Raw genomic sequence first — 71,652 nt, 5'->3', positions numbered from 1 at the left:
AAATTTATGCATGTTTATAGTCAATAAACATTGATAAATGAAGAAAATGAACAAAATGCAAGAAATATGAATAATATATATATATATATATATATATTAAAGTTATAAATTATAAAATAATTATTTATATTTTGGATTAAAATAATGGAACATTGATGGATATTATCATATTACCTTTTTTTATTTGATATTATGTTGTTTGAAATTTACAAATTCATTTTTATTATTATATATAAATATTTTCTTCTATTTTAAGCATATATTATTTAAAATATATTAATTTATTTATGATCAGCTGAACCACAATTTAAGTTATGATTTGATTATTAAATATGAACCATTATCTCATTCGATTTAGCGACCAATTTAATTTTTATAATATTGATCATCTAAATACAAGAAGTAAGAACCTTCTTCAATGACAATGGACTGGAGGAAGGCAATAATGGATGTAGAAGAATGCCCTTTTTTTTTTTTTTCCTTTTGCATTCAACATTGACAAAGCATTATGGTATTTTCTCACCTAAACTTTCATAAAAGAAAAAAAGACCATTATGGTATTTTAATAATGTAATTATAAATATCAAATACCAATTATATTATTATTTTATTGACATACCAAACATGTATGCAAACATTACTCTCACTCTACTCATTTCTATTTTATCCAAAATCATTCTGCTATCAAATGGGGCTGGAGTGAAACATTAATAATAAGTAAATTTTGATAAAAAAATTCAATATGTAATATAATTATGAAGACTAATTAATTAATTTTTTAAAAAAATCTGAAATTGCTAAAATATGATCATAACTACAAATGTTAAGAGAGTACTCTTAATTTTGCCAATGGTAAGTTGTCACAGTGATAATGTCACCTCTTTATGGGCATAAAGTTTAAGGTTCAAATCCTATTTTAACAAGTGGTTTTTGAGTTGTGTTAAATTGATTATCATTGAAAGAAATAATAGAGAGATAACTCTTAATTTTGAACTTTAATAAGGTGGCTAAAAAAGGCAAGCTAATATATATGTTTTTTTTATTTTTTTTAAACAAAAGTGAGCTAATATATTTGTCGAATTAACCTTGTTATTACAACTAGATTTTATTCCCTTTTTGCAACATGCACTTGGCTTCACTTGATTTTTTTCCCCACTCTTCATTTCCTCCCCAATTTCCATTTTAACCTTTGAATCAAATTTTAAATGGTTAAGATTTAATATTTCATAAAATTAATATTAAATTATGAAATTATGAAAAATAAATAAATAAAAAAATATGACAAAACTATAGCAAATTTGATCTAAACTACAATCAAGATTTAGGATGTAATAAAAAATTATTTTTATAAAATGTTGAATTCTATTCATTCAAAATTTGATTTAAGAGTGAAAATGGGAAGTAGATAAGAAGTGGAGAGAAAACAAACGGGGAGAAGCAAAGTTCAACATAGGTGACATGAACAAAAGCCACCAATCACGATTATTTGTAATTCCATTCCAACCTAAACGAAAAAGAATTACAATTAACAGCCCATCATGATCGTGTTAAAAAAAGTTTTTTTTTCCCTTTAGCCTGATAACTAGTAGTTATCATCAAAATTGGATTCTCAATATTCAATTTCATTTTTGTGCAACACGGTAGTCCAGTAAAACAATAGAAGTAAGAGTGTCACAACATTTATGGGACAATATTGTGAATGTTAATAATCAAGTTAAATAGATGAAACCTAGAGAAATATGATTACAGATTGTAATTTAATTTAATGGGTTTTATACTCTCCAAATAGAACCAAATCAATTCATTATCCAGCTTGTTAATAACAACCACGCTCTCAAATTTGTTTCCAAGTTGATCGAGGAAAAACAAAATCAAAGACAATGATGTTGCCACTTTGGTGAACCTATGCGTTGATATCTTACCCATTGTCCCTTGGAATCGATGTTTTACCCTAATTCATGGGTGTTTGATTCTGGTAAGAGATCAGACAAGAATGGTGTTGAAATACAAGAAAGCAAGACAAAATTTTCAATTTAGATTCATCAGGAGCAACAACCCAGACGCATCAACCTAAAAGTTGCTACATAAAATCATTTCATTTTCAACCAAAATATAAAAAAATTAATAAACGAAATCAATGCTTGAGTTTAATGAATTCAACAAAAGGGAAGATGGAGAGAGATTTTTCAAAGAGAGCGAAGCTTGGAGATCAACATGAAATGAACAAGTACTAAAGCCCCGTGATGACAAGAATAGGAGGAGGAAGAACCGAGAGGATTGTTCATACGTACAAACATCTATCTATCTATCTATCTATCGAATATATTTTATAAAACCCGTCTTCTCAAGCCGTTCAGCTCCCTTCAGCTTTTCTCAACTTCAATTTCCCTATTAGGATGAATTGTATCGGCTACGCCATGTTTTCCTCCTTCCCCATTTGCTCTGATAAATGACTTTAAAAACTCAATTTCAAATTCTCCTACTTACTCTCCTAGTCTTTGTTTCTTCTCCGTGCCTATAATTAAATGTTTCTCCCTTTCTTTCTCATTTTAATTGATGGAGTCCACTTGTGAACTTCCGCTTTGTCATTGTCTCCTGTCTCTGTAAATCCACCTCTGGTTGCATCCCTTGACGATGTTCATCATTGTTCTATAAGCCTATGGCGCATAGGTAGTTATTTCCCCTTGACTGATAGCTATCTCCTTCGCTTCATCCCTTGACGATCTTCGCCCTTCCGACCATGTTTGGCAGACGGCCGCCAGTGTTGGCCGCCTGTACCTTCGCATAAAGGCAGATTCCATTGTCTTTGAGCATTGTTGGCCCAAGCAGTTTATTACTTTGGACTTGGTCCTCTTCGACGCTCATGTTTCACCTATTCATTATTCAGCTAGTATTTACTCCCTTTACGATGCATGGAAGCATATACTTTTATGATTTTGATAATGAAACGCTATATGTTACTTTTATATTTAAAAACAATAAAATACAACTTTTGTGTCTTGAATATATGAAAATGATATAGAATTTATATGTTATATGTAACATCCTAATTTTTAGATAAAAAAATTTATGAAATTTAAGTTTTTTTTAAAATGATGATAATAATAAGAATTTATATTATTTGAGGTTATTTAAAAATAATAATATGATCAGGCATTTAATTATAAATTAAAAACTTAAGTTTAAAATTATATAAGAAATATTTTGTTAAGATATAATTTTAAGATTTAAAAAAAATTATTAGTAATGTGTGTGTGTGAGTGAAAAAGAAAAAAAAAAGAAAAGAAAAGAAAGTAAAAAAAAAGGGGAGGTTTAGTCCCACATCGGTTAGATGTGGGAATGAAAGGCACCTCCTTATGTATAAAAAGAGGAGGTGCATTGTAGAGGAAGCATGAGGAATTTTTTATTGCAATTTGTAAAAATTGCAACTAAGGGCCCAAGATGCAATTTGTGAAAATTACAAGTAATGGCCCAAAGGTTTGAATAATTAAATTCAAACCTATAGTTTTTTTTAATATAATTTTGGGACCACAATCCTATTTTTATATTATTTTTCTCTCTTCCTCTCACGTTGCTCGGCGTTTTCTCACAAGGGGAGATTATTTTCTTTTTCTTCAGATATGTTCTAACTTTCCTGTTTAGATTAGCATTTAAAAATTTATTTAATTATAAAATTAATTTTATAGTTATTTTCTAAATAATATTAGCTTTCTAGTGATATAATTTTGTAGGATAGAGTAAATATTTTGATTAGAATTTTTCTATATGATAGTTAATCTGATGATATGATGGATTAAAAATATAGGTTAAAACTCTTAGGGATATAATAAATATTATAGAATATTTTTTGAGGTTGAAACTCATGTTTAAGAATTTTTGAGTTAAAATATAGATCTATATGGTTGAATTTATGTGAAATCTGAGATGTAGGGATAAACCTATAATTATTAAATATTTATTTAAGTATGAATAGATATTTTTGAGGTTATAGAAAGGTGATTTGAGGCTTCAGGATAATTCTAAAATTTTTGGATAAATTTTTAGAATATAGAAGGATGAAATTGTGATACGAGAAGTGATTTGAGAAAAAAAATAGTTTATTAGGGTACGAGAATTTTAGAAAAAGAATTTGAAAAGTTAAATGAGGCATAAATTTTAAATTAGTGTTAATATGGATTATAGATCTAAGACTTTCTAACTCTTTAAATTAGAGTTATTTATTTTAATGTAAAATTAATATATAATATTGTGAAATAATTATGTAAATTATATTGACAAAGATAGTGGTGAAAAAGGAGTTGTGAAGGAAAACTTGTTATTCAAGACACAAGGTAACCATTATTAATATGTTGTGATGGGTGTGTTTGTGAATGGTTATGTGTTGTTTTATTGTTTGGAAAAATTATGAATTATTGAAAATAAATGCTGTATATACTTGTTTGAAATTATTGCCAAGTGGGTTAAAAATTTATTTTTATTTATCATGATGAGATATTATTATTCGAATATATTTTTGTTTGGATATTTAAATGATGCATGACTTGTCAGGGTATTTTAATGTATGGTGTTATTGGGAATTTCTGTTCGGTTAATTATTACCACATGGTAAGCCCTCATTGGACCCAATGAGTGGCGTGTCGCTTGATCCAACTCACCTTTGGTCGGGTGATTTGGCGTCCGAGCATGGCGAAAGGAGGATATAAGGTGCAGTCATGTAAATTAAATACTTGTTTGGTTTGTTTAAAAATATGGTTTTGTTAAATGTTTTGTGTGCCCACTTAGCAATCGCATGATTAGTTACATCCGCATGCATAATTACATATTAATTTTTGGTTACTGGGACTTTTAAGTCTCATTCCCTGTGGTTAATATTTTTACAGGAGTGAGTCCGACCGAGAAAGCACCAGAGGTGTAACTATGGTGTATGAGACACCATCTTTTATATTGCCTCTTATTTTAGATTATACAATGTATCTTGTGCTAACTTAGGAGATATTTTTTTGTGAAGCATGTAAACTCTAATCCTTTTTATTAAAAGTATTTATATGACCATGAGGATTATGTCTGTCTCTCATGGTTTTAATTGCCTTTTTGGATATTTTAAGACTTGTGTTATGTCTTGGATGTATCATGGTAAGAAAATTTTCTACCATGATAATGGTTTTGATAATTTGCAAAAAAATCGGTTTGTAAATTTGAGGGTGTTACATTATATGACAAAAATATATATAAATAACTAAAATTGTAGTCAAGTATTGTAACATCATGAAAAATTAAACTCCTATTAACTAGATTAAATAAAGATTGATTGAGTAAAATTAGCGTGGCCAAAGGGATTTATGAGTATTTTTTGTTGTGGCTTCGGCCATAAATTTGGGTCAGAAATGAAATTAGATCACTTGATCATCAAAAAAGGAGAAAAACAAAAAGAAAAAAAAAATCTTTATATCACATGCCATGGTGCTTGTGTAGTGTGCTACGACACATTTAGCCAATAAAAGAAAAGAGACTCTTTGAGTCACATGCCGTGGCGTATGGCTCATTTTTGTAAAGAATAAGATGCGATATGAGATAAGAAACAAAAGCGTGAGGAGACAAAAATGAAGAGTTTGACATTTGCTCTGTTAGGACTTGAAGGATTGAAGGTTTAGGAGTATTTTGGGATTTACAAACATCTAAGATAAGTTTCCCAAGCTCCTTTCTTCCATTTCCTTTCTCATTTGAGAATTTTTGAGTTAGGATTTGTGTTTGGTAAGTGATTTTTGATCCATAGAAATTATGAGTTCAAACTTATTGACTTAATTAAATAGAGTTAATATGAGTCATTTAAGATGGTCGAAACCTATGATTGAAGGTTTTACACATAGCAATGGTGATTGTAAGGCACTTATGTAACATCCTGAAAGTCTAATATCTTATTAATCAGATTGATTATGGATAATTAAGTGAGGATTAAGTGTGGTATGTAGACAAAGAGAACTAACGGGTATTTTGGGTGGTGTTTTTAGCCCTAAACGCAGGTCTGAAGTAAGGTCAGGTCACTCGGACCTCAAAATGGGAGAAAATTCAAGGAAAGTAGCTTTGTGTCACATACCGCGACGCATGCATAGGATACCGCAGTGCACAAGTCACAGATACATAAAGGAACCCTCTCTGTGCTACAAGCCACGACGTATGGGGACATACGCCATAGCACATAGACAAAATCTAACAATTATGAGCCACGAAATCAGCTCTAAAAACAAAAGGAGGCAAAAGAGGTTTGAAAGAGAAAATGAAGAGCACAAGTGAGTATAGTTAGAGTCGGGAAAACGGGTTGAGCCTACAGGCTAGCTCATTTAACCCGCACAACTTGACGGGTTGGGTTAAAAAAATGGCTCATTTTTTAAAATGGGTTGGATTAGCCCAACTCGTAAAATTAACGGGCTAAAACGGGCTAGCTTGTGGGTTAGCATATTTTTTAAACAATAATTTTTTATTTTTTTAATTACATTATATCTTTTTATAAATCTACAATAATGATAATATTTCTTAAATAGATAATTTATGACTCTCAAATATGTTCTTTACATTTAAAATATAGTGTAAATTCTTTTTACAATTTGCAAATAAAATTTTTGTTGTAGTTTGTGAAGATGATTTATTAATTTTTATAGAAATATTTTGAATATATATTATTTATTAATCTCATAAGATCTATTGATTGAAATTATAAATATGAATTCACTAAGAAAAAGAATACGAATTTATATTCAAATTTTCTTTCTTAGTGATAAAGATAGCACACTTAGACGAGAAGATGATTGATAGTAAAAATCTTACAAAATAAATTTTCTTGGTTGAATTCTATATTTATTTTATTTATTTACAAGTTTTTTAATTTCTAATTTACTTTAAAATATGAAATATATATATATATATATTATATTTTAAATTATTAGAAAAATTTGATAATTTTTTATTGGCCAGTCTGCGAGTTGGCTAGCCCACTAGAAAATGGGTTAGGTTGAATTTTCTAGCCAATTTTATTAGGGCTGTGCAGAAAAACCTCAAACTCGGTTTGTTTGGTCTGACCCAGTATGACCCGGTCCTGAAAAATTCAACTCGAACAAAAGACTGGACAGAACAGGTCATACTGCACATATGGGTCAAACCAGACTAGAGACTGCTCTTTCGAACCAATCAGTCTGGCCCGATCCAGGTTATTTTTTAATATTAAATATTAAATAATTATATTATTTACAAAAAAAGAGATCTTACTTAGTTGAGCCCAATAACAGTACCCTCACACCTCACGTGCATGCTTCAAACTCGGTCTCTGAACTCTGAAGTCTGATAGCCTCATTTGTCATTTTTCCATTTCTCCATATCACATGAAAATATGATTATAGGGTAATTTAAACAAAAAAAAATACAAGAGACAAAAAAATGGAAATCTTACATTTATAATTAACATAAATCTCTAACTAGCTCTTTGACACTTGCAAGAATAAAAAAACAGTAGTAATATTTACAGGTATTGAATAGTATGACACCTTTTTGTACTTCATATAATACGCGAGAAAGATGATTATTTATACTCTAAAAAACTGAAAGAAACATAATTAATCTCATAACAAGGATCATGTGCAATTAAATAGTGCTTACTTTAAAACTCAAACGGTAGTAAGCTTATGATATTGATATAAGTGAATAGGAAAGGGGATATGAGGGCCTTTTTCTTTTTGGACAGAGTTAGATTCAAGAAACTGGACTGGTCCAGTAACTCGGTGGACCAAGTCCAACCTGGTCCAGGTCCCGGGTCTAACAAGACTAGACCAGTCTTTGGACTGAAAATTTTAACCCAGTCTCCATTCAGACTAGACTTCGGGTTGACATCCAACCCGGTCCAGTCCGGTATTTGTGCAGCCTTAAGTTTTATCTAGCAAACTGACCCAATCTAACTCGCAAAAATGCTAGCCCGTTTGCCCAGTACTAAGTGTAGTGATCGTTAACTAAGTCACTTTTTACAATTAGTGAGCTTGAATAGTTCCTTTACATAGACAAAGCCCTATTTAAATTATAACCCATAGTAAAAGTTTCTATAACAAAAAAAATTATTATTTATGCTTTTAATATGCATAGAATAATAAATAATAAAATAAAATATTTTTATATTTTAAATATGCATGAGGGTAATGAATTCTAATTTAATCTAGAACATGTTTTGTTTAAATTTATTTTTTTGTGAGTATAATATATTTTGGAATTATAAATTATTTTTTATTTTTTTAACATATAGAAAAAATATCAATCAAGGATCACAAGAGAAAATTTATATCAATCAAAAATCACTTGTTGCCGAAACTCAAATGGATACTTGTCAATCTCAATTATTCTTTTATCAATAAATATTCATTTAAATTTTAATAATAATTTATTTTAAATTAACAACAGTCTATTTGAACTTGTTTTACATTCAAGTTTTGGCAACGATCGATCTTTGACTAATATAAATATCCTCTAGTAGTCCTTGATTGCTATTTTTTCTAATATGTATGGCAATATGGGATAACAAAATCTAAAGTAACTTTGTACAACAATTATGCAAAAATGAAACATGTTGCTTATATTCTTGGTATGCAAAAGAGTAACAAATACTTTTTTTAAAAAAAGAAAATTCAACTCACACAAATTTTAGAAAGGTAAGAGTTTAAAATATTAATTTACACAATAATTTAGATTGTAATAAATATTTAGATTTTAATTTGCATGGGTAAATAATTTTAAAATAAATAAATTATTTTTTTATATTTTTAATGTTTATAGGGATAGGAAATTATCAAATAAACAGGTTACATACATTTTAAATATACATATATATATATATATATATATATATTAAGTAATAAATTCTAAACTAGGACAAGTTGAAAATATAGAGAAATGAAATAAAAACCAAGTGACTTATTGAAAGCCTAGTGGATGCATTTACAACAAACTTATAGTACATAAGTTAATTTATAGGATGTTATAACTATCTAACATAACTAAAGATAATTTAAGCTGTTGACATGTGTTACTGTCTAACATGACATGTTATTTAAATTTTAATTTTTTTGAGTCAAGTGACTCAATGGTACCAGACTTAATCTCAATTTCTTTAGGTGGTAGAGGTTGGAGGTTCGAGTCTGAAAAGATTCCAAAAGAACCCTGTAAGGGTGGTGTAAGGAATAACTCAAATACAACCTTAGGAAAAGCTGGCTTGGGCTCTGTGAAGAGTGTTGAAGCCTAGTCCAAAAGACCCCCGGGGGGGTGAGGACTATTACATAAAATGTTGACCCAATGGTACCAGACTTATCCTCAAGTTCCTTAAGGTGGTAGAGTTTAAAGGTTCGAGTTTGGAAAGATTTCAAAAGACCCTCCCTCGTGAGGGTAGGGTAAGGAATAACCTAAGTACCTTTGGGGAAAGCTAGATTGGGCTCTGTGAGGAGTATTAGAGCTCAGTCTAAAAAACTCGAAAGGGTGGGGTGAGGACTGTTACATCTAAGGCATCTAATCTTTTAACTCTGGAGAAAAGAACGTTTGAAAATGCTTAAGAGGAAGGAGTTTATGCCAAATATGTTCAGCATAGACACATCCTCAAAGAATATGAAGGACATCTTCTTCTTTTGAGTTACATCAACAACACAATGCAATCTTTTTTCTACTTAGCCATCTTGGACACCTTTGGTTGTATTCAGCCCATGACTTTTCCATGTTGTGCCTTTTTTTTAAGGCCTCGCTTCCCATTCTCCAATTAATAAACTCACATGTCCTTATCATCTCTGATTGATTCGCCCTTATGCAGCCCAATATTGTCAATTAATGAAATTCCTGTTAATTGACCATCCTAATGCATTTTTATTTGGAAGAATCTCATATTAGACATTCAAGAGAGAAAAAATTGCACTTAAAGCTCAATATATTTTAAAATTATTCTACAGGCCTAAGAGACCTTTTTGCAAGTAAATTTTAAGGAGAAAACACACAATTTTCCTTAGTAAGAAAGAAAAAATAGAACATCCTAAATTTCAATCTAGGAGACTAATTGTTAATTAGAGATAAATTAATAATTAGTGGATTAAGTATGGTTTTGAATGATAAATTTATGTGTAATGTTGATTGGTGTGGTTATAGGATCAGATGGTAGAAAGGTAATTCAGGATGTAATATGCTAGCAGCAATGAGAATTATCTCACTGTGCCACACGTAGCAACATGTGTTGCATGCACCACGGTGTATGGCACAGAATTTACTTCAAACTGGTGTTTACAGCTTATGAAATCAAAACAAGAAGTGGGGGAAAATGCATCTGAGGGGTGAGAAAGAGGTTTCTTTGCTAGGGCATCGATTATCTGATGATTGGAAGTTTGCTTCGGCTAGTAACTTGTCGGGTAAGTATTGTACAACCTTGTGCTATAATTCTACCTAAATTTCTTTAAGTTCAGTTGGTACAGAAATTGAATCACAAAGTTTTAAGGAGTTAAAATTTAAGAAAAATGTTAAAAAGATCTTTTGGATGTGAAACTAAGATTTTACAACTGGTCTAAAGTTTATTGGTTGAATTCTAAGGATATAGGCTCAATTAACCTAAATTATTAGGTTAAAAATAGAGAAAATTAGTAAACAAGTGAGTTAGGAAGGTATTGGTCATTTGAGTAGCCTAAGGGCAAAATGACTATAAAGAAAGGATTATATGAATTAAAAAGGCTTAAATTGGATTGTTTTATGTGTTGAGAGATTTGACTCAACTAAATTAGTACCTGTGTTAAATGTTAGGAAATTGATTAAGGAATGTATATATGAACTTGTTGTTGAGAACTTGCTTGAGTATATGATATTGCATCTCACCGTGTGTATCATAATGGTAAATATGTAGGTAGGCCTAAATACTATCCAAGCAAGTTTATATTGTTTCGTATAACTTGTTTTACTTATATCATATATGAATTTGTTATGTGAAATTGTATAATTGTGGGAAACTTGATCAAATGGTGAGGCTGGACCTCATTTGTACAAGTCAAGTGTATTTATGGTTCTCGACCATGTGATAAGGCTTAGCCCCATATATGAAAGTCGGATGGTTGAAAGTAGAATAAGTGTATGTGTGTATGTAGTTATATGTCTGTGCCTCATATAAGTTCACAATTATGTAATGTGGCATTAACAAGTCAAAATGAGTATTTAACGTGATATATGTGAGGTGATGTGTCAATTAGGTATAATAGTCCTCTTAGACTTGGTTTAAGACCTAAAATAGTTTAATGGGATAAGAAATGGGAATTGAATACTTAGGGTACCATTTTTGAAAAAAAGAAGTGACTTTTTGCACCTAAATGTTCACCTTTAGATTGAATTATTAGATTGTATTCAAACTTATCTCATTAAATAGAATATGTTATAAGTTTCTTGTGAGTACTTGATTCATTCTAATTAGACGTTAGGTGTGAAAATGGCATGCAACAAAAGTTCATATTAAAAAGCTACTGTGACAGTAAAATCTGATACATGCGTTGGAATGCATAGTGTACAAGCTGCGATGCATGGCACAAAACTAATGCTTGTTGCTTTATGCCATATACTGTCACGCATAGTCACTTTTTTAGAAAACAATTTTGTTTCTCAAGTCATAAAATTATATTCACACTTCCATTAATCCTCTTATTTGAACATACTTTTTACGAAGTCGGGATCCTACATTTTGAAAACAAATAAAGGGCTACTATGCTGACATTATATTGTTATTGTGTGCTAATGTATGTGTTAGTATTGGTAAAGTCTGGATTATATAAGGGACTTTTCAAAAAACTTTAAGTTTTTTATCAATGGACAATTGCTTGTTAATATGTGAACCTAAATTCGTGAATTTGCAAACATCTAATTGTAAAAATCTAAACTTGTTGTTGTGATTAACTTTATTTTTGAATATATGAAGTCATAAATTATGTAATTTGACTTGTGAGTAAATGAACCTATACTTATAAATATTTAAACTTTAAGTTGTAAATTCATTAATTTAGTTAGGACGAACTTGTCAATCCTAAATAAAAATTTCACTACCAATCGACAATTACTTATTAATATGTAAATATAAAGTTGTGATTTGATAAACATGTGTTGTAAAAATCTAAACTAGCTGTCACAATGAATCTTAATTCTAAATATATAAAATCATAAAATTTTAAATTTTGACTTGTAAATAGATGAACTTATACTTATAAATATTCAAACTTTAAGTTATAAATTTATTAAATTTCTCAAGATGAATATGCCAACCTTAAACAAAAAATTTCACTTTCAATAAATAATTACTTGTTAATTTATAAACTTAAAATTATAAATTCATGAATATATAGTTGTAAAAAAATATGAACTTGTATCTGTTGCCTTTTTTTAATTAAGGACAGCTTTATCTTTTGTTTTTCCCTAAAACATATTGCCAAAAAAAAAAAAAACCTTGAGCCTCCAGAACAATTTCAAAATACATTTGAGGCCTAAATGCAGTTTTTGACTTTTTTTTTAACACCCCCTCCTGTTGAGTGCCTGATTGAGGTTATTCCCTTTCATTTTCTCCATATTTTTTGTTACGCCATACAATGTTTTCCACTATTGTGGCCGGTCTGCCCCGGACATAGCCATCGCACTTTAGGTTATGTTTTAACTGCCTGTTCGGAACACTAGCATCTAAGCTTCCCAAATCTTACCGTATATTTATATCCCGCAGTACTCGATCAACGGCGCACATCATTCCATGGGTGATTCCACCTCCACCTCATCCAAGATTCCCTACCTGCTTCTCGATGTAATTCCAAATAAAACTCGTTTTCTTTCTTTAAGAAATCAATAATCAATAATTAATTTTTCATTATTCACTTGATATTCTGTCGAATGTTCACAATGGAAACGAAATGCTTTGCCAACCGGAAATCAAATTCTGAGAGCTCGAGCCCATTTGGAAAAGAGAGCTGATTGATAGATTGGTGCCTTGGTGGTGCCATCTCCAGTGTCGTCCTCGACTTCGTTGAAAGCCCTCCGACTCAGCTTGTTTAGCGCTGAGTTGGCTCACCAAGTTTCGTCATATAAAATGCTTGCACGCTGTGAATTGAAGTGAATCATGAGGTGCCGATCCGTAGCGTGCATATGGTCTGGCACGCCCCCACCTCACAGAGTTACCGCCGTTGCCAGTTTTAGTCAGCCGCCATCCTTCTATACTGGTGGATCCGATGGCTCCATCATCTGGTGGGCCCTCTCCGATAGTTATTCCAGCCCGGTATTTCCATTCTTTATCACTGTTTGGCTTTTATTTTCTTATGCATAAATTATGACTTAAATTATCGAGATGCTGTATTTTTGCCACTCCCATTTTAATTGCTCTCAGCCGCAATTAAGCGTAGAATGTATGTATTCCTGCAATAATATGATGCTTTTTGATGCGAACTAAAAAGCCTCGAAGTCTTGCTCTAAGCTAAGAGTGAACCTGTCATTGTAGGAAGTTAAAGCAGTGGGTGTTTTGTGTGGTCATGCTGCACCGATCACTGATATTGGAACTTGCAGTCCTACAATAGCCGAAAAAGATGCAGGCCGTTCGAGTAATTTTAATGCATTAATAAGTGCATGTACCGATGGCTTCTTGTGTGTATGGAGTAGAAGCAGCGGTCATTGCCGGTGCAGGAGGAAATTGCCTCCTTGGGTGGGCAGTCCGTGCATGATTCGAACACTGCCTTCAAGAGCAAGATATGCATGTATTGGTTGTTCTTTCATGGACACGGTCAATTTGTCAGACCACTATTCTGTGATTGATAGAGAAACTCAGCCTAGGAAGCCTCCGAAATGCACTATCGTTATTGTTGACACATATTCGCTTACCATTACACAAACCGTCTTTCATGGAAATCTATCTATTGGCCCCATGAAATTTATGGCTGCAGTTTCAGTGTATAATGATAAAGAGAGGCATTCTATATTTGTGGCTGATTCAGTTGGTAAGCAACAAATGGTTTCCGTTTTGAAGGATCCTCATGATCAGGGGGAAAACTTTGCTAGTTTGCACAAAGATACATCTCAGCTGGAAAGTTCTGTTTGGGCTGAGGGATTGAGTGGTGCACGGCAAATTATTTCAATTGCAACCCATGGGAATGTTGCTGCTTTTGTGTTAAAAGACCACTGCATATTCAGGTTACTTTCTAGTGATACAAAATTGGGAGAGATTTCTTTTTCGGACAATCTTTTATGTTCTGATGAGGATTCTAGTCAAGCACATGTGATGGCGGCCATGTTTCTTGAAACTGTTGGTGCAAGGACTCTGCCAAATTGCCATGAAACGAGATGCTTGATTCCAGAAAGTTTTGTTGTCTGGAACAATATAGGTTATGCAGTTGTGTATAAAATATCATATGAGAATGACATTTTTCAATGTGAACCTCATTCTGAAATTCCTTCTACTTGCTATAATCCAGACATGAGAGTATCCTTTTTTTTCTTACAAGTTGATCATTGGCTGCTTCGTATTGAATCTGTCTGCCTTCACTTTGAGGACCCTTTACTATGGAGGCCTCACGTCACTATCTGGTCACCACATCATTTTGACAATAAGAACGGTAAATTTTACCAGCAATGTAGAATGGTCAGGGAAGGTGTATCGTTCACTGACCTGTTTAAGAACTCTACTCAGTTGAGAGGGTTAAATAGTGTAGGGACAGAATCAATTTCTAGTATGGAATGCTTAGGTAATTACAATATTAACGAGGGACAGATTGTTTCTTCTTCAATGATCATATCAGAGAACCTTGTTGCTCCTTATGCTGTTGTATATGGTTTCTTAAGTGGATTAATAGAGGTTGTAAGATTTGATCTGTTTCAGAGGATGAGTTTAGATGGTGCAAGTTCCAAAACTGAGGAAAAATCAGTTGCATGCCAACAGTACTTCTCTGGGCACTCAGGTGCTGTACTTTGTTTGGCAGCTCACCAAATGATGGGTAGCTCCAAAGGCCGGAGTTTTAATCAGGTTTTGGTGTCTGGAAGTGTGGACTGCACCGTTCGCTTGTGGGATCTTGACACTGGCTGTCTTATTATGGTTATGCATCATCATGTGGCACCAGTGCGCCAAATTATTCTTCCCCCATCTTTCACTGATCGTCCTTGGAGCAATTGCTTCCTTTCAATTGGAGATGACTCATGTGTTGCTCTTGTTTCTCTTGAAACTTTGCAGGTGGAGAGAATGTTTCCTGGTCACATGAACTATCCTACAAAAGTTGTATGGGATGGAGCTAGAGGTTACATTGCTTGTCTCTGCCAAACACATACTGGAACGTCTGATACTTCTGTTCTATTATACTTATGGGATGTAAAGACTGGTTGCCGCGAGCGAATTCTTCGTGGTACAGCTGCACATTCTATGTTTGATCATTTTTGTGATAGCATCAGCATGAATTCCACATCTGGCACATTGTTGAATGGAAATACATCAGTGTCTTCATTACTTCTCCCAACTGTTGAAGATGGAAGGTGGTTTAAATCCTCATCCAGCATTTCAGGGAGCTTGGTCACTTCATCTAGGTCATCACCAAGCATTTCAAATGTGGCTGAGCTGAATGCTTCCCAAACTCATGCAGACAAAGCAAATAAAGATAGAGCATATTCATCTTCTATGTCCATCCTCTGGAGTAAGAAGCACCCAATAAAATGCTCTAGCCCATTTCCTGGTATTGTGGCTTTGAGTTTTGATCTTACATCATTGATGTTCTCTTATCAGAAGCCTGAATTCATTGTCAGTGGAGGTCATGAACCAGTGACTATCGATTTAAAGCAGCAGGAAATTCGAAACCGAAATTCCAATCATGAAATTCTAGAAACACATGAGGTCCTAACTGATACTGGAGAGGGGCGTGATAAGCTATTTGAAGAATACTTACTTCGATTTAGCTTGTCATTTTTGCATTTGTGGGATGTAGACACTGAGCTTGATGATTTGCTGATGAGAGACATGAAACTGAGGAGACCAGAAAATTTTATAATAGCTGCAGGTCTGCAGGGGGATAGAGGGTCTTTAACATTGACATTTCCTGGTCTGAGTGCTGTTCTCGAGGTAATCTGGATGAATTGTGTTGCATGTTCGGACCTATTTTCTTATCTCTCCTTTCAACATTTCCTGAGACATCAAAAACCACATTTCAGCTTTGGAAATCATCAGCTGAGTTTTGTGCAATGAGGTCATTGATGATGGTATCTCTTGCCCAACGTTTGATTAGCATGTCTCACTTTGATTCAGCGGCTGGCAGGTATAGTAGCAATATGTGATCAAAGCACTCAAATCAGTTAACTTGTAAACTACATTTGAATGACTTTAATTTTACTTAGGAGGAAAGCCAATTCGAAAAAATTACCGTAGGTTTTCCTGGAAAATTACTTTGAATAAAGCTCTGTCATATTCACATGAAAGGAACTATTGGAAAGCTATCTTGGCCCTAATCCCTTTTAAGGTTTCTCTGAAACTGGGAACATCTTTGTAGTTCTAGATATTTTAATCTTTATCTGTCAGTTAACTTGTAGGTTTAGCTAGTGGGTTTTTGTGTCCCTTGTAGCCTATCTAACTCTTTTAGTGTTTTCGGCTGCAACATATGTAGAATCTCTCATAAAGAAAGGATTAAAACCCAAAAGAAGAAAAGGATTTTCCAAAGCCCAGATTAGTCTATCACCTGATTCTTTTTTTCAGTTCTAGATATAACTATCTGTCCAGTGGTTCAAGTAAATTTGCTAAATAAAGATTGAGAATATTCCAGTACGAGCAATAGGTTAGGTTTTATCTGTTTAGAATGAAGTTTACCATGGTTCTTTCCTGTTGTTCACTGTTCTTGATGACTCCTCCTGTGAATTAGATCTTAGACGCCAGGCTAATAAAGTTGCCTGGTGACTTAAATGCATATTCCAATCCCCAGCTTAAAAGTATTCATTTTTTTTCCTTACTTTCTCTTGACAAACACTCCCATTTGGAAGAAATTGTGGTTATGTTCGAAGGTATCTTGTGCAGTTCTTTAGCAGCATTCTATACTCGGAATTTCACAGAAAAAATTCCAGATGTGAAGCCACCTTCATTGCAGGTTGTAATATGTTGAATTGCTTTTCTGCTCTTGTTTATTTTATTATAAAATAATTTCTCTCATGTACCCATAAAATCATTTTGGTGGATACCAATGATCTTGGTATGCATTATACTGGTGCAGTCTTCAATAATGCTGAACTTTGCTTGATAGATTTTACTCACTTACACTATGATATATAGATATAGATTTTTTCCCCTTAACTTGGTCAATGGGTTTCTCGCTGTTTGCTTTTCTATGGAAAGAGGCTGATTGAAAAGCTTTTCTAAAAAACTCAATATTTTACTACATGGTCAAATAAGTTACAAATCATCATATTATGTATTCTCTCATTAATGCACTGGCTTATGTAATGTGTTCCAATGACTGTTATCTGTTCTAGTTAATAAGCTGTGTGCTGTTTGCATGGGTCCACACGCAGTCTGTCAGTTGATTAGAGACCTAACCATGTCAATATATTGTCCATGTGGCCGTTTCTTAATTTTACAGCTTTCTTTCCTTTGTCAATCAATCTTGTTTTCTTAGTTGATGATTATATTTTGCGAGATAAGTTATCTGATGTAGGGTTCCATAGCTTAAAAAGGCAAAGAGTTGCTAATCCAGGAATTTAGTTTTGATATTGTTGAAAGGAAAAATATTTGCAGTCTGAGATATTAGTGTAGTGTGGTGATATGATATCAACTGCATCACTATATGGGTTCTTGATTGCTTAAAAAGAGGAGGGAGGGGAACTATGTTTCTTCTTTTTCTATTTTTATAACTAGAGAAATATTGTTTCTAAACTAGGAGTTTTAAAATTTATATTTCAATCCGTGTGACATGATGTCTGAAGCATATATGGATATGAAATAATGAACCTATTTTTTAATTATTTTTTCTCCTTCTGTTCTCTACATTTATGATTCCTCATAAAATCTCATCGAGATATAAAGCAAAGCAATAGAGGTAAATTGCTTACATCTGAATACAAATTTATTGATTCGCATTAAGAACCACGAATTGGCAATTCTGAAAAAGTTTGTATCTTGTATTCTTCTTGTTGTAGCCAGGCTTTTGCTTTGAAGCATTTTAGTTTTGCTTCATAAAATAATGGAACCAGAATAATCACTTTGAATGTTGGATATGGTATTTCTCATTTTGGACTATTGACTAGGTTTATTTGTTATTGAATGATTTATAAGTCAGTTGTTGCTACACTACACTACACTATGTGCCTTCAATCTTTGTCCTCTTTTTACAGCTTCTGGTGGCTTTTTGGCAAGCTGAGAGTGAACACATACGTATGGCAGCACGTTCTTTATTTCATTGCGCAGCCTCTCACGCCATCCCGGTACCTCTACGCAATTTAAACACTACTGAGCAAACCAATATTAAATCTGTAGCTAGAAGCAGAGGTAAAGAGCAGGGTAATACAGGATTAAAAAGTGATGAACAAGAAGTAACCTCCCAAACTGAGGAGTCCAACATACTTGCATGGTTAGAATCATTTGAAGTGCAAGATTGGATTTCTTGTGTTGGGGGAACAAGTCAAGATGCAATGACATCTCACATTATTGTTGCTGCTGCATTGGCAATCTGGTATCCTAGTCTTGTGAAGCCAAGCCTTGCCACATTAATTGTTCATCCGTTGATGAAGTTGGCTATGGCCATGAATGAGAAGTATAGCTCCACTGCTGCCGAGCTTCTTGCGGAGGGCATGGAGAATACATGGAAAGATTGCATTGGGTCTGAGATACCTCGTCTGATTGGGGATATCTTTTTCCAAATAGAATTGAACGGGTCATCCACAAGTTTAGTTGCAGAAATTCCAGCTGTATCAGTTTCTATTCAACAGTCTTTGGTTGAGATTCTTCTTCCAAGTTTAGCCATGGCTGATATACCTGGTTTTTTGACTGTGATTGAAAGTCAAATTTGGTCTACTGCATCTGATTCACCTGTCCACTTAGTATCCTTGATGACTCTCATCAGGGTTATGCGCGGTTCTCCAAGGAACTTGGCTCAATATCTTGACAAGGTTAGTGAAGTTATTCACTGCACCTCGTGCTACAGGTTCCCTATTTTTACCAGCATGATGTTCATCTATTTATTTATTTTTTGTTTGATTGTTGTATCAATTACTATTAAAATGATTTTCAAATATCCTTTTCTCTTTAGTGCAATGAAATATTTTTGTAGAGTTATATTGGAAGAATACTGGCATGGAAAGAGAAGTTTTGCTGTATGATATTTGTTAACATTCCTATTCATGGTTATCCCTTGTGAAGTTAAGGGATCAAACCTTGTGGATGGAAGAAATTTTGGGAGAGCTACATCCTATTGGGCTCATTAACGCTTGAAGTTGACCTTGGTAGAGTCTAATAAGAAATATTGTACCTAAAGAAGAAGAAGGCTGATGGAAAATAATACTTCATTTCTTTTTGTAGAAGGCCATAACGTGCCTGTGCCTTTGACTTGGTAATTTTATATTTTATCCCCCCTCACTCTTATTTGCATATTGATCTTGTTAATTTCTTTGTATTTTTGGTGACTGGTAGTTCGGAGCAGAGGGATTCTCTAATTTGAGAGGCCATATTATTTTCATTGTAAAGCATGTTCTTGCTCTGTTGTTTTCTCATCCCTTTGAGTTTTAATTTTTGGTATTAATTAGATGTCATAAAATATATAAGCATGAACTTCTGTGACAGTGGGACAGATCTGCAGGTTGTCAGCTTCATTTTACAAACTATAGATCCTAGCAACTCAGTCATGCGGAAAACTTGCTTCCAAAGTTCAATGACAACTTTAAAGGAGGTTATACGCATATATCCTATGGCTGCTATGAATGATACATGGACCAGGTTGGCAGTTGGGGATGTGATTAGAGAGGTTAATAACCCAAGCATTAGGGTTTATGACATGCAAAGGTATCATAATATGAATTTACTATTGGAACTTAAATGGTTATAGGAGTATGGAGGTGTAAATATATCACTAGTCTTTCACAGATGAAGCTGCTAATTGTTTGTGGTCTGTCTCCCACATGAACTTGTAGAGAATGGCTCTCAACTTGTGATTTTATCTCATTCATGATAAATCCACTGGTAGAACTAGAATTACCATTTTGAAGGGTCAAAATCAAATAGACAAAAAATCAAGGCTTTAGTTCCTCCCTCAATCATACTTAGTTCTTTCCTGATATAGTGTAGTATTAACTGCTGGAATTGCAAAATTGAGCTCATTATTTTTATGCTGTTGTGCTTACTGTTCTGAGTCAAGTTTGGGAACTACACTGGTTCCTAACATTTAACAGGTTGTAAAAGGCCATTGAATGGTGTAAATGGAATTATTGTGGAACTTAAAGGATGGAATTAAATTAATCAGGATTTACTGTGCAGCTGACCTATTTGGCTTTTCATATGAACTCTTGTTTCTACTCTTTACCTCTCTGTACACTTTCGTATTACCTTTCATTTATAAGGTTATCTCTTGTCTTTGTTTTTGATGCAGTGTGACAATGATAAAAGTTTTGGATGCAAGTGGGCCTCCTGGCCTCCCAAGTTTACTTGCAGCAGCATCAGAAACAATTTTCACTGCTATTTCAGCACTAAGCTTTTCACCTGATGGAGAGGTACCCAACACCCAAAATGATTAAAAGAACTTTTGAATGCACTGATTCTTTCTTCAAGTGATCCAGTTAGCTGGTTTTTGTTTAACTCACCTAGCAATGGTAATGTGGAAAATTAGGATGGCTTTTTTGAGCTTTGGTTCCTAATTTAGAATCTGAATGTATTAGGCTGGAAGCTGGATAGACAAACTATAAAGTTCCTAGGCTATCTGATTAGATGTGTGTAGTAGTAATAGGCTGTTGCCTATTGCTGACACCAGACTTTGTTACTGTGCTGTTATTGACAATGACAATATAAGCAATTGTCTTGAGAAATGCTTTTGACTAGTTATAAATCATTACTAGACCGAATGCTGTTCCTCCCAGCTTCATGCCTTGCACTCTTGTTATTCAATATATTCTGTATGATTATCTTATTCAGAGACTTAAGTGTCCCATAGTGCTTCATCAAACATTATTGAGCAATATAAGCTGGATGAATCAATGTGGAACTATATTTCAAATTTATTGAATTTTTCAATTGGAAAGGGTCCTTGGGAGGGATACCTCTATTCTATTGGCTCTTTTTTCTTTATCTTTACGTAAATGGAACTGCCCCTAAGATTTGAACCGCTGTATCTGCCATTTCTGTTCAAAATTTAGAAGCTGATTTTTTTTTTTTTTTTTTACCTTTTTGATTGCTGGTGATGACATTGATTACAGTTCCATTAATCTCCCCACCCTTCCCCCTTTTTTAAGTTACATGCCCAATGTTTTCCCTTTTATTTATTTATTATTATTTTTTTGGTGATTTCATGTGAGTTCGTTTGCCCTAGGATTGGTGGTTTGTGCAAGGGTCTCCAAGTATTTTCTCTGCTGGGTGGGAAATCTAGATGCTGCTGTGTGACATTACTGCTTTTATAATGTATTCTATCACTTTCGTCTAGAACTTACCCATTTTCAACTGTAGGGGCTGGTTGCCTTTTCTGAACACGGGCTGATGATCAGATGGTGGTCGTTGGGATCTGTCTGGTGGGAGAAACTAAGCCGGAACTTTGTTCCTGTCCAGTGCACGAAAGTAATTTTTGTTCCTCCTTGGGAGGGCTTCTCTCCTAATTCATCCAGGTCAAGTATAATGGCCAATATATTGGGAGCTGATGGCCAGTCAAAATTTAAGGTAATCTAATTTCTTGTCTCCTATTGGCCCGGAATTTTTACATTTCACTATATTTTCTAATAATGACCAAACTTGTGGTCATTTCGATTTTGGATGGCATCGTGTAGGAGATGTGCTTTTAGCAAGTCTAGTATAAGAATTCCCCTGATTATGAGGTTAAATTGTTCAGGGACATTATGATATAAGAAATCAAAGGGAAGATGAATAAATTGAGTAAAGTGGTCTCTAAAAGGAAATTTCGATTGTAAAGTTGGAGGCTCCTAATTTCATTGATGAAAGCATGATAGAAAGTGGGTTTTTTTTTTTTTTTTAATAAAAAGGCCACGGGAACACCGTGGAGACATGTTATATCATGTAAACATACAAAAAATCCCTACATCTTAGGGGGAGAATTATCAAAGATTGGAACATTCAAATTTTTGGTGGGAGCTTGATGAGCCAAACAGTCTGCGTATTTATTTGCCTCTCTATAGACATGATCAAAAGTGACTGTCAAGTCTCTCATAACGAGATCTCTAATTTTGTTGATAGTAACAATTAACGGGTGATTAGCAGAGAGCTCATTGTGTGTTAAAAACTAGGATAGAAAGTTGGTTTGAAACTAGGATCAAGCAAACTACTACCTCTATTCCTATTTATATGTAATCTTTAACTAATTCACGCAACCAAGAAAGTTGGTTTAGTTGATTGCCTTAAAATTACTGCATCTTTCCACAAATACCCTTAATTAAATGCAAATTCTTCATTATTTCTGTGAATTCCTCTCTCCCTCATATTTACTCAACACTACTCATACCAAGGGCACTATGAGAGGAAAAAGAATTGTTCATAATTTAACAAATTAATTCCTAAATGGGCAAAAAAACTTCTCGGTGACTTGTAAGTAGGAATGGAGGGAGTACATTAGATTATATGAAATACTTGAATCTAAATCATGAAAAGTATTTCCGGCCACCTAGTCAAAATGCTTTGAGATGAAAGCTTCACTAATTGACATTGTCTTGTATTAGCGACATAATCTATTTCTCTCTTTGATCATTTACCCTTAACACGTAAATCTATTTCTCTCTCTCCTGGACACCTCTGAGTGTTTTTAATCTTTTGTAGGAGAATGCTAGGGATCCAGGCCATGGGGACAGTTTAAAACAACTGCTTCATAATCTTGACCTCTCCTATCGACTAGAATGGATTGGTGACCGGAAAGTACGTCTTACAAGGCATGGCCATGAATTAGGCACTTTCCAGTTGTAAGCATCTGGGAATACTGATTCCGAGAAATTCTAGATGAATATCCTCAACTGACTTTACAATCTTATATATCAAAGTTGAGTCTTTATCACCATGTAACGAGGATCTTCAGCATTCTTGCTAGCAAGAGAGGACTAATCATCTGCTTGGATTTTGCGTATCAATGGCAGATTATACTAGTTCAACAATGCCTGGCTACCCAGAAACAAATCAGATAGACTTAGTACGCTATAAAACAAATTTTTCTGGTTTAGCTTCAGTCACGGTCGGTTGTTCTCTGTAAGGGGAAAAAGAGAAGAATAGTGGGCAAAAGGGTACAATTTCTTAGGGTTAAACAGAAACGAGTGCAGTTTTATAAGTATACTTATTGGGTAGATCAGATTTGTATACATAACATTTTTTTCAGGCAAAAGGAAAAAAAAAAAAAGATCAGATTTATATTTTTTATTTTATGATGTGTAGGGTTAGTTTGTTTTAATTTTGAGAAAATTACAGTTGAGGCTATATTTGACACCATATTTTAGTGTGTCTACTTTTCAGTTTGTCAAAAATTCATTTGATAAAAATCTATTTGACAAAAATCAGTTCAGTGAAAGTCAGTTGTTACAACGAAATTTGTGTTTGAATATATTTTTTTAAAAGTCAATTTGGTATACTGAAAGTTATTTGATTTGTGATAGTGAAATGTGCTTTTGAATATATAATTATTAAAAAAATATTAATTTATAATTATTTGTAATTTTTATTATGTAAATGTAATATATTTAAAATATTTAAAAAATGTGATAAAGATTTTAAATGACGTAAATTTTGATTCATAATGTTAAAAATTTAATCTCTAGTTATTTGTATTTTTTAAATTTACAATTTTAAAAAATGTGATAAAGATTTGTAATTTTTATTATACATTGATGTTAAAAATTAAAATGATTAATTATTCAATTTATAATATTAAAAACTTGATACCTAATTATTATTATTGAAATAATAATTATATTTTTAATAAATTAACTATTTTTTAAATAAAAAATAAGAAATTAAATTTGGGATAATATGGTCAAATAACATCTTACTTTTTAAATTAACTTTTCAAAAGTTTCAAATGGTTACGTTTCAAAAATTTACTTTTAATTATTATTTAAATATATTTTTAGAATGTGTTTTCCTATAAAATATTTTATCCAAATAATTTTTAACTTTTAAAAATAAAATTTTATTTTTTAAATGTAAAAAATAAAAAAATCAAACGAACTCTTAATTTGGTGTATGATGAAAGTGAAACTGGCATCCTTTTGATGTTTTCTTAGAGTGTCACCTTTGAGGCAAAAAAGTGAATATGGTTACATTACATCCTTGAGGGAAGCAATTTTGTCGCTTTTAGAGTACCGCAATGACATTTTCTTTATTGGGGAATGACAATTGAAAACCCTACAAGAGCATTAATATAAATTTAGTATCTTGAAAGAAGTTTGAGTTACGTCGACCCAAAAAAAAAAAAAGTTTGAGTTACAAATTTAGAAGTTTGAGGTGTAAAAATATCCTGATTTTACATCTCTGTCACATCATCAGAAAATAACTACTGTAATGGCATATCAAGTATCGATACATTACAGTGTAAAGACGACCATTGATTCTCTCTTATATTAATAATTTTATGACCAAGATAATAGATGGTTATTAAGATGATATTTTTGCTTCCGGTCTTAATATTTCAATCTCTGGGTATATCAATTTCTTATTATTTGATATCAAATTCTTTGTATGACTAGAGAAATTTGCAGATAATGGTTGGGTAGTTGAAGTTTGGATCCATATTAGGGTCACCATTATTAGACCCTTTAACAAAGTGAAGGAGATCAATAATGGAGTTTCAGGGATGAGTAAGGCAATGGATGATGATTCTCTGCGGCGGCATACCAAGCAGTGAGGATTAGAGAGGCTGAAGCATCCCAAACTATGATAGAATTTGTTTGGATAGCACTTTTCAAATCTTAAATATGCTTTTAAGAAAATTTTAAGATAACATTCGATAAATAATATTTTTTTATTTTAAATTATAAGAAAATTTTAAAATTTTTTTTTATTTTAAATATAAGATACTTTGGTTAGATTAAAATTTTATTAAATGTATTAATTTTAATATTATTCTTTCTCTATTTATAATTAATTTTTAATTCCTTCTCTTTTTAATATATTAAATAATAGGTATTTTTAAAAATTTATATTTTTCTCTTAAAAAGATGAAGTTGTTAAGTGTATTTAATAAAATTTATTGATATAATATATTTTATTTAAAAGTGTCTTATAATATAAAATTAAAGAATAATAAATTAAATAAAAGAACAGCAAACACCCCAATGGAGTTGTATGAGGATTGGGCAAACTTCACCTTCCAAGGCTTCTATTCTAAAGCTTGGGCGCGTAGGTGCACGCATCCCATGCATTTATAGGATAAAATTTTAAGGGGTGGAAAATCTGATCCCTTAGACATTGCAGGCTTGCAGCAATGCTTTCAGAGGTTGGCATGTGACGTAGCATATTATGAAGAGGTAATTTCACAGAAAGAGAAAGAAAAATCATAAAGAGGCATTTAGGGAGCTACGTAATTGATGGCACAGGCAATAGCAAAAATTTCAAAAGTCTGGAAGGCACGCAACTAGCTATGGAGTAATATTCCGCTAGTTCAGTGGGTTTGGCATTCCTGGATTGGCGTTTTTCACATGTGCACGTAAAAGATCTTCAGTATTTTTGGATGTTTAATTTTATAAACTAAGTACTTGACTTGTCCATTTCCCTCACATTCCCACAACCGTCAAAGATTGCTCCGGAAAGCCTTTGAAAATAAAACGTTTTTACGTGAGCAACATTCAAATTTCAACTCTACTCTAAACCCAAAAAAAAAAAGTGTGTTTCTTTACATATATATTGACTGGTTTTTAATTAGAGTTAAAAGGTAAAAATATCTAATAATTTTTTCTTCATGAGCATCCAATATTCTTTAATGAATAAAGGTGTAAGAACATTCATAAACTTGTTATAATAGGTGCAACAATCTTCATTCCATTGATTTTGAGTTAACATTAACAATTAAAAAAGGAAACAAACATAAGGTTCAAAAATATTATTCATAATTTTTTTCTTCAAGAATTTCTGGTATCCTAACATTGACAATAGTGTATGAGTATTCATTAATTTTATAAAATAGGCCCGTCTTCCTTAATCAATTAAATTCTTTTTTTAGAATTTCACAATTAACGTCAAGTTATTTTAATGAATTATGAAAGACTTAAATCAATAATTTGGATCAAATTCAATGGGCTAATCCGAATATGCTCAAAGAAATCTTTGCCGAGCCAAATCTAATTGAGTTTAACCCAAATACCTAAATTCTTTTTTATTATTAGTAAAATAAAATTAAAATTAGGTAAAAATTAAAATTGAATAAAAATAAAATAATAAAATAAAATAACATTTTAGGTATTTGTGCAAGCCTGAAAGTCTAATTTGTTAGGCCAAATTTGGTTATACAGTTTTTTTTATAAAGTTAATAAGTACTAAAATATCACTATTGACTTAAGAATATTAGAAACTCCTAGAAAAAAAGAAGTTTCTTCTATTTTTGCACCTTATATTTGTTTCCTTTTTTTAAGTAGTCAATGCTAACGTATATTAATCAAATTTAATAAAATGAAAATTATTACCATCATTATAACAAGTTCATTAATATTTTATTTACTTGAAGATATTGGGTGCTCTGGAGAAAAAGTTATTTGATATTTTTACCCTTTAACCTTTTGAACTATAATCTCATGTAAATCTTATCTTCTCAACAAAGTATTGTGCTTGTTTTCCATGGCAATTTAGATGTTTAATTGATATCACTCTCTAAATATATACAAATGATTAAAAATGTTTACATCTTCATTACATTAAAAACAATCATATGACCTGGAGTGAAAAGGAAAAAAAATCAATCCTGAATTCCACCCTACGAATCTAAATACAAATAAATTTCATAAACTCACAAAATTATTTTGAAACTCCATGTCTTTTATTAAAATTGTTGATTATTATTGCTATTTAGTTGTCAATTTTAAATAATTTTATAGATTGATAATTATAATATAGCAAATCGACAACTTTAATAAATAACATGAAATTTTAGAATAATGTTATACTTTAAAGAGACTTTTTATATTTAAATATTTTATGTAAGACTTAAGAGTAATGTTCTTTTTTTAAAAAATAAAAAAAAACTAATTCCAAGAGCTTTCTGTCCTGGTTAGACTTGACTCGAGCATCTCGTCATTTAAACCTACACTATGTATACATAAGCTCGCTTATGTGTGTGTAATGTGTGTCTCTTTGTGTGTGTGTGTGTGTGTGTGTGGCTACGCACATTTTATTTAATTAACCAATTATTATAAATGAAGCATTAATAATGTTTTTTAAGGAAAAAGTTGTATACCCACAAGCAGCAATTAATTAATATGCTAAACTTAAACATGATATAGCATGCCACTTTTCGATCTATAAGTATACACCACGTGAATGTTTCACCCAATCTCTGCTGGCTGCCGCCGAACCTTTTTCTCGTATCTAATGTTTCTTTTGAACTGTGACCAAACATTTGTCCAAAAAAAAAACGAAAAATAAAAAATAAAACGTGGCCAAACCAAACTATAACTAACAATAACCGAATCAAGACCATTTTTATTATCATCATTAGGAAAAGATCTACATATTGCAGAAGACACTCTAGACACGGAACACAATGTGACGTTCCGCCGGAGCGGGTTCCGAAGATTGAGTGCATGAATTATATATATTAGAACTAGCTTCATCCACCATTACCGCCACCTTCTCCTGCAGTTAATTACTACACGTGACGCTATCTCCAGTACTCCATATCCTTCTCACATGGATGCACCTATTCATTTCAATGTCTATATATATAGGCATTATTCTCACCAAGTTTTGCAGAATCGTTATAACCTTACAGTCATGAAGTGCTATAGGTTGGCCTGGTGTCTTGTTTTGTTTGCGTTGTTTGTTAACATTAATGAAGCAGCCATGTTGGATGAAAGGAATAGAAGCTCCTCAGATAGTTATGACTATGGAGATGCTATTAGCAAGGCCATCTTGTTTTTCGAGGGACAACGCTCTGGGAAGTTACCCTCTTCCCAGAGAATGAAGTGGAGGGGAGACTCTGCTCTCTCTGATGGCAAACTCGAAAATGTAACACTTTTTTTTTTTTTTGGTTTGGGATCTGTAGTTTCATCATTTGTATGTGCATGTTGAATTACATTACATGTCAATTCAATTTGGCAGGTGAATTTGGTGGGAGGATACTATGATGCAGGTGACAATGTGAAGTTTTTATGGCCTATGGCATTCACAGTGAGCTTATTGAGTTGGGCTGCTATTGAGTACCAGAGTGCCATAGATTCAGTGAAGCAGCTCAATTACCTCTATTCTGCTATTCGCTGGGGCTCAGACTTCATACTTCTAGCTCACTCGTCGCCTACTACTCTCTTCACCCAGGTCGATTTCCATTTCTCAAATGTCGTGACAAATGGCTTTAATAGCATTTATAACAAAGACGTACGCTTATATACTTCATACCGAAGCATGGTTTAATGAATGAAAGAGATCATATAACATCATTATTTGATGTACTAGATTGTAGGCGCCCATGAACAAACACGGATGCGTACACAAATTAAACATAATATAGTGCACATTAAATTTCACATGCTGCAGCATGCATTGATAATTGATGTCTTATACATGCATGCATGCATGCATGCATAGATACATATATATATATATATATATATTGACGTGTGTACGATAGGTGGGAGACGGAAATTCGGATCACCAGTGTTGGGAGCGTCCGGAGGACATGGACACACCTAGAACACTTTATAAGGTTGATGCTAATTCTCCTGGAACTGAAGTTGCAGCTGAATCTGCTGCTGCTCTTTCTGCTGCTTCAATTGTTTTCCGGAAAGCAGATGCCAATTACTCGTCAAGGCTCTTAAGCCAATCAAAATCAGTAAGCAGCTATATATTGATATCAATCTCTTCAGGTACATTCATGATTTATGACCACACCTTGAATCTAACCCTTTTGACAATGTTTTTCAGCTGTTTGATTTCGCAGACAAATACAGAGGTTCTTACTCAAGATCTTGCCCATTTTACTGTTCTTACTCAGGTTACCAGGTACGTAAATAAATAAATAAAAAAACAACAAAGTTCAGCTAGTGCAATCATGGTATTTTCGAGACACAATGATGATTGATGAATAGATCATTTATATTATTAGAGGGGTATGTTTTATGATTGGCCTTTTGAATTCTTTACAAGGATGAATTATTGTGGGCTGCCTCTTGGCTGTACAAAGCCAGTGGAGAAAGCAAGTACATGGACTACATATCAAGCAACCAAGGTTGGAGTCAGGTGGCGTCTGAGTTCAGTTGGGATAACAAATTTGTTGGAGCTCAGACATTACTAGCACAAGTATGTATACTTGCTAACTATATAACATTTTATATACTTCAATATCAGAGTCATAAAAATCACTTTTATAGTATATATGCAATTTTTTTCTTCCATTATATATTTCCAGGAATTCTACGGTGAGAAGAAGGACCAGTTGGCCAAGTTTAGGAGTAACTTAGAGTCATTTATATGCTCAGTGATGCCAGGAAGTAACTCTCAGCAGATCAGGACCACGCCTGGTAATGAATTTAAAATTAATTATTCGTATTAATATTTTAGAAGGTGGTGATGGAACTGAAGTGTGGGCTGTATTATTGTTCCCAGGTGGGCTTATATATGTACGAGACAGCAGTAATTTCCAATATGTGACAAGCTTTACCATGGTGCTTTTTACATTCTCCAATATCCTCAAAAGCAATCATATTGATGGCATCCAGTGTGGCCCCACGCATTTTACAGCCTCTCAAATTACAGCCTTTGCAAAGACACAGGTTTGTCCATGCATAGCCACTTTTATAACCTCATATTGAAAAATTTCTCCAAGGAGAATATTGTCGAAGCCCTACTTAAAGCTAAATGGTCATCAAGAAACCAATTTTAAACTCCATGAAAATGAATCTTACTCTAAGCCTTTTCATTTGTCACACGCAGCATACATTTTCATTTATTTGAAAGGGCTAGTAACTGTATTATTAACTGGCTAACTTAGCTTATTAATTAGGCAGATCACATGCATGAACACTGAATGCATATAGAACAATAGGCTTCCTTTAGGATAGAAGAGCCTATTGTTAGCTGACACATGTAATGGAGCTCCATGCTCCTAATTAGTCTTTCTCCCATTACACATGGTTTGACGGGTCAAAAAAGAAAATTTCACACGGTTTGAGAAAGACTTGGAATTCAGTAATCTACTTAAGAAGGTTGACAGTTCAATATTGAACGATTTTTTCAAAGGAAAATAAACTTTTTTCAGGAGATCAAAGAAACGGTCTACTTTATTGGTCATTGTGTTGAATCCATGCCTTGACTATATGAAGGTCTTAATCTTGTCATAACGCAACAAATGATGTTTGATATAGAGAGATATGTGGATAATGAGTTGATACACACACATACATATGGCTTGAAAATAATGTGGACGACAGGTGGACTACATACTAGGAAACAATCCGATGAATATGTCGTACATGGTGGGATTTGGGAGCAAGTATCCAAAGCATATCCATCACAGAGGATCGTCGATCCCTTCAATTAAAGATCATCCAGCCAAGGTGGGTTGCAATGATGGCCAGTCCGATTACTACTCTTCCACAAATCCAAATCCCAACACTCTTGTGGGTGCAATTGTTGGAGGCCCTGATTCCAATGACCAATTCAATGATGTCCGATCTGACTATTCTCACTCTGAACCTACCACTTACATGAATGCTGCTTTTGTGTCTTCCCTCGCTGCTTTGCTCCCACACGTTAATTGATCAAAGCATAATGCCACCCAGGCTAGCTTGCTGGCTTATTCATTTTTAGTCTATTACAATATCATCATCGTCATCATCACTGTGATTATTTAATTCCATACACGTACCAGGCCATACATTATTAGTTTCGTCAGTTGATACTTGTAATCACATCCTTCATATATATATATATATATATATGGAAACATTAAAGTAGTCTCAGTCAGTTACTTTATTATATTATGATGAAACGCTAGCTTGTGTTCACCAGATCAAGCTAAATTGGTGGTATATTGGACTCCATATATTTATAATCAAGTGCTTGACTATGTTATTCAAGATGCACAGTTTGTTTCAGATTGGACGCCTTTTTTTTTACTGTAGAACACTGTTTCACGTCAAATTTAAATGAGGTCCATGTACATGGGGTTTAGTTTTGGTACTTAGTAGTAGTGCTCATCAGTTGAGCAATCTGAACTATTTAAATTCATCAGTTTTATTTTTATATTTTAATACATATATATATATATATATATATTAAAATGTAAAATATAATATTTTAGTAAATCTACTTTATCATCAATTTGGACAATACAAATTTAATATGTATGATCCAATTTAATATTTTTTTTATTTTTTATAAATTAAATATCCAGATATACTCTAAACAGACCGTGCTCAGAATACATTTGAATAGTTAACTTATAAAAATTTTAAAAAAATAATATTAAATTGAACCATTCAAATTAAATATATATTATTTAAATTGATAATAAAATAGATTTATTAAAATTTTATAATTTTTTATAACAAATATAAAATATAAATAAAAAATAAATTTTACAAAATTTGAACCGTCCATATGTATGGCGCTTATCACTTGATGAGCACCAAAACCAAATTCATGTATATGATATGGGATATAATTAATGAAGAAGGATATCATGTTCTTGTTCTTGTGATCATAGAATATACATATACATATACATACATACATACATACATATATATATATATATATATAATACGATGTATATGTATATGTGTATAATAGATTGCAGATGTCATTTTCCCTTACAGTTGGAAAGGCTTGCGGTTGGGCAGTCGCTGGATATAGAGGCCCCATTTTCATTTCATCATTACATGAAAAAAAAAAAAAAAAAAACCCACTTGCTAACATGGCTCTGAGGATCCACGTTTCATTCTAATCCACGTAATATCATTGGACTTTTTTTATAGACTTTTTGCACCCAAAACTCTTGAGAAATCATTATTTATTTCTACCCCACAAAGTAATGGTTAATAAATGGTTGAGTTCGCTGGATTAATTATTATGAACCGTCGCCGTTTCCAAAAGATATAATTAATCATATGCGACAGTCAAATCAATTGTGATACGATACTTTTTTATATTATATTTAATGCTAACTTATCTGTCCTTATTGCCACGCTTTGCGTGTTTATATCATACTGGATCACGTAATGATAATAAAGTCATTTCTTGATGTAGAAATATTGTTGTATGCATTTGAGAAACCCAAGGATAAGTTGTGAATATTAACTTTCCGTGTGCGTTTTTTTCTATTGCAGCAAGAAATAGTACTGCTTGTATTTTAATCTTCCAATTATAAGATTGAAGGTTTAAAAAAAAAAACTAGTAATATATACACGAGACTAGATAAATGGCAAGAAAGTAAAGTTAAATCAGATAAGGGTGTGGAAGACGTTATATCCGTACAAGAAAAATGGTTTTGGCTTTAAGACGTTATATCCGTACAAGAAAAATGGTTTTGGCTTTGATGGTGGGTCAAGGAGCCCCAGCCACTACGTCTCAGAATTGGCCATGAAGGTAACTATCTAATGCAAATTCTTGGCTGAGTCCGTCAAGTTCATCTACGCTCGGAAACCAATCATTACTGGCTGGTGGGATACCATGACCCGTAAAAATCTCCCCAGTTTCAGCATCTTGGGACGTCAATTGGTCTTTGTTCAAGCACTGGCTTGACCCACTGGACACGATTGGTTCATCCTCAACAGAGTCTTCCAAAGGATCAGAAGAAACGTGTTGATGATTAGTTCCATGTGGAATAGAGTGCCTGGTTTTGCGAGAGGAACGAGGTGGGTGATGATCACTGTGTTGTGCAGTATAGGTCACTATGAAAACTTCAGGATCCAAATGGCTCCTTTCCACTTGTTTCCTCGCCATGCATCCTTTGGAACTGCTGCATCTGTAGTAACTTCTGGGATATGGCGATCCTTTGATTGGTTTCTGCCCGTATTTACGCCATGCCCATGAATCGCATAGTCCATCTGCTTTCACCTGCTTCACCACTCTCTTGTTCTGGTTCTTCTTGCTAAATCAATCAAACCAGAAAATAGAACATAAACTGTTAGTTCATTCCCTTTTCAAAAGCAAAAGCAGACGTACGTGTATTAACGTGTCATTTGAGTCAAGTTTGTTAGGTTATAAAATGAAAGATTCATAACTTGTACTTTCTCACCTTCTTTTACACTGAGATACTGCTGGATCTTGCAAATCTTGTACTTTCTCTGATTCTTTGATTTCTTTAGGGATGGATACGGAGGTCGTGGCGATTGCTTTTGTTGAAAGAGGGTGTAAAACAGGATAGAAAGGCTTGTAAAACTCTCCCAATTCATCAAACACCATCGTGGTGTCTGAGAATTCTGGAAAAGTACTGCAGAAAGGATCATCGTGACAACCTTGTAATTCAGAACAGAAATGAGGAAAATTAGGTTGTGCGATGTCTATGATCGTGGTTGTTTCCGGGGCTTCACCGGTGAATCCTCTCACAATAGCTTGCAAATCCCAGTCCATCAAGCGAGCAAGTTCATCCATTGACGGGAAGAGCAGAAAAGGGAGCAAGCTGCGGCTGTTGCTGACTTTGATGTGAAAGTCAGATCCTCATTATACAAAAAGGAGCTTAGAGTTGAAGAGAAATGTGACTCGAGGTTAGGTTATTTATATGAAAAAAGGGGGTGAGCTTTGAACTCGAAACAGTGACTTTGAATTTGCGTTCATTGATTCAAAGTCCAAAATTTAAACACCATTCCCACACGAGTTGACAAATGATAAAAGTCAAAAGGAGGTGCAAGTGGGCACCGATATTTTCAGAAATTCGGTGCTTTCTTGGACGATATTGCCCATCTGTCCTTTGGGATTAGACGACTGCGTGAGTGAATGGGACAATGAATTGAATCTGGCCATTAAGAAAGTTACATTTTGTATATATTTATGAGGACTTGGACTTGTAGAAAAGGTCCAACCCACACTTAGGGTTGGGTGGCTTCTTATTAAACTATTATATGTAATGAATTGGAACAAGTTGACATTAATATATGTAATTTCCATGAACTGCGTACAATACTAAAGTTAAAATTAACGAAGTCACTTTTACAACTGGGAAGGAGAAAAAGCTGTTGATGAATATATACCATCCAGAGGTGAGGCTTGTGACCCCACTCTACTCCTTCTGGGTACCACTAACTATCAAACTTTGAATGACCCTCTTAATTCCATTGCTCAAATCAGCTCAAAACTAATCAAAACTTTGAGACAATAATACTGCGAAATTTCCCTCCGTTCTGATATTTTTAGCAAGCATGCTACCACATCAGAATCACTATGGTACGTACTAATTATTCATGTGAAGTCATCAACATCAATTAGATGAGGTCAAAGCCAGAAATAAAGATCTGATCCAACACACACACATCCATACATAAACATATATATACAAATGATCCTCCATTGGTGTGCATGTTGAAGATATGCTATAAGGGAGGGAAACGTACGTTATACATGCATGGCCTGCGACAGTGTGACTGTTCGAGCAGGAAAAAGAACAGAAACAAGGAAACGAATATGGACTTTTGGGACGAACCATTACTATCAAAACGTTACAGATCCAATACGACGTATTACCCGTCCCCAGTTTTTTAGATCCTGTTCCCGTTTTTTCCCCAAAGTCAGGGTCTGGTTCTGGTAGGCGGTAGAGAAAACGAGAGACAAATTCGAAGATTGAAAGTTATGGCCTAAAGACGTGCACGTATATGAACCACGCGGATCTGGTGCATATGACAAAATCTGAGAGCTCTGGGTTCAGACTTCTTGTCTGTATTCGTTTTTTTTTTTTTTTCCAATTCTTTGTGCTGGAAACAGCCTCTCTGAGTATAAAATAATGAAAAAAAAAATATCAGCTCCTCACCCGAAACCGACTTCAGTTTTAAAATATATATGATTGTTCACATTGTTTTATTATATTCCCAGTTTGGCAAGTTGCACTTATAAGCGGAAAGTTGGGTTTCTCTTTATTTCTTTCTTTTCTTTTTCCTATCACATCAGGCAAAATTTTTGCATGGATCGGTATTACATTATATTCAATAAAAATATGTCATATCAAACAATTGTAAATATAAATTAATTTTTTTACTAATGATAATGGAGTGAAAAAAAAAACAATGGATTCAAGAGGCACTCTATTGCAAAGTAAAGCATTAAAAGAAGGACACGTTAAATTTTATTTAATTGAATTGGTATAATATAACATGTGTTTTGTTGGATATAGAAGAAAAATTTTTCATCAGACAGGAGTCATATATATAGTTGATAGTCGATTGATATGGAAAGAGGAGAGGTAAATCTCTTATAAAGCTTGGTTAAAATAAAAAGTTATAAGTAATTAAATGAACCATGAATATATGCACTTGCATATATGCGTCTTTTTGAAGCTCTATTCAGATTATCCTCTCCTCGAATGCTTAAGATGAGAGTCGATGACTAATTGATCTTAATGTTTTAAGATATAAAAAGTTTAATTTCTAATTTAATTAAGTCATGTGCTAACAAAAATATTCATCACAACAAAAAAATTTCATACCAACAAAAAAATATTCATCACAACAAAAGTCATATATCAATATATAAACTTAAAAACATCTTAAAAAGAAAACACTGAATCTCTTTAATATATAGTATATATATCTGAATACACGTTCTTACATGCACACGGATTATTTATTTTATATTAATTTAGATTATGTGGATGGTATTTTATCTGTCTTCAAAACAGAAAGAGTTTGTTCCAATTTATTAATTTGAGCTAGCTCCTTATACCTTCTTTTTTTTAATAAGATATAGCTTTTTGTATTTTAATGTCTCATAGATTAATACATGATTATTTGTGTATATTTAAAATTAACGAACTATTTCTCATGCGAAGAATTCAAACATTACTTCCGCTTTCAAAGTCCATTTGGAGGTGCACTTTTTCTTTTTTGGGACATTTTCTTACTTTTGCAATTACCCTATTGTTAGCTTAGTCTGACGACTAAGTAGATATAAATTAAATTTTATCATTTGATAGTTTGTTTGTTCAATAACTTAATTCAACATGTATTTCTGTTTGCCAGTTCTTCAGAGGCTCTTGTATGCCTGCTGCACTTATTATTCAATCATATAGAAATAACGGGAGGCCAACTTGTTTATAAATATATACTTCAGAGATACAATATCGGTCTGTTAAAACGAAAAATATACGACATTGAAGTATAATTTTTTAGAGAAAAAATTATATATTTAACCTCAATATACTTGTTTTTAATTAACTCAAAACATGTATATCTTTTATTTATTATTTATTTTATAATAATTTTTATTATTAATATTATTAACACATTAAAATTCATTTGTTTTGATTTAATTTTGATAAAAGTATATTAAATATATAAAATTAAATATCTAAGTCATATTTTTTTTTACAATGACTTAAGTGCTCGCAAAATTTAAAATTAGTGACAGATAAATTAGTCACTAAGTGACAAAACCTGTCACTTTAGTAATAAATTTTTGTTATTAATTTATTTTATAGTTAAAAAAAATTTTACTCTTTTCATCACTGCCGCCACTTGAATCTCCATGTTATGTCACCTTTATATTAACAATCTATTTTTAATTCTTTATACTTACAAAGTTGCATTGTCTCAAACCCAAGGTCTCCCACTTATTGTAAGTACTTTTTACCAATTAAGTTGTAATGACTTTTTAATCTTAATATATAAAATCTAATACACACACATATATATTACTTAATTAGACACCTATGTTTAACTTAACATATTTTTTTGCATATTTAATATAATATTATTTAAATATGTTGATAAAATATATTATCACATATACACATTAATATATATATATATATATATAAATGTATAATAAATATATATTACTATTAGTTAATGAATATATTATTTAATATCTATTAATATATTTTATGAAAATAAATATTTGTGTATATCATTTTATGTTATCTTTATTATAATTAAAATATTTTCATATGACAAAAAAATTATCTTTGGATTTAAATTTTAATAATAAAAAATTATTTGTTATTTTTATGTATTATTTTATATTATATATTTTACTTATAATAAGAGAAAAAATTATTTGTGTAATTATTTAATTTGATAATTTTGATGATATTTTTTTAAGTGAATCTCTCCATGTATATTATAGATTTTTATTTTTATAAAATATTTAAGTATATTTTACTAATTTTTAAATTGAAATTATTCATCATTAATCTGTCACTAATATAAAGATTAGTGATGATTTAAATCAATCACTAAATTTATAAAATTTGACTAAAATGTTATATTCATCACTAATTTATGTAATTAGTAATAAGTTTCACTAATTTTAATTTTTTTTAGTACTGTAATAAATACTGCAGTAGTTTATGTTCAAACTAATCAATGCAAACTTATGATACCTTTGTATGTGATTGGAGATAAGTCACATGATCACTCACATCTTATGAATAATGCAAGTTTTTATAATTTTAATAATGTTGATATATTGATGATCTAGCTTTGATAGATTACCAACTAATACACATGAATCGACAAGTCTTAATTAAAGTGCATAAATATAGGGTGGTAATCGCGGGGTAATTTGGATTTTAATCGATATATCGATTAATTCAATATATTTTTTTGGATGAAATTAATTCAATATATTTATAAAATTTATAGAAACGCTCATTAGTTACATATTTTAGTTTAGGATAATAATTTAGATATAGATTCTGATTATATATGTAATGATTAATTAAATTTCTTATGAATATAAGGTATAGAACCTTCCGGTAGTAAGAACTCTCTCTCTCTCAAAATAATAGTATATAAAATACAAACAATTGCCTATAAGGAAAAAAAAAAATTGTTTTCTTAGCGTTCGATCTTCTTCGCACAAGATTGTTATTTTATTGGCTAATGAAATTTATTTTTTGTTTATAATTATTAGGGGGGAAATTAAAAAATTACTTTGCTTTTAGGTAGATAATTAATTTTTATTGATTCACACAATTTAATTAAAAATATTTTATATATAAGGAGAGATGAAGTATTTAATAAACTAATATTTATATTCTTTAATGTGCGTTCAAATATGCATATAAGTTTAGAATATGTTTGGAAAGTTAAAGTTATTTGGCTTGAAATTTCACGTAACTTTGTCTGCCGAAAGTCTAGTTTATCTTTAAGATTAAGAGAAAATTACTCTAATAGTCTCTATAGTTTTTTTGTAATTTTAAATTACATCACTGAATTTTTTTATTTCAATTAAACTCTTATATTTTGATTCATTAAATATATTCTTTAAGGGTTTGTTTGGTTTCCGTTCTCATTTTTTGTTTTAAAAAAACTATTTTATCATATAATTTTTAAAATTATTTTTAAAACAAAATAAAAAAATATGTTTAGTCATATCAATTAAAAAATAATTTTAAAATTAAAAAATAGACTGATATTAATGGTTATAGACAGTTAATAAAAATTATTAATAATTAAAATTGATTAAGGTAACTATAATTTTTAATAATCTAATATAATATATTTTAAAAATTTAAAAATAAAATAAAAATAACTTAAATTTGTTTCTATTTTTTATTTAAAAAATAAAAATAATTTTAAAAAGAACTAAATGAAAAACACTTATCTAAGCGAATGTTTAAATTTTTTTTTAAAAATAAAAAACTGTTTTTAGAAACTGAAAACAGACTAACTCTTTCAAAACAAAAACACTTTTAAATTTTATAGAAATTTTGATTCAATACACTTGGCAAAAAAATTAATTTAATACACTATTTATATTTTTATTACATATTTCATGAAAATTCTATATGTATACAAATTATTCAAAGACATAACTTAATTATATTAATTTTAAATTTTAAAAAGTAGGTAATTAATTCTAAAATTATATAACCTCTTAGTAAAAATATAAAAGTTCTTGATTTTATTTCTTAAAAATAAAAAAAATAAAAAAATAAATTTTGGAAATTAATAAATTGTTATATTTAATCCAATTAGATAGTTATAAAAAATTTTACAAATCAAATTACAAGAATTTTATTAAATAAAATAAATTACAGAAATTTTTATACAAAATTGAAAGAAATTATATGGAGCTGCAAATTAGTTTTTCCTAACAATCTTATACTTGTCTGTTTATATTTATATTATTACATTACCACTCCAATCAATTAGTATGAGGACCATGGACAGCTGGTTTTCCGAGCTTTTCCGGCACTGTGCTGTTCAATTTTTTGAAACATTACTTGCTTTTTATAATACCAAAAAAATGAAAAACAGATCATTTTTTGGTTTTCTTTCCTGTTATGAAACGTCGTCGTTTAGACACCATCACGGCCACTTTAGATTCATGGATTTGCGCGCCAATATACTGCGATCGTAGAATTTGTTTAGATGTCTGCTAAAAGTGAAAGTACGGAAGAAATTCGATGCTGAGGTTCTTTTCCGATAAAGAGCTCTGTTACGCCGATATCCTCCCTCCTGCTCAGGTAAATCATCTTCAGCACCTATTATCAGCATTTTTTTTCTTTTAAAGAGCTTCAAATGCGTGAATGATTGAGCTAGGTTTGATCCAGGCCAGAGCAAGAATCGAAGTAGCGGTGCTCAATTTTCTCAAAATATTGAATGCGCCTAATCCTGCTATCTCAGATTTGCCTCTGGTAATATTATCACTATGCTTTCTTGGTGAAGTCATTTCTATCGTCATGGATTCTCCGGTCTGAATTTTGAACTACAAGAAACCGTTTATCCTCTCGGATTTTTAAATTTAAAATGGAGGGAAAAAACTACAACATGGCTAAATACATACACAGCTTATCCTAGTTTCAACTTAAGGATTTGGAAGTTCCGTTTCTTTTAATTCCGTATTATCCTTTTAAAAACAAATGGACAGGTTGAGAGAAAGCTGAGTAATAGCAGGGTAAGCCATGGCGTGTTGACAGAACTATCATCGGTATTCCTCTCCCACTCCGTTTCTACAAGGTCTTTGATGAGATCTAATGCAGTAAGGGCCTTTGTCAGGGGTACGATATTCCTTCGATCTAGTTTTCCTTTGGAGAAATTCTTGTGTCGATTAAGTTTTGGTGTGTTATAAATTTTCTACTGATTACTGTCTTCATAGTGTGGAAGGTAATGGAGACGTGCTATCAGATATTGCTTCAGGAAAAGCGTGTCACCCAGAGGGAGCTTTACTACAAGTTGCTTTGTGATTCGCCAGATCTTTTTCCCTCTCAAACGGATGTCAACAGGTCCGTCCAAGGTAATCAATGACTCATTTATTCAAGTTTCGATATACCGGTCTTTTTTCAGTTGACGTAATAATTGGAAATGTTTGATTTGAAAATGCCCCAAGCAGATGTTGTAGCATTGCTTCGGTGCAGCCGATACAGTCTTGGAGTCATGGCCTCGAGTCGAGGACTCATAGCAGGCCGCCTGATTTTGCAGGTATCCCATGATATAGCCAACCTTCCGTTCACGGATTTGCGTTTCCCCCGTTAGAGTGAAATAAGGATATTATACTGGAGTCATGGAAGGTTTTGCATCAATGTTCGATGCAACACTGCAAATAACCAAATATCGCTTGGTCCATATTTCCGTTTTATATTTAAACTGTATAGGAACCAGGCAAAGAGGCTGTGGATTGCTCTGTATCTGGATCTTCAGGGCATGCAATTTCCGGTGACCTGAATTTGTTACAGAACTTAGTTTTAAAGACAGATGCACGGTACCTTATAATTGTGGAGAAGGTGAGTTTCTTTAGGCACTTTGATTGATTCACATTCCAGAAAAAATTTTCCAAGGAAAAATAATCTATTTTAATACTTTTAGTTGGTTTGTTTCTGTTCAGCATGCGATATTTCAGCGGCTTGCGGAGGATCGTTTTTTTCATCAAATTCCAAGCATTCTTATCACTGCCAAAGGTTACCCAGATATCGCTTCTAGGTACTGCAGATGTTTCTATTGTAATGTACCGCGTCCTGACGCTACCACTTAAGTTAGCTACTGCATTAGCGCCTAAAATTATGTACAAATGCAGATTTCTTCTTCATCGATTCAGCTTAGCTTTTCCTAACTTGCCAATTCTGGCTTTGGTCGACTGGTATGGTCCCTTCTTTTTTTATCCCTGACTTTTGAGGTTGTAGTGAAGGGCGTCATTCGATTGCTTCTTGCCCCCAATCCCTCCTCTCTCCCCCTTTTACTATGCTACTGTTTATTTTCATCTTTTTGCCCCTCATAAATTATGAAAGGAATCCGGCTGGATTGGCTATTTTATGCACCTTCAAATTTGGAAGCGTAGGAATGGGCCTAGAGGCATACAGATATGGTACCTTGAGATCCCTTTGCCGCGATGCTTAATTGCTTTTGTATGGTGTAATAAGACTGTGCTTAATTATTTATTTTGTTTAAGTAACTGCGTTCGTTTGCATATTATAGCTTGCAATGTGAAGTGGTTGGGATTGCGAGGGGATGATCTACATCTGTTGCCTGAACAATCTCTGGTTCCATTTAAGCCGAAGGACTTGCAAATTGCTAAAAGCTTGATGTCCTCAAAAATCTTACAGGTAAACCACCCGCCACTTGAAACCAGAAATGGGCTTTATAGAAACAGAAAGGTGAAACGCAACTTTCTCATTAGCCAAGGGAGTAATCCATTTACAAAGCTTTTGGTTAAAAAAAAAATCGATTTACAAAGCTATGTTTAACAGGAGAATTACAGGGAAGAGTTGGCTTTAATGGTTCAGCGCCGCAATAGAGCAGAAATCGAGGCCCTGCACTTCCATGGATATGACTTTTTGGGGAAGTACTTGGCCAAAAAGATTGTGCAGTCTGATTATATATGATTATACTTGGATGTCATGTTAATAATCATAATGGATGCGACAAAAACATATAGTGAGATGTAAAATTATAATACCATAACCCAGAGAACACTTGATCCAATGACAACAGTTAAATCGATTTCACAGTGCACCTAGAGTTCGTTATTAGCAATAGTGGCTTCCGTTTTGAACTGATAATAATGGACCGCTTAATATGCTAACAACTGCACAATGACATCTAATTAACTAAGTACCTGCATCCACGGCGTGCTACTGTCATAGACTATCGAGATGCTCAAGATTTTATCGAGACTATCATTAGCTGTTAGTAGCAGCATGGCACAAAACAAAGGACGTTACTGAGTACCCTAGTAATGTTTACAAAGACTCATAAATTCTCAACAGCAAAAAGCATAATGCATTATTGATCGCCCAAATATTTTTAGTTTAGTAGTGAGAACAAAAAAAATCAACATTTAATCTGACGCCAGATATTTGATTGTTGAGCAAGGATTCAATTATTTAACAGACAACAGTGACTAGTCACTTCTCCAGTCAATGTTTCCAAAATACCATACAACGTTGGAGCGCATTGTTAATTGATCCCAAACGAATCTATTGATCACACAACAAACGACATGTTTAAACGTATACAAGTGTGCTATTGATCACCACTATCCATATTCCAGAAAACACATGCAATTGAAAGATTTTTGGACCCAAGGGAAAAAAGAATACAAAGAAATGGTTTATTAAGGTAATCATCAATCCGATACAACATTCCCTCAAACACGGCCATGGTAACAAAATTTAATCTCCTGGCTGTAACATAAGGAGAGGCATCGTCATGGGCTTTAACGACCCACAACCCGCCCCCCCCAAAAAAAACAAAGAAAAAGAAAAGAGAACCAACAAAAATAAAACGAAAAAACAAGGAAAGAGGTGTCAGTATTTTGCAAAATTGAATATTCAGCATCTCTTAGATGCCAATCTCACTCTTCTTCCTTCAATGCAAAACCTTTTACTCCCTTCCAGCTGCAAATGGAATTAAAAACAATTATGTCGTAACTTGGCATATAAAGCATGAGGATTGCACATGTACTTAAGGTGGGGTGTGCTCGGTAGGAATGAATATATGTCGTGTCCAAATATACATGCCTAAGAAGAATGCAAGTTTCATGTGCGGACATGATTAAAATCAGACATAACCCAGGATGAAAGGTGGCTATTAAGTTCAATAATATATCCAGCATCAAATAATTACATCTCGCAAAGATTTTGTTAAAGAACTGTCATAGCTGAGAATCCCAAATGTACCCTTTCACAAATTTAATTATGTGAGAGAAATCAAAGTAATTATTATTAGATGCATCAATCTAATCACTTATATCAAAACAGGAAAAAAGGTGGGTATCACATTCCCTCCCAGATGAGAGGCAATAGAATGGTTCAATAGTAACCCGCGGTTAGACGAATATACCTTTTGCTTCATGTAAGCAACTGCATCTTTCTTGGAAGAAAAATCAGAGAGAACAGAAGATGAATGATCATCAATAAGAATTTTAAGTTGTCTCAGTTTCAACGATTCTCCAGGCACCTGAAATTAAGCCTCAAATCAGATAAAGTGGTTCTCTTGTTAAGAAAATTTCAACACCAGAAATAGCTCTAACCCTTTGTAAAATCTGTCTACAAAGCTTTTTCAGCTTCACTCTGGATCCATCACTCTTTTCTTCCTTAAGTATGTCACCAGATTGTTTTTCTTGAGAACCAATATCAGCAGAATCGTCATCATCACTATCATTAAATGTGGTCTTTTTACCCTCAAAGTAGCATCCAGCAACTTTCTTGGACCTGTCTTTAATGCCCAATCCTTGCTTTCCAGTTGTTGATTTGTCCTGTCAACGTACAATCATTGTGCATCCGTTATTACAATCTTTTAGTTTGGCAGCATAGTTTATATTGGAACAGAACACTGTGGATTTAGAAATCAATCAGGCCTCAGTAGATATAATTTTTCTATAGCTTACATTACATTAGAATGTAACTGCATTTCAGTTGAACAAAATAATATTTAGCAAGCAAGCAGATCAGATGACAAGATATATCCATACTTGGACCAGACTGTAGAGCTTCTCTTGATCATCTTCATGAAAAGCAGTTCTTTCAAAACTACTTGTGTCTTCGGATGTGCACAACTTTTTCCTCCCAGACTCAGCTCCAAGAAGACCACCAGAGACAAATCCAAACTTGTAGCCCCACCATTCTGGAGGGATAGTGCAAACTTTGCTCTCTGCAGCAATGCAATATCAACTGATTGAGAGAACTAAGAGAAATAGACCTTTTCCGAGCCTCACTTGCATATTACATCAGAAAAAAAAAAAATACACTATTGAAACATGAAAAACAATTTCAACATTAAGCGCATTCAGGAAAACATGTTATTAGTTTTTCTTGCTATGATATACAAAATATAGAAGAGATCCAGATAAGTGTCAGATTTGAACAAGAACAGATAAATTTAAGAAATGCAGAGAATGGGAAAAGCACAAATTGCAAGAGTATGGCCAAGAAATAACTAAACAGAACACAGATAGAAGAATGCATTACACGTTAGTGCCAGTTACTCGTGTTCATATTTTCCTTGCATCAACAGATCGATACCTAAAATTTCACAAATGGAGAAACTTCTTTTGACTGAGTTTAAAAGTACCCAGAATATATACAAAACTATTCCTCAATTCCTTGCATCAAAGTAACCAGAAACTTCTTTTGAATGAGTTTAAAAGTACCCAGAATATATACAGAACTATTCCTCAATTCCTTGCATCAACAGATTGATACCTAAAATTTCAAAAATGGAGGTTTTTTTGACTAAGTTTAAGAGTGCCAGGAATATATACAAAACTATTCCTCAATTTCTTGGAAGAAGACTTCTTTTTTTTTTTTGGGGGGGTGGAACCTTTATTGTCAGTGGTAAATCAATCTTTATGAGATGCTCATCAGTTCATGTGTAAGGCCTAAAAATATATCACAAGCACAATGGGTATGATCAAATCCATTCTAAACCCACCCAATGACCCAAGCATGTGAGTGAGTGTATGGGAACATGTGCGCGCACTTATATAGCAGAGCTAATAATTTCAAACGCAAAATTTCACTTATTTCAAAATAGCATTCAGAACATGACACTAAGAGGTTTTTCATGCCAACCAGTAAATTATAGAAATGAAGGCACAAAGACAAAATGTCAGATTTAATATTAATAATTTCAGCAGTAAAACAATTTTACAGCAACTGTTGATTATACCTTCAACTTGAAAATATTGACTGTTAAATGTCTGTGACATGTCCAGCTCACCATCAGAATCATCATTTGACCTTGACACTTCACCCTTTTTAACCTGCCAAATATATAGCAAAAGTAAATATACAGTACCTAGTTTAAATCAAACCAAAAAATAAAAAATAAAACAGAGCCTCGGAATGTTAAAGATGACCGTATAAAAGTCAATCAGGGAAATACCAGAATGAAAAACACACAATCTTGTCCCACAAACAGACAATAGCTTAGCGTTCGAACTTTATCATCGAAAGTAATATAAGCTTCTATTTATCTCCAAGAAACACAAGGGACAACTTCTTTGCAAGGACTCATTCTTGTCCCAATGGATTTTATGAATTAGAGATCAAAATTCCCCAGCTAATTTTTGTCAAATAAACATAACAAAATTTCAGCACTCTGATTCACGAATAGAAAAACAGAGCCTAAGCTGTAGTACAGATTTTTTTAAGCGCATCTACATTAACCTGTGAACTTTATGCCAATATCTCCATAGGCTGTAGGAAATCCATTCTCAAAATGAAGAAACCAGGCATGCAAGAGTTTGCAGGTCATTAAATCAAAGACAGGAAAGAAGATTTATTGATCCAACATTCCATGAACAACCAAATTTAATAACTAAAACGATCACATGTAGTTGGCACCAATTGATATGGTTTGGTTCGGTCCAAAGAAAAGGGCATCAACCAATGCCAATTTCATAATTTCAATTTGGAATTCAGTGGCTTTGGTGAGCCAAGCTCCTCATTACAGATGGATCATAGAAAAATTTTACTGCTTTCACTATTTTCATAATCTACAACATCATCAGCCCCTATAAAATTCACTTGAAAAAGAAATTCAATATTCATGGCACAAAATTGTGGCTATGCAGCAGCATCTCCTCTGCTGACCCAGACAGCCAGAAGCAATTGCAACAGATTATATGACTCAAAAATTTATATCTTTACAATGAATGGCTTGTCTAAATTTAGAACTCACAAGGATTCCTTCAAGATCCTTTAGAGAATATTCAGAGACAAGCTTCCCTCTCTCTCTTCTCTTGTATCTGAAAATCAGGCAGGGCAATAATAATGTAATATTGGTTAATTGTTAATTAGAAGAGTACGAACTAACATAAATTTTACAAGTTTAGAGGAAAACACAGACCTTCCTTGAGGTCTAGTAGCTTTAGAAACTGCGTCAGGATGATCGCTGGCGACACTAGTCTCAGTGTCTACCTTGGTGGTTTTTTTCTCTATGCCTGCAACATAAATAGGCTAACACGTCTTCATACAATGCGAAAAATGAGTTAAACTTGCTGGTCATTATTGCAGTATAAAATTATACCTGTGCCATAGGATTGCACTGCTTGCTTCAGATTACGCACGCATAAAAAAAAGAAATTCAGTCACACGTGGCACAAGGAATGCGTAAATCACTAATGAAGAAAGAAATGGCAAGCGCGACATACCACTTTCAACCTCTTAAGAATATTATCAAATTGTGTAGTGTCAAATGCCCAGTTGTTTGGTTTCTCTACACCGATGCCTATTAAGAAAATAAGAGTTAAGCTATGCAAGCCATCTATTCAATTAATTGGTTCGTTGATCCACGCATAGCTCGCATAGGAAGTTGGAATAAACCAGCAGCATAAAATGTAAGTAAGAAGCAAACATCGAGGAAGTTATCACAAACCAACGGTATCCTGCTTGTTTTGGACTCTAACATGTCCTTTGATCCCCTGCTTGTCTTTTCCTAGACCTTCTCCTTCTTCCCAGCCCTAAAATGTAACAAAACAGCCAATCAATTCAGAAAGGTAAAAGTACAAATTCAGAATAGTAGTACGAGACAGGCAAAGAGAGGCACCATTTGCTTCATGAGGCGGAAAGCAGCGGACTGCCTGGCGACACCCACATAACAGACAGGAGATTCAGGTGCCGCCATGGCTTTTGGCGCTGTTGTTGATCTTCCTTCGTATGCCGCCTGCTTCGACTGTGTTTTCAGCTCTTTTGGAGATGTTCGAAGGCCAGGGCGTCTGGGAGGTGGAAACTAGAAAGTAGAAACCGTGCTCCCCCTGCTAGGGTTTTCAGGAAGAAGACTAGAATACCAATGGATCTACTGGCTCTAGCCGGACTTCTTACAACCCACCGTTGATCTGTTTAACGAATGGATATCGTATGATCTCATTTGGCAATTGCTCCCCCTCTTCCTATTCAAGATTTATGAAAAAAAGTTTTCAAAATCAATCCAAATAAATTCTATTTAATAGTTAAATATATTAATTAATTGTTAAAAAATATTTTTTTTGGTTATCAAAAGATTTTTTATTGCAAATAATAGTTAACAGTTAAAAACTATTAGTGAACATGAAGAGCATCTCATTAAAAAAGTTTAAATTTAATCCAAATATAAATCAAATAGGACCAAACTGATTGCAAGAAAAAATAATATGTTTCAAATTATAGTGAATCAATTTTTGATTTGATGTGGTTTTTTTAAAATTAAATTAAACCAAATCTATGAACACCTTTGTTTGTAGGTTTTAGAGAGAAGATTTTTTGTTGTCCTATTTATAAATTATTTTATAAAATGTTTTGTGTAATTTTTTTCATTAAGAAAATATGTTATTAAAGTGAGATTATTTAATAGGGATAAAATTAAAAAATTATTAAACTTCTAAACAGAGTACCTTATAAACCGGGCTAAAGAATTATTGCATAAATGTTTTGGGGACAATGGCATTAAAAGATATTTTGGTCATATTAATTATAGCTAAAAACAATAAAAATTTTAAAATTTAAAAAAATAATTTTTAGTTAAAATTAATTTTTCAAAGTACTCTTTTTTTATATTTGTAATATTTTTATTAATAATTATTTTATATATTTTTAAATATTTTTATTAATAATTATTTTATATATTTTGAATATTCATTTTTCATGTTTTAAATTTTTATTTTAAAATTTTAATACTTAAACTGTAAAAATAAAGTATTGAAAATATTTAATGTGATTGTTAAAAAATTGAAAAATATAATTATTAAAAATAATAAGAACGAGTATTGTAAATGTATAATATAAACATATAGGAAGATTGATTCATGAAAATTTTAATTTCAACAAAAGATCATTGTTTTTTTTTAAATTTATGATTCTTAAATATAAGTTTTTAGAATTTGTTTAAATATCCTGTTCCCAAATTTTTTTGATCAAACGGGATTCCCAAAAAATCACGCACACATTTGGCAATTTCCCTACTCTCATTTTTTTATGACCCATGTCTTTAGAATTTAGATAATCTTGTTTGAAGCATGGTTAGGCATTAAATATAAATATTTTTTTAAGTAAACATTCGAATCTTTATTAATTATATTGTGAAGCTTGTGTCTCTTTTTGTAAATTTAATTCTATTGATTAGGAGTGAGTATCAATTACAACGGTTCGATTGTGATTAGAGAAAATTGACAAACTGAAGTTTAAGAATTTTTTGAATTGAACCAGACAAAAGTTAAATGGTTTAGTTTAGTTGTTTAGTTTTGGTTATTGGGATTTTTTTTATCAACACATTAGGTCTGTTTCTTGCAATATTATTAGAACCGGATCAGGCATTGAATCAATTAAGGCACTGGTTCACTATTCAAAGGTCGGAACATTTGTAAATAAATTAAAATATTTTAAATATGATATATTTAAAAGTACAAGAAAAATAATTAATTAAAGAAAACTTATTACTAATAAAGTAATAATCTCATCATACTTCAAAGTTTAAAGTCATACAAATCCAAATTCATTTTGTTTTCCTTCAAATATGTTTCAAATTCAAATTCAGTGCAATAATCATCAATTCTATGTCTTTCTCATATTAAATTATTGGATTCTTCTTTGTTTTGTTGTCATCTTTTGTTCTAATTATGACATACGTTTCTTGTACTCCTCGCCCAAAAAACATGAATAAGATTTGTAATAGTGGATCGACTAATTACAAGGTGAACATACATCATACTGCTTTTTCTCTATTTATCTCTCTCTATCTATGTACGTATACAAATAAACTTATGCACATACATACTTTCACACTTGATTACGATGGCTAATTCACTGTGATAAAATTCAAGTGCTGCAATGTACAAATTGAGGTTATAATTACTTGATAGAAACGTTGATTTTAAAAAAAAAATTGAAAGTCACATTGCACACTGATAAGTCAAACAAGTAAAATATAACCTTTATAATAAGTATGCGAGTTGGGTTGGAGAATTTACAGAAACCAAATCAATCAACTTTTAAAGGAAGAGTGTTTAGAAGGCAATGTTATTCTCAACAATGGTAATGGAAAGGCTACTCGTTTTTTGAGATCGTTGGCTGTCAAATTAAAGGAACACGAACAAGATGATTGGGTAAGAGCTCACGAGGCTCACCGAACTGGTTCTGTAGGAGGTCGACCAAACTGATCTTGTAACAGCTCGCCTAATAGGGTTCCGCGACCTCAACAGCTTGTGTTCGAGGCTTTAAGATGGAGTAAAGGAAAGTGGACTCTGAACTGTGAGAGGTTTAGGATTAGGTTATGTTTGTTTGTTTCTACCAAAAAATGGGAAAAAAAGTATGAGGCAAAATGACATCGTTTTACCAAAATAGGGAGAAGAAAAAAAAAGTAAATGAGGACTACCTGAACTGTTAGTTCAGTCGATTCATGGCCGATTCTCTCTCCCCTTAATTTTGCATCATCTTTGAACTGAATAATTGGCCGATTATTAATTAAACCAGTCAAATCGATCAGTCCGATCTAGTTCTAATAACCATGGTTTTTTGTCAACATATTGGGCCTATCTCCAAAAAAGTACATCATACATTCATATCAATTAAGAAATAATTTAAAACATCAAATTGGGCCTATCTTCAAAAAGAACATCACACATTATTGGACCTGTAAAATCATGAAATCTCATAACTATAAAATTAACATAACGAGTATAAACTATGAGGAAAACAAAAAGGATTCCCAAAAACAATAGCGTGGACACTGAACAACATAATTCACCTAACAATAATAATATAAAATAATTCACCTAATGTAAAGTCTTAATAATCCATCACATAATAATAATAATCTCATGAAAAACTACAAATAAGTCCATAAGTTTCAACATAATTCAAAATAATTATTCCATTAGTGATCACAAAAACATTAAGCAAAATAACAAAATATAGCCAATCCATTACAAGTTGCAAGTTGCCACCTGCCAATGATAGTCTTTGCTTGAGCTTACATTATAAAAAAAATAGTTAAATTAAACACATGGCTAAAATATTATTCTCATGGAACAAAGAAACTTACTCAGTAGCCATTAAGAAAATGAACAAGCTTATTACATAACTAACCACCAACAAGACAACAAGAAGACAATAACGAGAAGTCAAGAACAACTGGTCCAACAAAAGTTATAGCAACATAACAAAAATCACAACTAAATGAACCAATTGCTATGGACATAAATAATGAAGAGTTCGCACTATTTCAATTGCTAATTCCAATCCAATTCTTTGGAGATCTACAAATAAATTAGCTCAAGAGTTAAACTAAATCATAAATAAATGAATTTTAAAGGTAACATAGCATATACATAACATTAAAAATTTTACCACTCTTAATCTTTTGAATGTCATCTAATTTCTCTTCTACAGCTACAAGAATAGAGTGACGAAGCCAATCTTTAGGATAAAAAAGGGCTCCCACAACTTTAGGAGTTAAAGAACTCTTACACGCATCCAAAACACATCCTCTAGTGCTAAATGTGGACTCTAAAGCAACTTTTAATATTGGTATCGTCAAAACATCTCTTGCCAACCTTGAAAGAATGGAAATCTATGACCATTCAACTTCCACTAATCTAAAATATCATAGTCAGCTTTATCTATTTTAATTTCTTCATTCAAATATTTATCAATTTTAATCCTATTAGTTTTCCCATCAAAGCGCTCACTTAAAAATATCCTCTTTCCTGATTCAAGCAGCTTTATAACTTTCACATCAAGGTCGTCATCATCATCAAAATCAGCTTAGATTTCATCTGTAAGCTGCTCCTTTTTAGATTGCCTTGAGGGAAAGATATGTTCTTTGTATTCATGGTATAAAGCAATGAAAACATCCTTAACTTAGTTTGCCAAATTTTCACTAACTTCACCATTAGACATCTTACGAAGAGCAAATTGAACCCATTCCAACTTATATTGAGGATCTAGAATAGCATCAATATAAATGAGTTAGTTCATCTTTGAAGGATCTCTCCAATATTTTTCATATTTTTCTTTCATTTTAAAGCCATTGATGATAGCTCAAAATCATCACTCTTTGTTTACTCATCCAAAAGGCAATATATCATATAAACCTCATAAAACAAACTGTTGGATGTAACATAGAAAGCACCAGAAACACGCAAGGTCATCTCATACAATACTTGTCATATTTTTCTTTCATTTTAAAAGCCACTGATGATAGCTTAAAATCATCACTCTTTATTCACTCATCCAAAAGGTGATATATCATATAAACCTCGTAAAACAAGCTATTGGATGTAACATAGAAAGCACCAAAAACACGCAAGGTCATCTCATAAAAATGACTAAAAAAATCAAAATCCTTCAAATATCTCTCCAATCAGAAGCTTCAGGCATCCCTTCCCTTTGTTCAAGATTAATGCAAAAATAAAGGTCTTTGTCCTCAAATTTCTTAAAAGCTGCTTCAAATTTTTGAGCAGTCTTCAACATTAAATAAGTGAAGTTCCACCTAGTAGAGAAACTAGAGTCAAAAGGTTTTTACTTTGAATCTTTTAATTCTCACAACTCTTCTTAAACTTTTTCATCTCAAGGGTAGATTGCCTAACAAACTGAACAACCTCCCTAACTCTCTTCACAAAACTTCTTATTAATCTCAACCTATCAACAATAATTAGATTTACAATGTAAGCAACACACCTCATATATAAAATTGGCACTTCATAATAGAAAAGTCCCAATTAAAATTTTTTTCCTTCAAGTATAATAGAGCAACATCATTAGAAGTAGCATTGTCTACTATAATAATAAACACCCTATTAATTCCCAATTCAAACAAACATTTCTCAATTTCTACTCCAATATCCCTTCCCTTGTGACTGAATATTGTAAATTTTAAAAACAATCACAAGCTATTGTTCACTTAGAAGGAACCTTAAATGTTGGTTGAGCAACAACCATAAAGCATTTAAACCTAAACCTATCAATAAATTTAAAAAGGAGTTCATCAGTTATAACCATATTTGCCAAATATTTCCTAATTGTTTTTTGATCAAATTTCTAATTAGCAAGAATAGAAGCATTATCATCCACACTAAAATTTAAGTGGGCTTCCATAGCTTCCTCAAAAGGAGGCCATTTCTCACACACACGCATATGATTCTTAAGTGCAGTGGTCCCATTCTTCTTCGTATCATAGAAAAACTCCTTTTCACAATAATTACACTTACCTTTAGTCTCTCCGTGCTCATGAACATATTTGTGAAAATGATCCTAAACTTTAGGTCTTGGTTGTATGGCCTTTCTTTTTCTCAAACTCACTTTAGCATTAGATGTTGAAGATAGAGTTAGAGTTTGGCTATGTGGAGAAGCCATTTGTCTTTCAGCTTCACTAAGAGCAGACATCTAAATCATTAAATAAAAAACAATAAATTAAAATTTATAATAGGAAGAAGAAAACAAAGAAGGAGAAGTCTTCAAAGTTCAAAGTCGCAAATAGAAATTATAATTATATTTACCCTTAAAGGAAGATAAAGGGAGATGAAGGAGCAAGCATCTTGTCGTGTGACTTGCATTGCATCTGCGAGTTGCTCTATCTGAGAAAGGAGATGAAGCCTGAATTGAGATAGAGTAGAGCTAAGTGAATGAAGGGAGATGAAGCCTGAGACGAAGTGGAGAACAGATAAAGAAGGAGCGACTAGGGTTCATACCTTCGTATTTATGGAATCATGGAGACTGAATGAGAAGAGAGTTGAGAGAGTGAATGGTGGAGAGAGAGCTAAGATAGATTGGAGAATAGATAGAGAACATATAGAGAAGGAGTCAAGGAGTGACTAGGGTTTGTGCCTTCTAGAATCATGGAGACCAAATATATAACAGCCCTCCTGGGTCACCACTGCCTCTCCAGGGTCTTTTCCCAGGTGCTGGACAACACACATGTCACCACATGATTGCCGGCTTTTCCACTGGTGGTACAGTGGTTATTCCTCACCCCACCCTCACGGGGGTCTTTTGGAACCTCCCCAGACTCGAACCTCCAACCTCTACCACCTTAATGAAGTTGAGGCGAAGTCTGGTACCATTGAGTCAAGTTGACCCACAGGTCCCGGGATCGAAACCTGGCTCTGATACCAAATTGTAACGGGTGTCCTAAATTAGGACTTAATCATCATACTAACCATGGTTAATCAAGGACTAACCCAAATGGATTATACAATACGAGATTAACCTAAATAAATTCTTAATATGCATTTTTTTTCAAACTATTTAATATAAAAGAATCCCAAGTCTTTAAAATATTTTAAGAATTAATATCATTCGATTAAACATATGCGAAAGCATGATAATAACTAGTTTTACTTGCACAAATATTTTGACCTATTAATATAATATAAGCATCAAAACACAATCTCAAGAGCCCAAAATACCTTTCCATCCTACACAAAACCCATAGTGCAAATGGATCAAGAATATATTATCCTAATTGGCAATATCATAAACTAAATACACATATCAACATAAAAGGAGAGAGGCCTACAGAAGTGATTATTATCACTTGGCCTAATGCTCCTTTCCTCTGTTCTTCTCAGATGAGCTAGTTCCTGTAATATGTTAAAAGAGAGGGGTGAGTACAACCACTCAGTAACCAAGGTATATCTAAGTTATACAAATACATGATAATTAATCATGAATGCAAGTGACCAATAAATTTATCAAGATGACCATTCAAACAATCACATTAATAACATGTTAATCACATTAACATTGAACTCATATGAATAATTTCAAGAATAAAGTCAAGTATAAAATTTGCACAAATAGCCACATATACATTATTCGCATAATTACTACATGTTCTCATTTCTACAATTATAATCATATTCTCAACATAGCCATCAATAACTCAAATGGCATGATAATAATAATATGCATGATCAATCTCTTCCTTATATCCCCCCTTATTTCCTCTGACATGAAATCCGTGGGCCAACAACCGGAAGGGATCATCCATGTGGTGAGACTACCCAAAGCCTTAATCATATCATGAGGGGCTACCGGGCCAGGGTTACCTTACTCACTTCTGAACACGGTTTTCCCCAAATCACACACTATGGGGTGTCATACCCAAAACTAGCTCTACCTAACACTCCAGGTAGGCCAGTAGGGTCAAGTCCCTTAATAGGAACAATGCTACAGTACCTTACAAGGTAAGTAGCGGCTATAACCCCTAAGATTATTGGTTAATAGCCAAATACTATATGGATTTTGTGTAATTGCTAACTCTTTCACTAAGGCGAACTCCCACCATATGATCATACTAATAAAAAAAATACATTTTAAAAACTCATATATATAATTCATAATTTATAGTCAAGATTGTGCACATCATCATCAACATCAATCTCATTACTTATACCAAGTCACAATTAACTTGGTCACAAATCATAAGGTCTCAACAAAACCACATGCATTACAAACAACTATTTCAAATTTAAATATATATATATATATATATTCTTTTGTTTCACCAACATAATTAATTAATTAACATACAAATACATAAAATAGATCTCCCCCGATTACCTCAACCTTTGAGAGGTCAAATGTTACCCCTCAAGTTACAACACTTCCAAAGCTTTCCAAAGCTTGAATGGTGTCAAAAGAAAATTAATCTATAATTGATCATATCCCAATATGTCAATAATATTATTAACACAATTTTCACTCATACTCTAACACCTAAGTATTTATTTTAAGAAATTAGTCTTAGTCTCTTGAATTCTAAAATTTAATTTCATGTATTTGAACGTATCTACTTGGTTTAATAGTCTCCTTCACAATAATTTCATTCAAATATTTTTCTAATATCAAAATTTCTCTTTTTATTCCAAAAATTCGCACATAAAAATACCCAAAAATTGCAAACTTAATTTCAAGCCTAGAATCATTATTCTATAGCCATAATAATTTATTTCTCATCTCAAATAATCATCTAAATATCAACAAATCAATTTATATTTTTAGATTTAACTAAAAATCTACCCATAGAAATCTAGGGATAAACTCAAATGCCTCAAATTCTAATTCTATCAACAAAATAATACTCTAGAATATTTATTACACTACTAACAACCTCAAAGCCATATTTATTCAACATAAATTCATCCCTCTTCCAAATCCTAAATTTTCTACCACCACAAAATCAGAAACCAAAGAGAAAATATGACTAAGAAAAATGTTTAGAACACTTACCTAGTTTTAGAATACTTAAAATCTCATATGAAGTATCCCATTATGGAGCTCCACCTTCTAAATCAGTCAGCCTCTCCATCAATGTCGCTCGCTCTCTCGCTCGCTCTCTGCCTCAGCTCACGCAGGGATGAAATGAAGAAATGAAGGAAGGAGGGTGATTTTATAAAAAAAATACCGCGGGTCCCACATGTTTTTTTTTTTGTCTCCTTTTTCCTCTCTCTTCTTTTTTTTATATTATTATATATATATTGTCATGATTGCGTGGGAGAGCACCGAAAGCAATTTCTTCTTCTCCTTCTTCTTCTTTCTTTCTTTAGACATTTTCTCTTTTTTTAATGATAATAATAATAATTTAATATTTTTTTAATTAATTAATTAATTAATTTTTTTAATTTTAATTTAAAATTATATCCTGATTAGATTTAACAATCATCTCCTTCTAATTTGCTTACCTCTAAATATTTTTTTTTAAAAAATTTCTATTAACTCAAATTAACTATTAAAATTTAAATTGGGATGTTACAAAATAAGAAGAGAGCTGAGACTCGAGAGACTGAGAGTGAGGCAAAGTGACCAAGATTGAGTATAGGTTGTGTTGACAAAGTGACCGAGAGAGTAAGGTGAGGGTTTTTTCGCTTTTCACTAAACCTAGATTAATGGTAATAGGTTGGGTTAGATTAGCAGGCCTCTAATATGTTATCTCTCTCTTTCCCACCTTCTTTCATTAAATATAACACTAATATTTTCAAAAAATAATATCAATAAAAAATAAAAATAATCTTTAATAATATATATATGAATAATTTTGGTTACTTTATTTTATTTGGTTTTGCATTTCGAAAACCAAACCAAACCATTTAAACAAAATTTTTTATAAAAAAAACCGAGCCGATCATTTAAACTGAATAAATCAAACCAAACAAATCAAATTTAATTTGATTTGGTTTGATTTTGCTCAACCTTGTCGTTGATTACTTTACTCTTACAATAAGCAAGCAAGCAAGCATCAGGCAGTGACAACCACAGGTGGTCTGGTCAAGAACTGCATACTCAACAATTTTTTTTACTCATATCTCCATTGTATTGCAGTATACATAACATGTGAGCTTTGACAAGCACCCTTTAAACTAGTCATTGGTCAATTTTTATATGCCTGCGTCCGAGTCTAGCCCAATACCGGCAATTGGATCTTAAGTCTTGACATTCTCTCACATGACAAAACTAATTAAATTTAAATTGAACTATTGTTAAATAGTTAGAATGTACAAAAAAACTATTCTTTTTTTTACTAGAAAAAACTATCCTTAAAGCTACTCTTGTTATTACTAACATTCTTAATCATTACTTTATTTTTCGCCAAGATTCAAAATTTATATTAAATAATAATTTACATGTAATTTGTTTAACTATAAATCATCAATATTAATATAAAACATATAAAAAAGTCATTTTATTTATAAATTGAGAATAGTAGAACTCATTTTTACCTTCATGTAAATACATGACACATTTTTAAAAAGGAGTAGCATAAGAAAATGGGGGGCATTAAAAAATAAAAGTATAAGGATCTATAATATTAAAAAAAGTACAGAGACATATAACAAAACTCGAACAAAGTATAAAAATTTAAAATTATATTTTTTCATAATTTTTTTCTTTGCAATAGATTTGTTACCAAATCATGACCATAATGATTGGAATTGGAACTTATTAAAAGGTAATCACTAGCGTAATATTGTCTAGCTAAATTCAACTTGCCCAGCATCGATAAGAAACATGAGTAAAGGTGGGTCCTAACTAAGCTTGGACCAATAGTTATATATTTTTTAAAAATAGGATCATTCTATAGTTTCAGCGCGGAATTTCAAACACGCATCATAAACAATAAAAATTATTATGTTTAACCAATCAGCGGATGATATTTTACAGTTCATGCTCATCTGGGGTCACAGATAGGCATCATGGATCCTTTCAAAAGCCAGTCTTCAACAGTTAAAAAACAAAAACAAAAAGCCAGCTTGCGATTTTATTAAATTATTTGGACAGAGATAGAAATTTTATTTATTATTTAATTGAATTTAGTAGATTTACTTGTCTTTAATTATAATAATATCTATCTATGTATCTTATATATTGACAACATAACGTATTAATATAAATTATAAAAATAATGTATTATAAATATTATGGTTTATTTTGGACTAACATATTAAATACTTATTCCCTTAAAAAATGTAAGGCACTTCTAATTGAATTTCACTCTAATAAAGTAGTTATTTATCTTCAAACTAATATTATCTTTTTATATTTATCCCTATTTAATAGAATATTTTATCTTAAAATAAATATAAAATGATTTATTCAATATAATATTTTAAAAAAGATAATAATTACATATTAAATGACTAAAAATACCTTATATTTTGTCATATATATTGCTTGTTGATGTTGTTCTGTTTTTCCTCAAGGTTGATAAGGAAAATTGTGAAGTTCTGAATAGTATTATTAGTGGATTTTGTGAGGCTTCGGGTTAGAGAATTAATATTGATAAGTCTAGCATTTTCTTTTCCCATAATGTCAAAACTGATTTAAGAGATGAATTATGTTTGATTTTGGGAATCAACGGTAAGAATGAATCTAGAAAATATTTAGGTGTGCCTATTCTATGGGGTAGATTTAAAACTCAAGCTCTTGCTTTTCTTAGGGAAAGATTCATTAAAAGAATTGAAGGTTGGAAGAATTTATTGTCGTCTGAAAGGGGCAGAGAGGTGTTTGTTAAATCAATTGCTAATGCTATTCCTATTTTTCTTATGTCCTACTTTAAATTCCCTAAAAAGTCATGTGTGGATTTAGATCAAAGTGTTGCTAGATTTTGGTGAGGTCAAAAGGGTGATGAGAGGACAATTCATTGGAAATCTTGGGAGTCATTGTCAAAACCTAAGGATAATAGTGGTTTAGGTTTTAGATGTTTTGAAGATTTTAATACTGCTTTATTGGCAAAATCAGCTTGGAGATTGTTGAATTGTGAAAATGATCTCCGAGCTAATGTTTTAAAAGGCTTATATTTTCCTAATTCATCCTTTTTAGAAACAAAAAAAGGGTCCTCTTGCATCTTGGGGTTGGTTGAGTTTACTTGTTGGGAGGGATTTCTTGGCTGAAAAACTTTAGTGAAAAATTAGGAATGGCTTGAGTGTAAAGTTTGGAGAGATAGGTGGGTATGGGGTTTGGATAATGGAAAGCTATATGTCAGCTTTTCTAATGAAGATGAAATGAATAGACTCGTAGCAGATTTAATGAATGGTAATGGCTGGAATTTGCAATGTGTTTTTGATTTGATTAATGAAGTGGAAAGAGACACAATTTTAAGCATCCATTTTCCTTTGTCTGGTTGTAAAGATAGAATTGCTTGGGATGGTGCTAAAAATGGCATATATATGGGTTACAAACATGTAAGGGAGAAAACAATTGTGATTGTAAAAGATTCTAAATCCTTGAGGAGAATTAATAATGATGTTTGGCATAAGATTTGGCAACTTAATTGTATGCCTAAGATTAAGCATTTTCGTTGAAAATTAATGAAAGGTGCTTTACCTACTTGTGATGTTTTATGGAAAAGAAAATGCTTGAATGACTCTGTATGTAAAATTTGTGGTGATGAAGAGGAAATTAGGGAATATATGATTTTGTTATGTTATTGGGCTAAAGCTATCTGGTTTGGTGGTCATTTTGAATGAAAAATTAAAAGATCCTTGGTAACTAGTATTGAAGATTGGGTTACTACTTGGCTTATGACTAACAACCTTTTTAATATGATTAGTTGTAGAATAGCTTTTACTTGTTAATATATTTGAAAACTTCGATATGGATTTGTGTTTGATAGTAAAAATGTTGATCCTATTGAGGTGAATGTTCTAGTTGACAAACTTTTGTGTGAAATTAATAATGTGAAAATTTCTAAATCTGTGAGAAAGGTTGATGTATATAAGAAAATGAAGTTGCTTTGGTGTTTTTTTTGATAAAGGTGGGATTAAATTGAATTATGATGGGGCTTTTGATGAGATAAAAGGCTGTGGTGGTATTGGGATTGTTGGAAGAGATGATTTGGGTAACTTTGTGATAGATATAAGTAAAAAAGTGATAGGTTTTTCAACTTTGATGATTGAAACTTTAGCTTTAAAAAGGGCTCTAGTACTTATTAAAAAACTTAAAACTATGAGTATATGTGTTAAAGGGGATTGTGAGGTCTTATATAAGGTTGTTACTTGTGACTGAAAAAGTGCTGACATTATCAATGATATTTGTTGTTTATGGCTTTCTATGAAGAATTGTTGTTTGTCTCTTGTTTGTAGGGATGGGAATAAAACTGTGGATTTTTTTGCAATGGATGTTAAAAGTAAGATGGAATTGATTGATTTGATATTGTCACCTCTATCTACCTTGGCTCGGATTATACTTCTTGACAAGGCTAAAGCGTTGAATAGTAATGATATTAGTAGGAATATATATTTTGTAAAGAAAGGCATTGGTTGATAACTTTTATTGTATTTTGTAATCTTGTTGATTTTTGTTTCTTGTTTTTATTTTTGTTAAACTGGTTATTGTATTTTTTTTGGTGTGCTTTGGTGTGTTAGGTTGTATGTGTAGGTTTTTTTGACTTTGGTTATTAGTGTTTGTAATTGATTTTTTGTGATCAATAAAATTGACTCTTTTTTTAACAAAAAATAAATAATTAATTCTTTAAAAAATATTTTATACTTTTAAACGAGAGAAGTTTGTGGGGGGACAATCTATTTCTATCAATCACACCGAAAAATCAAAAAAGAAAAATTCTGGTGCATGAAAATGAAATGTGGAACTGGGCTTTTGATGGGTTAAGTTAAGAGAGAAATAGTGCTGAGCTTTATGCTATATATGAGTACGTAATGAAGTTCAATCTGGTACCTACGTATAACAATCGCTTCTGGGGGGTGGCGCTCTGCTTTTTACTTCATCTTCGCGACACTTCGAATCTGTCTGTTTCTCTGAATTTTGGAGCAACAATCAACATTCTATGGGGTCTATACTCGGTAATTGGCCGTCATACGACCCTCACAACTTCAGTCAGCTCCGACCTTCCGATCCTTCTAGTCCCTCCGTGAGTATTTCTATTTCATATTCTTGGGGGAACTCTTAAATTCCTTACTTTTCTACTTTATCGCTCATTGAAAAATCTGATCTTGTATCCTTCGATATTCCCCCCGCCATCCCCGCCCCGGTTGCAACATAATTTTATTGCTTCTGAAAAGGCTTTCCAAGTTATCTCGTGTGCGTGTGCGTGAGTGTGTTTGTCTGTGCGATATCGAAATTCTCAAATCTGTTTCTTTTGATTTCACGGCGGAATATCTCGTGCCAGTCTGTAATTTAGTTTAGTTGGATGCTTGTGATTGTTGGTGCTGCATTTTTTGGCGCTGGAGGGAGATTGAACTCTTCACACCCGATACTATGTGCGGCATTGTCATTGTGACGATGCTCTTTCCATCACATTTACTGCGTGGTTTTTTTTTTTTTTAAACATTTTCCTCTACATGGTTGCAACTTTAATCAAAAGTAGTATGCTAGAATTCCTCACCTCACGAACCCCCCCCCCCCAAAACCAAAATTATAAATAAACAATTAAAAAATTAAACTTTCCTAGCTGGGGATGATCTTCGATTTTCTCTTATTTATTTGTTTCTCGCTTCCCCACCCCCCCCAAAAAAAAAAAAATCAGTTATGTTTATTGTGTTACATTTTCCCTCCATCCATTCCATTAGCAACTTCAGTGATGTTCATTGTGTTACATTTTCCCATCTCCATCCGTTTCATTAGCTTTTTACCCAGTTCTGACAATGACTGAATTTTTGGCCCAATAGTCTAGCAAAAGTATAATTTGCCACTAGAATTTTGTTGTTTGCTTTAAAACTTTCAAGGCTCTTTAACTTAATGATTGTAATCATAAATTGCATTCTTCCCTCGGGCTCTGAATGGAATTGTTCACAGCACTTCCTCTAAAGAAGAGGTCCATAAAATATTATAGCCATTGATTGGTTGGATTTACTCTTCTGTCAGTGAAATATTATTTTGGCCAAAAAATATCTGTTGATTCTCCTAAGTTTAAGTTCACATTGTGGAAAGTAACATGATGAATGGATAAGTAGTTGTTAGTATTTATATTCTTTCGTAAAATCACATGCTATGAAGCATGAACAGTTCAAGGAAGGAGCCATATCCATGTCCAAGATGCGTCAGAGACCAACACTTGATGTGATATCCCAACTCCTCTGGATGGTAATCTGGAGTAAAAGTTTTTCCCCTTTGTTTTGACAGCTCCTGATGTGTTCCTAACATGTTTTAACACTTATACGTTTCAATTATTAGGTACTAGTATGGTACAATGACTATGCTATGTTGTGCCCTTATATTTTCATTCCGTTGTTGCTATGCACTTGTCTTTCCTTGTTTTCTTCACGTGTCAAAATTTTTGCCCACGTCAACAGATCACCTTTGTCGTATTCCTGATATGATCTGTTTACCTCCTCCTTTCATATTTGTCACCCCATCTTTTCTTTAATTCCAGATTGGCCTGTCAACGACAATATTTTCATCTGAAGTTAATTCACTAGTCTTTTGATGAAATTTAGTTCTTCATTTTGGTTTAGTATGCGTGCTTTAAGGTCATTACAATCTAATTCACTAATAGCAGAAGCACTGTCAAATTACTCCTGAGTTTCCATTATTTGGATAGGAGGGCCTTTCATACCAGTCATCAATTACGTAAATAAGAAACAACTCTCAATCCGTTAAAAGTTTATATCATTTTGGTAGTTTTCTCTAACCCAGGAGTGTCCATGGGATCTATTCACTTCAGCTGTAATGGGTGACTTGTGACATATTTCACTTCAGCTGCCGACCAAATCCTTTGAAGATTTTTGGGGTTGTGTTGCATATATGGGCCAAAAGTGAAGACTGAGCCGTTTATATAGCTGAAGATTACTAGTACAGTACTCACTTAGGTTCACCTCAAATTCTTAAAATGGAGTTAAAAGCAAGTAATCTCTCTATCTGAATCTCAAGTTGGTGAAAAATTATGATAAAACATATTTGTGATTGCGTCATGAAAAGCAAAGTCAGATATTTCATCAAAAAATTTAAAATGAGATATATATTATAAATGTTTACACTCAACTACTAATTCTTGAGTACTTCACAACTCATGTGGGCTTCTCTATGCAAAGCTTGTTTTTCCGTGTACCTGTAAATTTGAACTGTTTAGCTCCACTGGAAGGATCATTCACGCTTGCCTCAGACCCTCTAAAATCTGAATGAGTTTACATTTCCATAACATGACAACAAATATCAAGGATGGTTATAATATTATGATATAGGAGCTAGTTGAGGAGTTTGTTTTAATCTTAAGTGTAAGACCTTGATCTCCTTTATCTTTCACATTTATTATTTCCCCCCCTAAACTACCTATTTTGATTGCACGTTTGGTTGTGTGCAATTAACATGGATGGTTTCCAAAGTAAATTATGAAAGGGAGTGGTATCTTAGGAAAACCAACACACATTACTAGCAAATAATTAACTTAACTGATTTTCTTAACATGTTTGAATTACTTAACTAATTCTTATATTTAAGACCAGAGGGAGAAGTTGAGTTGGTGAGATTGTCAGCATTTTCAAAGAAAGCATATTGAATCTTGGAACTAATACCAGAAAGTGTCTATTCATGGTAGTGTGTATCAAAAGTTAGCTTCGTTTGTCTTGGTGTTATGGCATGTCAACACTTAGTCTGCAAATCCAAGATTGTTAGACAAATTAGTTCATTACTTCGCATGAATTCATGTTTAAATAAAGTGTTGAGTGGCATTTACATTGTTTGGAAAGTGATTTTTTATCATTTTCAAAGGAGCATTTTAAAACAATTTTCTGATATAGATGGCTACTTATTATTCATAACCTGATTTTATACTTTCTCTTCCTTAATAAGATATCTTGATTTCATGTAGAAAATGACACCTGCTACTTACCATCCAACTCACAGCAGGACCCTTCCACCACCTGATCAAGGTATCGAGTACTGAGAAGAACTTTCTTCTACCTTTGGCTGCAGTGCTGCCTTGCTGGATCTATTTCATTGTTATCTAAGCTTAGAGCATGTCCCTATAATATTGATAATTTCTGTCACCTAGGAGGACTTAAACTAAATGTACAGTGTGGACCTATTACTTAAAAATGGCAGCCCAGCTTCAAAAAGGGAACGGGAGACACGGATTAAGAGGATTAATCTTTAATATGTTCTTGAAGTAGACATGCATTTCACGTTTGCTATCATTCTCACCATGGTTATTGATTGAGGATTCTCTAACCATGTGAAAGTTCCTCTGGCAGTGATAACTACTGAAGCAAAAAATATCCTTCTAAGACATATTTACCAGCATGCTGAGGAGAAGGTTAGTTTTGAATTCTTCTAATTCTCATGCTGGTAGCAGTGCACACACCTGTACCCACTCCTCGCTGTTTAGAGATCTTATAGCTGCTCGTGGTCATTTTCTCTGCAGTTGAAACCCAAACGAGCCGCATCAGATAATCTTTCACCAGAGCATGGATGCAAGCAACCAAGGATTTCTGCCTGATCGTTCACACCGAGCAAACTTTTCATGCCAGCCTCGTTACCTTGTTAAATATGTATTTTTCATTGTGCACAGAACAAGTTTTGCATGTTTTCTATTTGTAAACTACCTTGCCAGATATATTTGGAATATGTAACTTGAAACAGGGTCTCGTAATCCCTATGGAATATAATGTCAATGAAATGATTGCCTATGCTTTCTACGGAGCATCTCCTGCATTACTCTGCAGTCTGCACTCGGCGGTTACGTACGTAATAATAGGAAGAGGGATAAGGATATACAGAATGCAATAATGCATCCTTCATTCAGTTGATTTTTTTTTTCCCCTTTTAAAGAAAACGTGGGTCAAAGTTGGTTTGTGTGAACGAGTCCAAAGTTATATTATTGTTAGGAGAGGATGTCCGAGCGGTGAGTGCACCCAAGATCATGTTTTTTAGAGACTTTTACAAAGATATCATTTGAAAATTCTTGATTACACCATTGTCACTGACCCTCTATTTGGTTGGAGGGTCCCTCCTTTTGTTTGGATGGGATAAGGAGAGCAGTGGCGAATTCAAGAATTATTAATTGTGAGGTCAAATTAGATTTCAAACATAATGTAAAGGAGTCAAAATCTAATTTAATGTTTTTTACAAGCAAAAATTTTAATTCTTTTCAAAGGAGTATTAAAATGTGGGTGAGCAAGAGCCCCTTGTCCCTCTAGATTCATTACTGAAAGGGAGAGGAGGGGCTCCTCTCTTTGTTTGGCAAGACCTAGTGGAAAAAATTCCCCCCCCCCCCCTAACTCTTTCCTTTCAAATTGGAAGGGATTCCTCCTCCCCTCTCCACCCCACCCCTCCTTTCCAATTAAGTATATTGTAATTGTCATAATATGAAAATATGGGTTAATTCCTTCAGTTAAATTAGTAAATTGTCAAACTAATATCTTAATAAATTTAATAAAATATTTTCTTTATAATTAGTTAATTATAATTTAACTATAGTTGTGATCATTAATCTTGAACTAGTACATTGAATCCTTTATTTGCTGATTTTAATGTGCACAATGAAAGGGGAAATTATGACTACATGCTGGAAAATATTTTTAAAGGAAAATTGCTAAAAAAAGACCTCATCATAAATTTAATTGTGGAGAGGAACCTGGAAGCTTTTCTAATATGAGGTCCTTTGTTGACATAAAATGAGACGAGTAAAAGACCAAACTTCCCTTCTTCCCTCACAGCACCGATCACGACTCACTCACCCTCTTCCTCACATCACCGATCGTTGTCAAGATCAAAACCTTCAAGTTCTTTGCTAGCGAAGGTCACATTGCCACTACAAAACAAAAGGGACAAATCCTATTGATTTTGTCTGTGAAGCTCTTTGTGGTTTTGATTTGCTTCTTCAATTGAAAAGATTCATTTGCTCACTTTTATTTTTTGATGTGTTTTCCTTTTTCAATGCATTGGTAGGTTGATTAAGTTTGGTTTTGATTTTTGAATGCTTGGTTTTATTTCACCATTTAGGATTTAGTTCATTGATTTCATAACACCCATTACTTTTTGTTCACTTTGTATATCACTACTTGAAAATTTCTTTCTTCCTTTTTTTTTGGTTACCATGTTGCTATCTTCTCCATTTTCTCTATTACTTCTATTTCTAGGTTCTTCATTCACTTTTCCTATTCATGAGTTTATCCCTTACTGTGGTTTTTTCTTTTAAGTTGTCTCCTTCTATGTGTCTGTTCCATATAGGCCTCTTATAGGGCATTCCATCAATTGCCATAGAACTTCTTGATATATGGCTATCAAGGCCAAAGTCAATCCAAAATGCAGTGGAAATGTTGATCTATCTGATAAAAAGTAGTTAAGCATGGGTCAAGATGATGTTTTGTCTATTGATACAAAGAAACTTGGCAAAGTGTTGAAGATGTCTAAGAAGACAAAGATTTGCCCTCAATCAAAAGCTACTCATTGTGAGTTAGATGAGGTTTCTATTTATTTCTTAACTAGTCTATGCAATCATATTTTAATTCAATATGAATTGATTGCACTACCTTTCTATTTGGCCAAAGAAAGAAAATTACTTTATTAATTCAAATTGGTATCTTTATAAGTGATAGTTTTGTTTTGTCCGATGGGAGATGCATTGCAAACAATTGATAGGGGATTTTCTATAATGTGGATTAGAATTGATGTTAGCAAACACAAATTACTAGAAAAAGATGTGCCTGTAAACATTGCATAATTTCGAATGATTCACCAAAGTGTATGATCTATTGATATTGAAATTTTTCATGACTTTTGCAAAACTAGGAAATGAGGAAGTATGGGCCTGATTTGCTCTTTGTTTATCAAGTGTAAACAACATTCTCAAACTAGCTATAGCCTGTGAGATTAGTTCATCTTCAGTTCGATGTCTTTTTTAAAAAATTGTTTTGTTCACAAATAGAAGAATATAGTTTTCATGTTAATTGCTTTTCATTTGTGCTTGAAAGCCAAAAAAACTTTCTACTCTTGAATTTCAAATTTATTGCTAATGGGTTGGAGAATACTAAAAATATGAAATTGTGGTTTGAAATCAGCACTGGAAATTGTTATGAGAGCACCGTAAATATTGATTGGTATATGTATCGTTGTTTGACCCATGCTGAATATGATGCTTTTGTGCGAGAAGAAATGGCAAAAAAAGGTGGATATGGTTTGATTGTTGGCAAAACAATGACACGAATAAATTTTAGGACAATATCTAGTATGTAATTCAACTTGAAAAGTTCCAAAGAAGCCAAAATAGATTAAGATGCTTGTATTTAGGTAGATGACTTTATGTAAAAAAGATTTTTTTTTATAAAGTAGTAAGAATGTTTTTGTATAGATGCTCTTAAGTTTATAAATTATGATGTATAGTTCTAATAGATTAAATGTTCAATGCAAAAAAAAATGCTACATGATGATTTATGTTGCCATTTTATTAAATTGTTCTAAATATACATGAGTATATTTGTCATATTATATAAATTTTCAGGATATGAAATGATTTTTCATGAAAAATTGATACACTTACAAATGGCAACAATATTGGTGTTGTATTGTTGATATGGATGAATAGTATTATATATTTTAGCTACAATGTAGTTGCATCCAAATGTCGTGTCTGATGGTCATAACTATTTTTCAGAATATAACAATAATTTTTTTATAAAAAAATAATATGTTATAAAATTTTTTCATAACACGCTCTTCATTTATTCAAATATTCATTTTATGTATCCTGAAAATTGGGTTAAGAAATGCTCTATAACATTCAACACTTTCATTTTTCATGATATCCTTTCCATAAATTTTGAAAAAAGTTAGCTAATAAAAGTTACATAATATCCAAGACCCTCCTTTTTCATGATATCCATTCCACATATTTTAAAAAATTTGGCTTAAATAGGCTCTGCAACATCTATGACCCTCATTTTTCATGATATTAATTTCACATATCCTAAAAAAATGGCTTAGATAGGCTCTTTAACATTTGGACCCTCATTTTTCATGATATTCCTTTCACATATTTTGAAAAAATTAGTTTACAGAGGCTCTGTAATATTTGAGACTCTCATTTTTCATGATATCCCATATGATTTTCATGAAAAAAAAACTTTCAAGTCCTTCCTTTATTTTAATATATAACATGATATCCTAAAAAATGATACCACAAATATCATACATGGGATGCAATGTGTCTTTCATTATATAGAACATTTTTCACAAAAATACATATACCTTCCCTCTTTATGAAATCATCTTCAACAGCATGTACAAGTATTCTTGTATATGCAAAATGTCTCCTTATGATGCAATAGTCTTCCCCTATATGTAGAACTCTTTCATCTATACATGTAATCAATCCACATCTGCAATGGGTCTTCCTTGAATGTGCATTTTTTGGCGGGCACATGACTTTAAGGATATACAATTAGTCTTCATACAGATGCAAGCATTTTCAATGGAATGCAATGATTTTTCAAAAAACGAGAAAGTTACCACACATATGCAAAATGTTTCCTTATGATGTAATAGGTTCCCCTTATGTGTAGAACTCTTTCATATATGCATGTAGTTAGTCCGCATATGCAATTGATCTTCCTTGAATGTTCATTTTCTAGCGAGTGCATATGACTTCAATGATATGCAATTAGTCTTCATATGGATGCAGGCATCTTTAATGAAATGCAATACTCTTCTGAAGAATGAAAAAGTTATCACGCATATGAAAAAAGGTCTCCTTGTGATGCAATAGGCTCCCTCATGTGCAAAACTCTTTCATATGTGCATGTAATCAGTCCGCATATGCAATGAATCTTCCTTAAAGGTGCATTTTTGCCAGATGCATATGACTTCAAGGATATACAGTTTGTCTTCACATAAATGCAATTATCTTCAATGAAATGCAATATCCTTTTGAAGAACGAGAAAGTCATCACGCATATATAAAAAGTCATCACATAGATGCAAATATCTTCAATAAAATGTAATACTCTTTTGAAGAACAAGAAAGTTACCACGCATATACAAAAAGCCTCTCTATAATGCAATAAGCTTCCTCATGTGTAGAAATCTTTTATATATACATGTAATCAGTCCACATACGCAATGAATCTTTCTTGAATGTGCATTTTTTGACAAGTGCATATGACTTTAAGGATATGTAATTGGTCTTCACATAGATGCAAGTATCTTCAATAGAATGCAATACTCTTTCAAAAAATAAGAAAGTAACCATGCATATGCAAAAAGTCTCCTTATGATGCAATAAGCTCCCTTATATGCAAAACTCTTTCATATATGCATGTTATTAGTTCGCATATGCAATGGATCTTTCTTAAAGGTGTATTTTCTTAAAAACTAGCACCATGCTTTAGTTTTCAAGATATGTATTTTTATTTTCATGAAAAATAAGCATATAAAGCTAAGTACACAATCATTTTCAAGATATGAATTTCCTTTTTCATGAAAAATAAGCATATAGAGCCTAAGGTCATAATCGTTTTCATGATATGTATTCTTGTTTCATGAAAAATAAGCATATAGAGCCTAAGGATATCTATTTATTCAAATATACTATATTGTTATCATGAAAAGCACGATACTTCTTGAGAAACAGAGATTAAAGGTGTCAAGTAACACACCTCAAATCCAAAGTTGCAAAAACTCAAATGTCGCTGTCAATATCGCTTGGGGTATTGCCTAAATACTCCTCAAGTGGCTAACAAGTTAACAAGTTGTCGGTACTACCTGTTATTCATCTTCTTTGTTTGTTCTTTGCAAGTTCCATCGCCCTTGAAATTCTACTTGTCAAACATTTTTTATTTTCAAATCTCATTAACCAAGGGCATTTTGGTCTTTTAACTCACTACAATATTGCTGCAAAAGGACCTTATTTTCAAAACTCTCTAATGCTTTTTTAGCAATTAATTTGATGCTGAAATCTTTATGACCAATTTTTCCTATTTTTAAAATGATGATATAGAGCAAGCAATGATTTGAAAGCTAGATCAGATCGGATGGTCAAATTGGTCCGACTGTTGACCGAAGACTTAAACAGCTTGTTTCACTCGTTTAAACCATTTTATAGGTTGAGTCAGATTGAGCCACTGCAAGCTAACTTTTGAGCTAGAAACTGAAGCGAGTTTAAAGAAACCAAGCGAGTTCAAAACATGGGGTTCCGACTTTCGATTTCCGGTTGCTTTGAAGGGGAAGAAAGAAGATGAACGAAGGTGAAAAAAAATCCAACATGTACCTTTATAATCTTTTTATTTATAGCAACAAGAATAATAAAAAACTTGAAAATAAAATTAAAAGATAAAATTTTGATCAAAAGCTTGAAATTTGAATGCTTTAGACCCTAAAGTTTCAACGTTCGAGTGAGAACGAAGAAGAAAGTGGATTGACAGGAGTGAAAAAACGAAATCAAGCAGCAAATTTGAAAAGAGAGACTCGAAAGGAGTGATATGAAAGCATGTGACTATAAGGCTCAGAGTAGAAGTTCAGAGTAGATGCATAGTCGGCTGGTGGATGGGAAATATGATAAATGGGAGGCACTTTTCACAATGTTTTGGAAGACACCAATAAATTACAATTAAAATTAAAATTTATTACATTTCATAATGAGATAGTATGTTATTATATATATATATATATATATATATATTATTTCAGTCTAAATTATCATATTTTTTTGTAAATAAGTATGGTCTAAAATATAGAATATTTAATATTTTTTAAAATTATTTTTTGATTAGTTAATATATGGATAGGAAAAATATAATTTGTTTAATTTTGAATGGAAGTAAGGAGCAAATTATTCTTATTATATGTGTGTATATAAATATTATCTTTTAATTTTAATTATTATATTAATATTCAATTAATAATTTAATCAGTTAAATTATAAAAATCGTGAACGACTAATCTTTTTGATTTGACATTCAGTCTGGATGTGAAAACATTGGGAGCGAGTTATCTTTGTTAATAATAAAATGATGAGAAAGTCTACCTCCTCATCCCAAGCATTCAGAAAAATAATCTGTAGTCAAAAGGAAAAATCCCGTGGGCGAAATATCCTTCTGGATTCTGCACCATGCTAGTCAGTTTTGACTAGGAGGCTTTTTTTATTAAAAAAAAAAGTTTTGACTGGAAAAAAAAAAGAAGAAGGAACGGGCAAAACGAGAATCAGGCCACAAAAATTTAAAAAAGGGAAAATTTTGAAATTGTTCAATGAAGACTGGCTACTGCCTACACATGCAATGAACAAGCACCGGTCAGGAGAGCAAAGGCCACATAGCCGCTAGCCAAGGTGTATCGGCCTGCAAGAGTTCTGTTG

At 32.4% G+C, this 71,652-nt stretch overlaps 7 protein-coding genes across 9 annotated transcripts in view; 5 read left to right on the top strand and 2 right to left on the bottom strand.

Moving 5' to 3' along the window:
• Positions 1 to 12,830: 12,830 nt before the first annotated feature.
• Positions 12,831 to 23,572, top strand: LOC129322131 (uncharacterized). Of its 3 annotated transcripts, XM_054968206.1 has the most exons (9): positions 12,881 to 13,291; positions 13,511 to 16,105; positions 16,195 to 16,298; positions 17,048 to 17,117; positions 18,358 to 19,131; positions 19,818 to 20,020; positions 20,604 to 20,724; positions 21,671 to 21,877; positions 22,985 to 23,572. In XM_054968206.1, the coding sequence occupies exons 1-9, from the start codon at positions 13,136 to 13,138 to the stop codon at positions 23,126 to 23,128; spliced, it is 4,374 nt and encodes a 1,457-aa protein (XP_054824181.1). In that variant the 5' UTR covers positions 12,881 to 13,135; the 3' UTR covers positions 23,129 to 23,572. The 3 variants fall into 3 exon arrangements, with proteins under 3 accessions (XP_054824183.1, XP_054824182.1, XP_054824181.1); XM_054968208.1 differs by lacking the exons at positions 20,604 to 20,724; positions 21,671 to 21,877; positions 22,985 to 23,572 and having other exon boundaries at positions 12,831 to 13,291; positions 19,810 to 19,987; XM_054968207.1 differs by lacking the exons at positions 20,604 to 20,724; positions 21,671 to 21,877; positions 22,985 to 23,572 and having other exon boundaries at positions 12,832 to 13,291; positions 19,802 to 20,002.
• Positions 23,573 to 28,010: 4,438 nt separating this feature from the next.
• Positions 28,011 to 31,413, top strand: LOC129322132 (endoglucanase-like). The gene is made up of 8 exons (XM_054968209.1): positions 28,011 to 28,363; positions 28,457 to 28,669; positions 28,983 to 29,183; positions 29,276 to 29,353; positions 29,498 to 29,650; positions 29,760 to 29,871; positions 29,957 to 30,123; positions 30,781 to 31,413. The coding sequence occupies exons 1-8, from the start codon at positions 28,046 to 28,048 to the stop codon at positions 31,108 to 31,110; spliced, it is 1,572 nt and encodes a 523-aa protein (XP_054824184.1). The 5' UTR covers positions 28,011 to 28,045; the 3' UTR covers positions 31,111 to 31,413.
• A 1,357-nt stretch (positions 31,414 to 32,770) lies between these two features.
• LOC129322135 (probable WRKY transcription factor 29) lies at positions 32,771 to 34,081 on the bottom strand. Its single transcript, XM_054968213.1, has 2 exons — positions 33,591 to 34,081; positions 32,771 to 33,443 (listed from the first exon to the last, which is right to left on the bottom strand). The coding sequence occupies exons 1-2, from the start codon at positions 33,944 to 33,946 to the stop codon at positions 32,921 to 32,923; spliced, it is 879 nt and encodes a 292-aa protein (XP_054824188.1). The 5' UTR covers positions 33,947 to 34,081; the 3' UTR covers positions 32,771 to 32,920.
• A 5,747-nt stretch (positions 34,082 to 39,828) lies between these two features.
• Positions 39,829 to 42,453, top strand: LOC129322133 (meiotic recombination protein SPO11-2). Its single transcript, XM_054968210.1, has 11 exons — positions 39,829 to 39,971; positions 40,059 to 40,142; positions 40,376 to 40,505; positions 40,604 to 40,741; positions 40,838 to 40,926; positions 41,100 to 41,228; positions 41,330 to 41,424; positions 41,519 to 41,581; positions 41,730 to 41,806; positions 41,917 to 42,044; positions 42,189 to 42,453. The coding sequence occupies exons 1-11, from the start codon at positions 39,912 to 39,914 to the stop codon at positions 42,321 to 42,323; spliced, it is 1,128 nt and encodes a 375-aa protein (XP_054824185.1). The 5' UTR covers positions 39,829 to 39,911; the 3' UTR covers positions 42,324 to 42,453.
• A 574-nt stretch (positions 42,454 to 43,027) lies between these two features.
• Positions 43,028 to 47,787, bottom strand: LOC129322134 (G-patch domain-containing protein 1). The gene is made up of 11 exons (XM_054968212.1): positions 47,491 to 47,787; positions 47,320 to 47,404; positions 47,096 to 47,172; positions 46,972 to 46,996; positions 46,792 to 46,885; positions 46,624 to 46,690; positions 45,610 to 45,703; positions 44,414 to 44,592; positions 43,973 to 44,197; positions 43,783 to 43,899; positions 43,028 to 43,337 (listed from the first exon to the last, which is right to left on the bottom strand). Exons 1-11 carry the CDS (start codon positions 47,566 to 47,568, stop codon positions 43,272 to 43,274), a joined length of 1,107 nt encoding a protein of 368 aa, XP_054824187.1. The 5' UTR covers positions 47,569 to 47,787; the 3' UTR covers positions 43,028 to 43,271.
• A 13,262-nt stretch (positions 47,788 to 61,049) lies between these two features.
• LOC129323091 (DET1- and DDB1-associated protein 1) lies at positions 61,050 to 65,021 on the top strand. Its single transcript, XM_054969647.1, has 4 exons — positions 61,050 to 61,281; positions 64,177 to 64,237; positions 64,559 to 64,620; positions 64,729 to 65,021. Exons 1-4 carry the CDS (start codon positions 61,198 to 61,200, stop codon positions 64,801 to 64,803), a joined length of 282 nt encoding a protein of 93 aa, XP_054825622.1. The 5' UTR covers positions 61,050 to 61,197; the 3' UTR covers positions 64,804 to 65,021.
• A 6,484-nt stretch (positions 65,022 to 71,505) lies between these two features.
• The window catches only part of LOC129322759 (2-C-methyl-D-erythritol 2,4-cyclodiphosphate synthase, chloroplastic), a 2,081-nt gene continuing 1,934 nt past the window's right edge, over positions 71,506 to 71,652 (top strand). The window contains exon 1 of the mRNA XM_054969129.1: positions 71,506 to 71,652. This exon is cut by the window's right edge and continues 402 nt beyond it. The gene's annotated coding sequence lies outside the window, so the exon portion shown is untranslated.

The sequence above is a fragment of the Prosopis cineraria genome, unplaced genomic scaffold (genome assembly GCF_029017545.1).
Source record: "Prosopis cineraria cultivar Desert tree isolate PC_DT_omini unplaced genomic scaffold, ASM2901754v1 PC10, whole genome shotgun sequence".
Lineage (NCBI taxonomy): Eukaryota > Viridiplantae > Streptophyta > Magnoliopsida > Fabales > Fabaceae > Prosopis > Prosopis cineraria.
Note: the sequence above shows the minus strand (reverse complement) of the source record. Positions and strands in the feature narration are given on the sequence as shown.

Coding starts and splice junctions, on each gene's coding strand:
- LOC129322131 (XM_054968206.1), top strand. CDS start 13,136: ATGAGGTGCCGATCCGTAGCGTGCATATGGTCTGGCACGCCCCCACCT. Junction 17,118..18,357: donor TGAAGCCACCTTCATTGCAG/GTTGTAATATGT, acceptor CTCTTTTTACAG/CTTCTGGTGGCTTTTTGGCA. Junction 19,132..19,817: donor TGGCTCAATATCTTGACAAG/GTTAGTGAAGTT, acceptor ACAGATCTGCAG/GTTGTCAGCTTCATTTTACA.
- LOC129322132 (XM_054968209.1), top strand. CDS start 28,046: ATGGATGCACCTATTCATTTCAATGTCTATATATATAGGCATTATTCT. Junction 29,354..29,497: donor GTTCTTACTCAGGTTACCAG/GTACGTAAATAA, acceptor ATTCTTTACAAG/GATGAATTATTGTGGGCTGC. Junction 30,124..30,780: donor CAGCCTTTGCAAAGACACAG/GTTTGTCCATGC, acceptor TGTGGACGACAG/GTGGACTACATACTAGGAAA.
- LOC129322135 (XM_054968213.1), bottom strand. CDS start 33,946: ATGGATGAACTTGCTCGCTTGATGGACTGGGATTTGCAAGCTATTGTG. Junction 33,444..33,590: donor GTATCTCAGTGTAAAAGAAG/GTGAGAAAGTAC, acceptor TGATTGATTTAG/CAAGAAGAACCAGAACAAGA.
- LOC129322133 (XM_054968210.1), top strand. CDS start 39,912: ATGCTGAGGTTCTTTTCCGATAAAGAGCTCTGTTACGCCGATATCCTC. Junction 39,972..40,058: donor ATATCCTCCCTCCTGCTCAG/GTAAATCATCTT, acceptor GGTTTGATCCAG/GCCAGAGCAAGAATCGAAGT. Junction 40,506..40,603: donor AGTAAGGGCCTTTGTCAGGG/GTACGATATTCC, acceptor CTGTCTTCATAG/TGTGGAAGGTAATGGAGACG.
- LOC129322134 (XM_054968212.1), bottom strand. CDS start 47,568: ATGGCGGCACCTGAATCTCCTGTCTGTTATGTGGGTGTCGCCAGGCAG. Junction 44,198..44,413: donor AGCTCTACAGTCTGGTCCAA/GTATGGATATAT, acceptor GTACGTTGACAG/GACAAATCAACAACTGGAAA. Junction 43,338..43,782: donor TTGCTTACATGAAGCAAAAG/GTATATTCGTCT, acceptor TTCCATTTGCAG/CTGGAAGGGAGTAAAAGGTT.
- LOC129323091 (XM_054969647.1), top strand. CDS start 61,198: ATGGGGTCTATACTCGGTAATTGGCCGTCATACGACCCTCACAACTTC. Junction 61,282..64,176: donor CCGATCCTTCTAGTCCCTCC/GTGAGTATTTCT, acceptor GATTTCATGTAG/AAAATGACACCTGCTACTTA. Junction 64,238..64,558: donor CCTTCCACCACCTGATCAAG/GTATCGAGTACT, acceptor TTCCTCTGGCAG/TGATAACTACTGAAGCAAAA.